Source organism: Lacerta agilis, chromosome 12 (genome assembly GCF_009819535.1).
Source record: "Lacerta agilis isolate rLacAgi1 chromosome 12, rLacAgi1.pri, whole genome shotgun sequence".
NCBI classification, from domain to species: Eukaryota; Metazoa; Chordata; class Lepidosauria; order Squamata; family Lacertidae; genus Lacerta; species Lacerta agilis.
This window is the reverse complement of record NC_046323.1, coordinates 14088618-14160706: the sequence shown is the minus strand read 5'-3', so window position 1 is coordinate 14160706 and position 72089 is coordinate 14088618. Positions and strand designations below refer to the sequence as shown.

Sequence of the window (72089 nt, the reverse complement as noted above, 5' to 3'; positions counted from 1 at the left end):
GTCTGGAAACATCAGCTGGTGCAGAATTCGGCGGCCAGGTTGCTCAGGAGAGGTAATTTCTCTCCAAAGAAGGAGTGGCAGCAACAGGGAATGGGGGAAAGGTGAGCATTCAGTCACCAGCATCTGGAAGCATGCAAAAAGCACAGGATCTTATTTGAACAGAAGCAGAAGACACTACTATCCGCAGCAATTTTTGCATCATCCCCCCCCCCAAAAAAAGTGTTCATTGTGCTTCTGATAGGAATGGAACTGGTACTTGGACTCAGCGCCATTGATCTGTTGGGGGATATATACTTCAAAAGAAGCAGGAGGGTGATATCAGCATTGAGTGACAAAAATCATTGATTCGGTGGAACTCAAGTGTACTTCTCATACTGCAAAATTCAATGGTGAGAAGTCTTTTTTTCCCCTTCAGTATGTTTGCTGAAACTCTACGAGTTTCTTGAAGGGGGTGGGGACTGCACCCCCAATGCCTGAATAGGGACACACTGTGGCAAATAAGAGGTTTTTAGCATATGATTTACTCCTTCCACAACACACACACACCTTTTCTCCCTTTTCTGAAGAGATAGGCATGCCTGGAGATGGATTTTAAGGCGGGGGGGGGGATGCCACATGCTAGGAAAATGTGCTATCAGGTTGGCAAAGTTGACAGCTTTTGCTTTCATGCTCAACATCAAATAGCTCTTCATACTGGACATGGGGATCAGAGTTGCGGCTGGGTCTGGGATGCTTTTTCCTTCCTCCTGGCATGGGACACGGCTTGTTTGTTTGTTTGTTTGCTTGATCGATCTCGGCATGTTCTACTGAACATATTCCTTCTGCCAGGACAGCTTCCTGTTCAGTGCACCTCAGCAAGTCTTCCACAAAGCCACTTCTGCAAAACATGTCAGGGAGAGGATGCTTTTCATTCCAGAGAGCAAAGAAAGGGGGTCTATAGTTAATTAGAGGCTTCCTGATTTGATTGCCAGGGACACGGGTGGCACTGTGGTCTAAACCACAGAGCCTAGGGCTTGCTGATCTGAAGGTTGGTGGTTCGAATCCCCGCGACGGGGTGAGCTCCCGTTGCTCGGTCCCTGCTCCTGCCAACCTAGCAGTTCGAAAGCACGTCAAAGTGCAAGTAGATAAATAGGTACCGCTCCGGCGGGAAGGTAAATAGTGTTTCTGTGCGCTGCTCTGGTTCACCAGAAGCGGCTTAGTCATGCTGGCCACATGACCCGGAAGGTGTACACCGGCTCCCTTGGCCAATAAAGCGAGATGAGCGCCGCAACCACCGAGTCGTCCCTAATGGTCAGGGGTCCCTTTACCTTTAGTTGGATTGCCAGTACACAAAGGAAGGAACTATATAAGGGGCTGTGGGCATACAAAAATGGTTCGCAAATAGTTTGATAGGAGCAGCTGAAAGTGGTCAATTTGTTGATTCCCAGTAGCTCAATTACTCCCGCTGCCCTGCTTGTAGCTAAGAATAATAATAATAATAAAATAATAGTAGCAGGGTCTAAACAAACAACAACAATGTACAGTGGAACCTTGGTTGTTGAATGCTTTGGAAGCCGAACAATTCGGAACCCGAACACTGACAACCCGGAAGTGCTTTCGTTTTCGAACGCGCCTCAGAAGCCCATTTTTAAAAGGAATTTGCCCGCTGGCAATTGCGTCTCGGTTGTCAAATGTTTCAGAAGTCGAACGGTCTTCCGGAACGGATTACGTTTGACAACCGAGGTTCCACTGTACAGTGGTACCTCGACTTATGAATTTGATCCATTCCGAATGCACATTCGTAGGTCGAAAAATTTGTAAGTCGAAAAAAGCGATTTCCCCATAGGAATGCATTGGAAACGAAAAATTCGGAAAAATTCGTAAGTCGAGTAAACCGCATCTAAAATTCGTAAGTCGAGTAAACCCCATCTAAAACCGCCAACGGATGTCCATTCGTAAGTCGAAAAATTCGTATGTCGAGTAATTCGCAAATCGAGGTACCACTGTAATAGTATTGTTGTTGCTTGTTCTTGGCATCTGTCTTGAGAGACAATGGAGTGCACCTCCGGGGGTGAAGTCAAACCGCTGTGTTGGCAGCACTGAAGTAACCTCCCTGGGGTGCAAGCCTGTGCAGTGTGTATGGAGTTCCTGGGCTGCCCAGGTGACAAGACCCACTTCTCAGCCTCACTGAGGTGGTCCAAAGGAAAGCAGAGTGATATGTTTTGCATCAGCCTGGCTGCAGGAGTTGCCAGGAAGCATACAAGGCACCTTCTAACCATCTTAGGGACTCCACTCTGGATTTGTGTAGCTTTTTCTTCTCCCAAAGATAACCCTATAATGCAGTGGAGGTTATTGTATAAATAAATTAAAAAAACAATGAACCATAATATTTCTATGCTGTACAAAAATTAAAAACTCAAGGCAGGTTCTGCCCATTAGCAGCCAATATGAGACAATCTGCTGGCATATTTGAAAATATTTCCCCATGCATTAAAATGGCATTAGGAAAAGCCCAAGGGCATGCAAGTTCACTGCAAAACTTGAATGGAGTGGTCTTTCTCACCAAGTTAAGCACAGAACGAATATAAATCACAATGCAAGTGTGGCTCCTTAACAAATAACTTGTGAATCTGGCTATACAATGAGGCGGTGGTGTTTTGAAAAGAAAAGCACTGAGTTGTGTGTTCCACTGCGCTATTACCCTAGATGTACAGAGGCAGAATTTTGTTCCAAATAAAATTGAGTGAAAGGAAAGGTCAGGCCACAGTGAATTCATTTCGCTCGCTTTGACACTCTCTAAGTACATTTCCAAGTCTTACTCCTGACATAGCTCGAGGGCTTGAGTGCAAGTCTCTTCTCAACCAAGTTATGAAAACTCCTTACCATAGGCAGACAAATGTCATGGCCAAAAATAACAGGGGAAAGAACAATGAAACCTCAAAGCATCTGCACTTGGGATTCAATTCAGAGAATGCTTAGCTCAAAAGCTCACTAAGATACTTCCGTCTCTAATGGGAGTGAGGAATCTTTCCTAGCCTATCAGCCACATTCCCTTGGGGACAACCAAGCCAGTGGTGGGGAGAGCCAGGGGCCAAAGCAGGCAAGGGCAGAGGCGAAAGTGGCCAGAGAAATAATGCGAACTTTACCACCTAGAGAGCTCCTTGGGGGGGGGAGTGGGGATATAATTGCAATAAATAAACAAAGCTCTAAATCAGGGCAGCCCAACTTTTCATACCAAGTAGGCCGCAAGAGTAAACGGAACCCAAGGCCGCACGCTTCCTTGTTGCACGTGGGGGGGGGGGAAGTAAGGCCAAAATTTGACACACACACACCCCAGCCTTTGTGTTGTCTTCCCAAAGCTGGATTAGCGAGGTGCCGGGCCTTGGGAAGGAGGCGTGAGGCTCTGGCAGGGACCTAGAACCTTCCCACCTCTTTTCCAAAGCTGGGAAAGTGCTAACAAGGCAGGACCCTGTCAAAGCCCTAGCTCTCTAGCAGCAGCTAGACTGGTGACTGGGAGTGGCCGCAAAGACCATATAACACCGGTCCTGAAAGACCTACATTGGCTCCCAGCACAATTCAAAGTGTTGGTGCTGACCTTTAAAGCCCTAAACGGCCTCGGCCCAGGATATCTGAAGGAGCGTCTCCACCCCCATTGCACTGAGGTCCAGCTCCGAGGGCCTTCTGCCGGTTTCCTCCCTGCAAGAAGTGAGTTTACAGGGAACCAGGCAGAGGGCCTTCTCGGTGGTGGTGCCCGCCCTGCGGAATGCCTTCTCCTCAGATGTCAAGGAAATAAACAACTATATGACTTTTAGAAGACACCTGAAGGCAGCCCTGTCTAGGGTAGTTTTTAATGTTTGATGTTTTATAGAGTTTTTAATATTCTGTTGGGAGTGGCCCAGAGAGGCTGGGGAAACCCAGCCAGATGGGCGGGACATAAATAATATACTATTATTATTATTATTATTATTATTATTATTATTATTATTATTATTATTATTATTATTATTTTCCCAAAGACCAGTGCCTTTAGGAAGGCAGTGCAAGGACTGTGGCGTCAAACGTTGCTGAGGGCCACTAAAAATTGCCTTGATGGCTGCATGCAGCTCTTGGGACCCTGTTCTAAATAATGAACTTGTCCTTCACCTCAGGCAGCAAAATGAATTGGGCTGGCCCTGCCTCCCAAAGGCTGCAAAGCTGTGACATGCTTTTTTACCTCCGTTCTTGGACTGAGAGGGCCAGAGAGCGGGGCTGGAGTCTGCAACCTGACAGAATGGAGTCATGGGGATTCTTCCTTCACCCCTTTGGCCATCCTGTGGGGAGTTAAGGAGAAGCGTCTCTGCTTTCAGTGTGAAAGCCGGTATTTACTAGTAAATCGTATTTCTTTGCCGCCTTGTGCAAGGTAGATGCAGATTTGGTTTGGGAATGACATTTCCTGCTCTAAACGGAATGAGAAATGACAGATAAGCATTATGAAATATTTTTACACGGCTGCACAAGAGAGTCAATCCCCCCTGAAGTATGAACTCACCGGCTGGAAGTTATTAATTTTTGCGAAGCGATTCAGTTCTTGTGCACAGGGACTAATGCAATTTTAGCGAACGCGTGCGTGCGGTGTTAGATTAGAAAATGCAAATAAAACATTAAACTTCAAATATTAGTCAACTGCTGAACTTTATTCTCAGGCATATTTTGGTCACCCCTCTGATACATTTATTGCAAATTAAAATTATACTTCTTTTCTAAGCACATAAGCTTCAGGTTTGCATTCTGTTGAATCACGGCACGCCAGGGATCCTTCTCGCAATCTTGACACATTCATTAACATTGCAGAGTTGGTTAGCAGAGTGTCAAAGGGCAGAAAGAAAATCCCAAGATGGGTGATATGATTCCAAATTATTAGTAACTATAATACACTGAAAATAATATTGGATACAATATTACCTCTTGTCCCTCAAGGCTAGAAACATTTAGGCTACAAACCTCATAATGGAAAGAGACGAAGAAAGCTTGACAAGGTAATAATTCAGGCATGAAGGATTCTTTGCTGACATTAACGACACATGATCTGAATTTTTCTGCCTGAATTACTTAATGCACTAAAGATACTCCTATTAGTGGGACAGTAAACTTTGCTGAGCCAATATGCCAAAGATTTATCAACCCGAGTCAAATCAAAATGGTTTGATTCTATCAAATTTATAGACATCTTCCTTTCTTTTTTAAACTAACCTCGCTTTCTACAGCGGTCACTCACAGGCTTTCAAAGTTTTGGTAGGGCAGAATCATGATTCACACTGGCGGCTTTCCTTTTCTTGCTGTGAAAGAGAATCTCTCCACTGCCACTTTGGCAAGCCTTCTAGGGAAAGGTGATCAAACACAGGGCTGGCCTGCCCGTGAGGCGAGTTGAGGTCGCTGGCACAGGCAGCAGATCCAGCTTCCACCTCGCCCACCCAGTGTCACCTGTGCCAACCTGTCTTGCCAAGTGCAAGGTGGTTCTTTTAAAATGAGATTCAGAGGCAATACAAAACACGAGTTTTGCAATATATACCGTACATACCAAGCATGCACCTCAATCTGCCACTTGGAAGCCCTCAAGAAGTGGTGAAGTGACTCCCCAGGTAGCCTTAGTTTGCGCAGCCCTGTGGCCATCAGTCCGTGCACGAGCTTCTAAAAAACTGTGCCCAACGCCAGTTTTCTGGAATCTAGTATATGAAAAACTTAAAAAAAAATTGGGTTTGACATTTTGTAAAAAACCAGAGGCCTTCCTACTTAGCATCATAGGTAACGAAATCCCAGAGAAACTAAAATATATTTTTTTATACGCGTCTGCGGCTGCGCGAAGTTTGATAGCGCAGAACTGGAAGGGAGAGAACGCGCCGGACATAAAAGAGTGGCAAATTAAATTACAGGAATACGCGGAGATGGCCCATCTGACCAACTCCTTAAGAGGACACAACAGACAAGCCTTTGTGATAAAATGGGAGAAATATAGAAGGTATCTTCAAAGCATCAACAACGGTATAAAGTCTATGGCGGCCTTTGAGTGACTCTGGAGTAGTAATGGGAGTGTAATATATGATATGGCTAAAAGTAGAAATTGAAATGTTCTGAAATGGAGGTAAAAGATAACATAGCAGTGTTGAGCACATTCATAATGAGGAAAAGACTGTTCATAGGGAAAGGATGGGAAGTTTAACTAAAGAGATTAATTTTTGTATGTTGCTGTTTTTTCTTTCTTTCTTTTCTTTTTTTCCTTTTCTCTCCCCCCCTTTTTTCTTTCTTTTCCTTTTTTTTCTCTTTTTTTAGCTTTTATGTTATTTTATGTTGTTGTTTCTTTTTTCCTTCTTTCTTTTTTTTCTTTTCTTTCCTTCTTTCTCCTTTTTTTCTTTTCTCATTTAGCATGTTTTTTGTTAAAGGATAAAAAAAGATAATATGTGTAGTTATATATTTCCATGGTATTTACTATTGGTAGTACTTCTTTTCTATTATGGGGTGTAAGACGAAGTAAGGAAAAAGAGACAACCAAAAAGGGAATACTTTTGATTCTTTTATTTTATTAATTTATATAGTGGAATCTAACCTGTAAAATATGTACAAATGGAAAGTACAAATGGAAAGTATGTACAGAATGTTGGAAATATTGGTGGATGTAAGAATTGAAATTCAATAAAGTATTTAATTTTCAAAAAAAATAAAAAATAAAAAAATAAAACTGTGCCCAACGCCATCTGATTTATAGATAAGATAGTGTGTTGGCCTGTGTGGCTTGGCGGACCAGCTACGTGCAGATTATTCACTAGCCACCTCACCCATGTTCTCCAAACAATGTCTAACACCAAAGAAAGTACCCAGCAATATCACTTCCGTACAACAGATTAGGACTAGGACATTAAAGGCTGTTCTCTGCTGTCAAAGAGCTTCACGAAAGATAGGGAAAAGGAAGAAACAGAGGGCAGGAAGAGGGCAGCCAAGTCAGATAACTAACTCCTCGAAATACAAATATCTTCCGGATAGATTGCCCAATACACCACCTGATTGTTTCCTCTGATTGTTTGTCGCCACCTCCTCTGTGCCTGGCTGTAGTGGTGGGCAGTTGTGGGCATGCCACAGAGGAAGTGGCTGGGTGTGGAAGAGGCAGCCATGGCAGTACGTGAGCGTGGAGGGAGCCATTTTCTGTTTTGCCTTAAGTGGAACATGGGAACGGTCTCCCTTGGGCGGTTGTGGGTTCTCCTTCCTTGGAGGTTTTCAAGCAGAGGTTGGATGGCCATCTGTCATGGATGCTTTAGTTAAGATTCCTGCATTGCAGTGGGTTGGACTAAATGACCCTCGGGGTCCCTTCCAATTCTACAGTTCTATGATTCTATGAAAATAAGGCCTCAATCCAGCCAAAGTTAAGTGCCTTTAACTCCCACTGCTTCTTTGTTCCAGTTACAGGTAGGTAGCCGTGTTGGTCTGCCATAATCAAAACAAAATAAGAAATATATAAAATTCCTTCCAGTAGCACCTTAGAGACCAACTAAGTTTGTTCTTGGTATGAGCTTTCATATGCATGCAACACTTCTTCAGATACCTGCTTCTTTGTTGGGAGAGTTAACCTCAAGTCTCTCTCATTTAAATCAGTGCTTGACTTTGGCGGAATAGTGCTATTGGTTTATTGGTAAATTAATTCCCAGACAATTACGTGAGCTTTCTGGAATCCATAACTTCACGGAGATGTATTACAAAAATTATAAGAGTAATTTTTTTAAAAAAAAATCACACGCAAATCAAAAACTTCATGATCCACAAATCTATAATGGGTTGTACAAAGAACAACAGGGATCCTGCCTGGCATATTTAAAACATCAAGCAATGGGTCAAAGGAAATGTTCCAAAATTCCATAGGCCCAGTGCTTCCTATCAAGCCTCGTTCTCAAATGAATAGCTGATCCATTCATCATGTTATATCTGCTAGCGAAAGATGTATATTTCACTAGCCGAAGGATGCAGTCAATGACCCCATCAGTATTTTTCAATTTTAACTACTTGGGTCTGAAAAATACGCCAGGCTTCAGATGTGGAACTTGATCAATCACATTCTGAAGTCTAATATGTTTAATGCCCCAACACTATTCGAATGGCATACAGACCACTGCAAGCCCTGCCTAAAGGAACAGTTCTGCAGTCAATGTTTCAGAAACCTATCCTCTACCAGTTCAATCCAGCAATTGCCTGTTAATTGGCATGTGGATCAGATTTGTGAGTTTTTAATAGGGATGTCATTTTAGCCCCAACTACTATTTTGGTCCCGTTCCTAACAGATTTGAAAGCCTGACCGCCAAACAATTAGCAATGTTCTTTGTTATTCTAGTCTCCAGCAAGCAGGTAACTCCTATTTTCTGACAGGCTTCAGATGTTTCAAAAGAATTATTATGTGCCCCGCAATCCTAATTAATTCCCCACCCCCAATGCCTAAATAATCTCTTCCCAACCTTTCTCTGAGCTGGCAACCAGTATAATACTGAAGTGTAAAAAAGGACCACAACCTTATCTGAACACCTTCATTACCACTTTGAAAACAGTCAGAGATGAATCACTTATTAGAAGCACCACCTCCAAGAAAGGGGAATCAGGTTTTTGTTTTTGTTTTTGCAACAGGGATGTTCAAACAATCCTGCTTTACCTGTAGAACAAGAAATACAATGGCTCAGATATAGTGAACAAACAGCGGCATCGCAAGAACAAATGACAGGCTGAATGTTCGCGTGTTCTTTCTTTTCCTTACACCAAGCTTTTTCCAGCAGTATAATTTGTTCGGTTAATCAAGAAATCTAAATATTGCAGGACAGTAAGTAAATCAAATTATATTTGGAATACCGTGTCCAGTTCCAGATGCCATGTTTTAAGACAAACATTTACTAATTGTGCCCAGTTTGGTGAGTTAGGGTTGCCATATTCCCAAGAGTGAAAATCCAGACAATGATTCAGGTAGGTAGCCGTGTTGGTCTGACGCAGTCAATATATATATATATTTTTAAATGTCCAGTAGCACCTTAGAGACTAAGTTTGTTCTTGGTATAAGCTTTCATGTGCATGCAAACTTCTTCAGATACTTCTGGACAATGTTGTTGAGCTTTTTTGGGGTCGTAATAAAGTTTTGGGTAGGGTTAACACATATTGACAGGCCTCTCCAGTCCTGCCTGGCCCTTCCCTAGCGTTGGCAGAGGCCCTCAACAGCTGCTCAAGCCGCACCGATGGGAAGGCCCAGGCAGGAGCGGAGAAGCCACAGAGCTGCCGCAGCCACCCACATCCCCTCTGACACAGAGTGAGCTGCCGTTGGGGCCACTGATACTTCTGGGGAAGGCCCTGGCAGAACTGGCAAGGCCGCGGAGCCGCTGGCTGCAGCTGTTACGGCTGCTCCATGGCCTCTAAGGTCCTGCCAGGGCCTTCCCCAGCAGCGGCGGTGGCCCAAATGGAGGGAATATGGGCCGCTGCGGCAGACCAGCAGCCTCTCCGGTCCTGCCTGGGTCTTCCCATTGACCAGATTGAGCAGCCCTTGGGGGCCACCACCACCATTGCTGCTGTACGGAAATGTCCAGGCAAAAAAAAAAAAAACAACCCAACAATAAAAACCATGACACCTCCCCCCCCCCCGAAAAATACAAAAACGGCCAGGCTCGTGGCACCTGCGACTCCAGTTGCAATGCTGCAACTGCTGTGGTGCCTCCCTCCCTCCCCCGTCTCCTCACTCTCCCCCTTCCCTGGCAAAGGGAAGTGACCTGTTGTCACTTTCACTGATCCGGGGCACAGTCTCCCCTGGATTTTTTTTTTTTAATCTGGGGGGGGGGGGAGTTCCGATAAAAATCCCTGGGTTGCCATGCATCCTGGAAATTCCAGACATCTCTTGAAATTCAAAATTTCTTCCCAGATGACATTTTAGGTGTCCGATTTCCAGACATGTCCAGAATTTTCCGGACATATGACAAGCTTAGGAGAGTTGTCTCAACACCAAGTCCTAGAAGATATGTTTCATCTGGAGATGATTATGGGGAGATATGATAACAGTCTTCAAAGGGGGCTGTCAGGCATAAGTCAAAGACATTTTCTTTGTTGTTCTAGTGCAGTGGTGGCGAACCTATGGCACGCGTGCCAGAGTTGGCACGCAGAGCCCTCACTGCTGGCACGCGCACCATCGGCCCATCCATGCTGCTGTTGTCGTTTTTTCCCCAGGCTTGCGTCCGCTGTTGAAACCTTGAACTTTTTTTTTTTTTTTTTGCTAGTCCCTGGAGATTGTGTTCGGCGATTGATCTCAGGCTCTCTCATCCAGCAGCTTTCCCTGGCTGGGAGGGGGGGTGACACTCTCGGAGCTGGCCCCACCCCCGCGATCAGCGAGGCAGCCAGAGCCAGCTCAAAAAACCTTCCACAGCGGCCCCTCCTTGCTGGCCCACCCCGTTCCGCCCAGGGCCCAGCCCAGCAGGAAGCGGAAGGGACTTTGCAAAGCGTGGGCCGGCAGAGCAACAGGCAGTCACACTCCTCGTGCTTCGTTGCCTCGGCGTATGCAAAATGCAGCCGCGTCTCGCCACCGGAGGGAGGGCAGGGATGGAAGGAGGGAGGGAGGGGATAGCGAGGCAGTGGGGAGAGGACCAGCCCAGCGCCCTCCTGCCTCGGACTCCCCTCGCTCCGGCCTCGGACCGCCCGCTCGCTTGCCTCTCCGACTGAGAACGCACAGAGGAAGGGATCAGGTCTGCTCAGACAGAAACAGAGCAAAAACGGGGGGGAGGGGGAATACCCGCCTGAGAGATGGTGATGGGGCTGCCCTCTTTCAGCGCCAGAACTCACCCCCGCCCCCCAGCCCTCAACCCAACAATGCATCGAGAGCAATCGGAAAGAACAGGGTGTCCCAGAGCACGTGCAGAGTGTGCTTCCCGAAACACAGAGGCAAAGTAAGTAAAAATGCCCCAGTGTTTCCAAATCAGTGAAAGGAAAAAAATGACAGAATGCCCCGGAGCATGTGTAGAGAACAGCTCTCAAAACATAGGAGAGCAAATAAGAGGAAGCCGCAGAGCATGTGCAGAGTGCGTGCCCCCAAAATAACAGAGGACATGAGCAGACTCTTCTTTATAGGAGAGTGTATGTGAGAGTGTGGAGGAGGGACGGACGCAATCAGGGCTGGCTGATCCTGATTGTTGGGTTAACTCCTGTAGTTCTGCAAAGAAGCGAGATTTGCTCAAAGCTTCGTTAAAAAATAAAAGACAAAAAACATTCTGCTTCTGCTGCAGAGCAGCATATAAAAGTAGCACATTGAAAATGAAAAAAAAAACCATTAACGAAGCAATTACTAACTGGGGAGGGGGTAGCTTTTCCTCTCCCACCAGACACTAAGTCGTACCCTCGTCCAACCTTCCCAAGAATTTACACAGGATAACCCCCCCCCCGTGGATTCTGCTCTATTTCAATATGTGGGGAATAAATTAAGAACCCACTGGGGGTGGGGTGGGGGTTGGAGAGACTGTATTGAGGAGGGGATTGTGTCATGAATGAAGTGTCTGCTTGTGTGTGGGGGGGGCACTCCCCCAAAAGTGCTGCCACTACTGGGGTGCCTTTTGGGGTGTCGCGGAGGCAGGGGGTGCAAAGAGGAGGCCTGAAGCACCACTGCAGCCCTCCAGGGGTCCAGATATTGCCTGCATTTTGGCAGCCCGCAGCAACTGGCTCTGCAGAGCTCTTATTGAAGAGGGCTGGAGGGCCTGGCACTACTCGACTCCCTCTCCCCAGTCCACACACACCCCAACCAGGTTGAGTGCACATGAGAAGCTGACTCAAGGAGGCATTGGCCTTTGTTTCCTCCTTGCCATATCCGGATGAGCAGTCAGCCCTCTGCACATGCCAGGGGGTACCCTTTCATTTCTTACAATGGACACGGGTGGATTTTCTCAGAGCCATGCACTCTTCTCCCTGCACAAAGCTTGGCCCCTGACCATGAGCAACTGGTGCTTCCTCCAAGATGAAGAAGCAACAGAATGCCTCTGAGCACATACAGAGTTCCTTTCCCACACATCTGCAAAAAAAGGGGGGCTTTTGAGAAAGCGGTTGTGGCTTCGAACAGGTTCAAATCTGAGAGCCTTTCCTCTTGAGATATTACACACCGCTGCTGATCAGACATGGTGGTTTTAGCTTTATCTGTGCACAGCGCCCCCCCCCCCCCCGGAACATGAGCTGATGCTGGCCCTGGAAGTGTTTAAAGAGTTGTAGCAATTTTAGTTTGTTTCAGTCAGTTTTATTGCGGTTTTAACCTTCTGCGTGTTTAAATCACAGTTGTAAAGATTTTAGCGGTAATTTCATTGTTTTATCATTTCTATAAAACTGCTTTGCATTTTTTCCTACAATCAAGCAATATATAAATTTTATGAAATAAACAGAAGAAATAACAAAGGGTTGGTGTTTCACCCCTCTGCTGTAAACCATTCCTTCTTGCCTGAGAGGCTTTGGGAAGGGGGGAGGCAAGAGGCATGGCTTTTGGACTATCCTGAGAGGAGGTCCTCCTTTCCCACCTCCTGCCCAGCCAGGCTGAACGTAACCCATAGAATCAGGTCTGTAGAGTTGAAAGGGACCCCCAGGGGTCATCTAGTCCAAGCCCCTGTGAGGCAAGAATGAAGATCCCTGACAGATGGCCCCCCCAACCCATGCTGCTGGGTACCACCTGAACTTCCCATGCCTGGGGGGGGGGGTGACAATTTTTTTTTTGCCCTCGGGTACCAATTTACCTTGCTATACCCCTGTCTCCCCCCAAAAAAGCTCAGTAGTTTTGGGGCACCCCCCCAAAAAGCAAAGCAAGTTTTGTGCGACCCCCCCCCCCCAAAAAAGCTCCAAAACTTTGGTCGGCAGCTCCCCCAAAAAAGCTCAACAAGTTTGGGCACTTTGTGATAAATAAGTGGTTTTTGGTTTACAGTTTGGGCACTCGGTCTCTAAAAGGTTCGCCACCACTGTTCTAGTGGATTAAAATTGCAAGGAAGCAGATTTTGGCTAAACATTAGGAGAAGCTTTGTGATGGCAAGAACAGGAATGGTGGGGGGTTACATTTAATTCTATCAAATTCAGACTTTGTGAAACAATATGAGGAACGAAACACAGTCATCCATTGAAATTTGCACTTTATTCAAATTTTTAGTGTCAGTTCACTAGTCAAACAAGAAGTACAAAAATATTGGGGATAAATGTGTATTAAAAATGCATATATTAACAAAAATAACATACAAAAACAGATTATATTAAGGAAAATTGCTTGACGAAAGTGCAATCTTAGTCAAAACTGCTCACGAAAATCCTATTAAGAGAAATTTGTACTAAAATGCTGATGAATTTTCATGAGATCTTTTTTAAAAGAAAAATTGCAAAGTACTGCAGAAATATGGAGAACCGAGCAACATCATGGGGCAGGTATTTCCAGCTCCCCCACCTGTTGCCTTTGGAAGCAGGAGATGGACAGGGAACAATGACATGGAAATGGTGTTTCTAGGTCAAAGGTGAAACTGTCACGCTCCCTTTATATTTCTGCTGCCGGATGTTGTTGATGTTATATTTATAGTATTGAAATGTTGTTGTTGTTTGTACATTGTTGCACTTGCTATTGTGTTGTTGTTTTATTCTGTTATTATGAAATCAGTTTTGCACTGTTTGATTTTGAAACGTATACCTGTTTTTTCTTGGCTGTAAGCTGGGAGAATTGAAATGGACAGATCCTTCTATTCCTAGGTAAGAGCTGTTCAGTTGTGCAAAAAATTGTGGGCTCCCTTTCCCTGGGGGTATTTTGCTTAATGCGGGAAAGGCAAAGGCCAAACAGAAATCTATCAGGAATTCACTGTGGCTGTAGAGCCTGCCTGCCTGAAGCAAAAAGGTGGATTCGATTCCCTCTGGGGTCCCTTCCACCTCCTTAATTCTGCATCTTTCTTTCTCTGGCTCAGGTTTACAGCCTCCACTTACAAACCCTGCAAATTTCATTTAGGATATAGAAACAGGAATGCTCCAAAGTCGAGATGGTTGTTTACTCTCTTCTGTTTAACTTCTGGCACAAAATAAATCATTTGCTAGAAACAAGGTTGCCCAGGATGAACATTCACAATTTATTTTGGCTAGCTGAAGAATCTGGTTTCCCAGCACTGACTATAGGATCCAGTCATATGGAATGATATATCGCATTAGTCAGAGTAGACCCACTTCAACCGACTGACTCAAGTTGCAAGACCGTGAATTTAACAGGTCTGCTCTGACTTAGTTGGATATCCCCCATTGTTTCTTCCAGATCTGTTTTAATGGAAACTAGCAGTTAGCAGCTCAATTTCATCTCAGAAACACGCACATATATTCTTTATCAGCTGTAAAATCAGTGCCATGGTATGCAGATATAAAGTTTCAGCACGAACTGAAAAATTGCATATTAAGGTTTCGTTTAAAGAGGGTGTTAGGCTTCACTGAGATTCCAGCATTGATTCCAGATGGACAATATCAAAAATGTGCCTCTTAATCTGCATTATTGCATCTGTGGGAAGACATTGGAAAACATTTAACACTAAACAGTCTCCATTAAATATTCTACTCTGTTATTTATACAAGTATTTAGCATGAATTGTTACAGCACCTTCTACATGATGGAAACTACTCCAACCAACATAAAGCAAAGATTTCCCTGGCCAATAGGAGCAACGCTACTCTGTGTCCTTGTCTACATCATGTGTTGGTTTTCACATGTACAATGAGCAGTGCATGTTTCTGGAGTACAGGTATATTCCACATACAGCAGGGGAAATCAGCAACCAGCTGATAGATGCAAGTTTCAGGATAAAAGAGCATGGAATTCATTGCAAAATATAAAGATTGATTCTTTACACAGACGGCATTAGATTTGAACTAGCAACACTGCGGTTAAATCTGACAAGGTGGTAGAGGTAGGAGGGGTCTACTGCCAAATATGGAGAAGAAGAAGAAGAAGAGTTTGGATTTGATATCCCGCTTTTCACTACCCGAAGGAGTCTCAAAGCGGCTAACATTCTCCTTTCCCTTCCTCCCCCACAACAAACACTCTGTGAGGTGAGTGGGGCTGAGAGACTTCAAAGAAGTGTGACTAGCCCAAGGTCACCCAGCAGCTGCACGTGGAGGAGCGGAGACGCGAACCCGGTTCCCCAGATTACGAGTCTACCGCTCTTAACCACTACACCAAACTGGAGACGATGGTAGGCATCAGATAAGCATGCAAGCAGGTCAGATCGTCCTCAGCATGTGCTCACTGGTGTTATCACAACTTCTTGCAGGTCAGACACCCCTGGCTCTTTTGGACCACAATATATTTATTATCTAGAAAGAGTTGGAGAAAAGGCCGTGATAGGAGGCAGAGAGTGGGTTGAGAACTGAATTGCACAGAACCACCATTCAAACGGAGATGTACACGCTATGCACTTCTCTGCGAGTCCCAACTAATCCAAGTGTAAAATGAACAAAGACAGAAGGGAGGGAGGTAGAGGAGCCAAACTAACAAGGATTGGAGCAATGCAGCCTAGGAATGAACCCATCAAGTCTGATCCACATGGTTTAAGAGGAAAGAATTCCTGCAGGTTTGATCACCTGAGAAAGTAGTTGTCTAGAGAGAGAGAGAAAAAACTGGAACTAGAGTACCACTACTTTGTAAACAACAGGGGATCTAGATCTGCATACGTTTGGGATCTAAGATCTCCACCATTGTGATACATACAGAGATATATATATATAGTGTGTCTGGTGGTGGGTTCTAACCCATAAGTAATGATGTGCGCTACCATAATTAGGAATAGCGGCAGTGCCTCTCAGGCATGGAGCTTCTTCCATCAAGGCTCTAAGTAGGTCAAATCAAGATGTGCCCAAAATGGCTTGATTGGATTAGGGGTCAAACAGAAAGAGAATGGTGTTTGCTTTTAGTTTCCAGAGGTGTTGCACTATAAGCGTATAGCAAGTTCACACTGCATCTTTCCTTGTCAGCCTAAACTTTTGGTTTGCAAGCTTTCCTGGGCAGCTTGGACAATTCAAGGTGCTAGGGACATGCTTAGAATGACAGTAAGGCTGAGCTTGTCAGTAACGGGGAGACTCTTTCTGCACTGATTACTTTTGCCTTGTAAGCATATTTGTGGCCCAGTGCTAGTTGATGTTGGGCTGCTGGTGCTTTGTGGGGCTGTATTGGGAGGATTATTTTTATTTTATTTTTTCTGGTATTTTGTTGTATGTTTTGTTATGGCCAGTAGCCCAAACAAATAAATTCTACTGATGAATGATAAGTTAAAAAACAAAACAAAACAAAACTTCTTTAGATCTTAAAGATTGGTTTAATAGAAGCTCTCTCTCTCTCTCTCATTAATGCATTATGGTTATAATAATGCTGACATATGCAGGATATTTATTTTTCTTTTATCATACATCAGATTAACTGAAACAGTTGGCAACTTTAAAGATCTTAAAAGTAGTAACATGGTGCTTTTGCAAAACCAAAACAGATGTGGAAAAACTTGCCTCTTTCCTGAACATGTATTTATAAATACACCATTATTCCTATCCAGGACAAAAATTTATGGCATTTGTATGCCACCCCATAAATTTTTCTGGGAGGCTTATAATAAAGAAGCAATTTTAAATATATATATAAATATATGTACAAAATAAAACACGGAAGCATGAATCAAAAACTACATAAATGCAAACAAAAAAAACCCCTCACCATACCCCCAGAATTAAAACACGGATTTATAAATAAACAATAAAATAGTAATCTCATCAGATAAAATATAATTATAATATATCTTAAGGAAAGGTGCACATTCTTTAGGTTTGTTTGCTACTCTTATTATTATTATTATTAGCAAAAGCACAGAAATAAGATTTATATGCCTTCTATTCTGGATGCTCCACCTCTGACCAACTGAAATGTCAGTTTCTTTTAAGACTATGGATTACAATGCTTAAAGAACACATATAAGAGTATAGGAGTGAACATCTATTTTGGTCCTGCAGAGTTTTCCATATGGCTTCTGCATGTGCCAATGATACTTCAGATACCCAGAACTGCACCACTGTTGCCGCTTCCATCTACCAAGAAACATGTCACAATAAAAAGGACAGGGGCAAGGCTTTCTCTGCTGCAAGGGAAAAGTCTTTGCTTAAGGTCACTGCTGGGAGTTTCCCTTGAAAGCAAATAGCAGACTTGGAGAGGCAATTTTATTGGGACCATGGCTGGGAGAGAAAGTGTTAAGTTTCTCGCCACCACAACCACCCTCATGGTGCTGACATTATCTCACACTTTCCTGCAGCTACCTATTTACATAACACAAAATGTGCATGTTAATTTCATTCACACATTTGTTTGGTTATTTAAAAATCATAAGCCCACCATTCATCTCCCAAAGGGAGCCCAGGGAGCCTCTTGAGAATAAAATTACATACAAACAATTTTAAATAGCTCCATAATTAGAGTGGCTCTTACTGGGATCGTTGAACTGAAAGAACCTGCTCGACTTTTACCTGTTCTTCCACATACAACACTCTTCTTTTGCGGTCCTGGGTCCCAGTTATTTAAAAGCTGACCCTTTGTCAGGCTTCAGGCACTGAGGCTCTGGAACCAGAAGGGGCCCTGGCTATCAACCCAATTGGACTTGCAGCAGCCGCCTGGTCCAAAATCATCAGGGGTTACAATCCAAGGCAACAAAAGAGGATCAAGAGGGCAAGGAGCAAGTGTGTAATCAAAACCGAGCCGGGATCAAGATTGAAGGCAGCATTCAGAGAAAGGGAGATGGCACTTAAACAAGAGACAAGTTCCTAAGAAGCAAGCTAGACTAGTAAGCTAAAAGGTAAGATAAAGGACCCCTGGACGGTTAAGTCCAGTCAAAGGCGACTATGGGATGCGGAGCTCATCTCGCTTTCAGGCCAAGGGGGCCGGCGTTTGTCCTCAGAGAGCTTTCCGGGTCATGTGGCCAGCATGACTAAACCGCTTCTGGCGCAACAGAACACCGTGACAGAAGCCAGAGTGCACGGAAAAGCCATTTACCTTCCCACCAAGGCGGTACCTATTTATCTACTTGCACTGGCGTGCTTTCAAACTGCTAGGCTGGCAGGAATTGGGACAGAGCAAGAGGAGCTCACCCCATCATGGGGATTCGAACCACCGACCTTCTGATCGGCAAGACCAAGAGCCTCAGTGGTTTAGACCACAGCGCCACCCTACCACAACCTAGTCACAAGTAGTAACTAATATGGTACCCTGTACAGATTGTGGATTGCAATTCCTATCAGATTCAACTAGTACGGCCAGTGATGAGATGACAGGAACTGCAATCCAGCAACAGCTGGAAGGCAACATGTTGGCTACCCCTGGCCTGGATAATATCCTCAAAGGGATAGTCCTCAAGTCAACCAGACTTGGTGGAAAAAGAGTGAATGGGTGATGCAGGATATAAATGAATACTGGGGAGCTGGGGTTGAGGAACCTCTTTCCACTCAAACACTTTGTATTTTTCTCCTCAACCTCCAATCAAGAAGATGCAAACATATTGCAACACGGAGGGTCTGAGCGTTAGAGAAGAAGACATTCAGTACGTTTCTTCATGAAGATGAAGCTTTCACCTGTCAGTGACATATTGTAATTCTGGCAAACACAACGTGGAAAAAATATATAGGCCGATCTGTAACATTCTGATTGGTTAGCAAAAACTGCTTACATTCAAGTGTGAGTCACTGAATGATGACATCCCGGGTGATGAAACGTATAGATGCAAATTGGCTGTCAGATACGGCCTACAGAAGTCTTAAGTCTTTTTTTATTTGGGGCAGGGGGGAGGGGGAGAGGCAGGTGGAAACAGACCCAGACATTGCTGCATCTAAGCTTTCCACATCTCTTGCAAGGAAGGAAGAGAAGAGACCCTGGTAACTGCTATAAAAAAATATATCCCAGGCTGGTTTAAAAAAGAATGTGTGAAAATACAGGATGGACCTTGAAAAATGCTGCATATGCTTCCAAGAGATAGCACAGGGGGGCAATAGGTCTGCAAGAAAGCTATTGCAGCACAGGTTTTCTCTAAACCTGTAACAAGAGAAGAACAATATATTCATGTGAAGAGGTAAGATGAAAGGCTCAGGCAGCACTTACATACAAGTGCTGTCACAGCCAGTTTCTCAGCACTTAAGGGTGCATAACATCACCATCCCTCGTTGAACTTTGGTTCTTTCTTTATAAAATTGCAATATGCCGCTTCTTCTGTGTCCCCCTCAGAAGCAACTCTCTGGTCCATGCCTTGAACGTAAGATGTTTCTGGATCAGGCCAATGGAGCATCTACTCCAGAATCCTCTTCTCACAAGGGTCAACCAGGGGTCTTGGGAAGCTTGCAAACGGGCCTTGAGCACAACAGCACTCTCCGCTCCTGCAGTTCATGGCAACTGGCATTGAGAGGCATATGCTCTCCAACAGTGGAGGTAGAACATAGCCATCGTGGCTAGCAGTCTCCTTCTCCATGAATTTGTCCAATCCAAAATTATCCAAGTTGGTGGCCATCCAGTGGGAACAGATTCCATGGATTGACTCTGCGCTGCATGAAGTACTTTATTTTGATTGTTCTGAATCCTCCAACATTTCAGCTTCATTGGATGTCCACAAGTTCTAGGGTTACAAGAATGGCAGGAAAGCCTTTCTCTATCCACGTTCTCCACACCATATATATATTTCTACACTCTGTTGCCTCTTCCTCAACCTTTATCCAAACCCCAAAGCCACAGGAACTTTTCCTCTTAGGGAGTTGCTCCCTGGTCAACTTTTTGCCTCATCTCCTCTCTGGCCTTCCATCATCTCACTTCTATCCAGCATGCTGCTTTTGACATTATTCACCTTTTCCATCACCCTGATCACATGACACCTCTCCATAAATTCACACACTAGCTTGCTGTCTGCTCCTGGGTCCTTCACAACCTTCACACCTTTACCTCCACATCTCTTCGTTCTTATACCTTCATCCAACTCAACCACCCTCAGCCTTCTGCTGCACTTTTATTCCCTCAAATGAGACTGCCCTTCTCTCCCGTTGCCCCTTATGCCTGGAATTGCCTTCCAGAATGCCCCTACGAGGTCATCTCGCTTATCTCCATTAGACACAAAGGAGATATTTCAGAAATTTCTGGTTCAAGGGCGAGGAACCTTTCCTAGTCTGAAGGCTACATTCCCTGGTGCGCAACCTTTCTCAGGGCCACATACCAGCAGCGGTTAGTGCCAGAGGCAAAAGCAGGTGGAGCAATGGATGTGACTTCTACCTTTCTACAGCGAGCGGCCACACACAAGTCACAACATACGCATATCTGTATACTCAATGCGAGGAAGCAAGAGGCATCACCATTCTTCCAGGACACTTTTCAGCCCAGGCAAACCAAGGAGCAGGGCTGCTAATGGGTGAGGTTTGCAAAGGTGACAAAGCCTAAGAGACTCCCAAGGGCGGGATAGAGAGGTCTGGAATGCTGCTTTTGGCCCCTGATATAGAGCTCTCCACCTGTTCTATGGATTAAGCTATACCTATGGATTAAGATACATAAATAAAACAACAGCAAAATGTTTCAGGGCTATAGCAATTTCCAGACTAGCAAGCATTTCAATTGTAGTGACCAGAGAGCCACTTGTGATGCCTTGTTCTGCTTATGGAAATATTTCCCAGGGATGGTTGCCTGGTGTTGATAACGCTACCTTTTGGAAACCAGGTGAAGACCTTTGATTTGCCTAGGCTCTGTTGAGGTGTAAGTGGGAGGAGGGTATTCCCCCCAACACAGGCATTTTCCTAATGCTGTTGGCTTTTTCGATTTCAATTTTTTATTTCTTCACAACCATTTCAAAACTGTAAGCTCAGACCCTCGTGTCCCTATTTTCCAGGGAAAGTCCGGGATTCACAGAAGCCGTCCCGGTTTCTGATTGTCCCACTTTTTCTTAGGAAGTCTCTATTTTCATCGGAGGGTATGGAATTATGTGACACCCCCCCCAAACCAAGGATATAGGTAACTATAGGAGTTTAGAAAACATCTGAAGGCATATATTTTGGAAGCAACCCGGTCAGATGAGCTGGGTTATATTATGAAAATAGGATGTGCCTATTTTCGTTGTAGAAATGTTGGAGGGTACGTGAGCTGCTCTGAAGGACTAATAAAGCAGCACAGGGGCTTGTCTGAGCAATACGCACGAGAGGTTTCACGGCATACATCAGGGTGGCAAAGGGAGCACTAAAGCATGTAGAAAGGGAAAGGGACATTCATTGCCACTTTTGCCCCTCGGGAGTTAAGCAGTGGCTGCAAAGCCGGTCCTCTGAAGAGTGTGGCCACATGATCAGCAGCAAATGCAGGAACTAATCCGCATGGCCAGCTCCATCTGGAAAGAGGCTCAGTTTAATTTGCCTTTGTCCAGTTCATCACTACTTACAGGAAAGCATCCAGAGTGTTTCCACAGCTTTACGCAAGAAGAGCCTGGCAAGCCACAGCAGCTGCAAACTACAATCCCCAGGATGCAACGCTCCCCGCAAAGCTTCGCAAGCCAGACGTTGCCCCCTGCTGCAGACCCTACTGCGAAAGAGGCGCTCGCCTGAGAGGCCGACGCTCCTGCGCACCTCACGTGACGCGCAACCAAACCCGACCTCCTCTTAGCCTGCGAATGGTTGCGACCCTTGGCCAATCGCACCCTTCCACTTAGCACAGGCCTTTCGCCATTGGTGAAGGCGGTTAGGTCCTCCGCCTCTCTCCATTCCGCGCCCTGCGGCTCTGGGCTCCGATTGGCCGCCGGCCTGCCCTTTTGAAGTACCTGTCGCTCTCTGACAGGTTAGTAGGGAGTTCCCTCATGGAAGGACGGACGGAGGAGAAGGAGGAAGAGGAGGGGTGAGCGGTAGGGGCGACAAGTGGGGCGGGCCTCGCTGTTGGCTCCGCCCATCCTGGTGCGAATGTCATCGGATGCTTCGGCCTCAATTAACCACCTCCAGTCCCTTAATTTCCGCAGCCGAAGCTTTCCTTCCCCCTCCGTGCGCGCGCGCGCCTCGTGGCACGTCACTCTCCCGTCAACGGCTTTATAACACCGTCCCGAGCCAGCATTGCCTCATACGGAAGCTTTTTTTTTTCTCTCTCTCTCTCTTCCCCGCTCTCCTCACCCGCGGCTTTTGCTCCGCCCACCTCGCGCTCTCGGCCACGCCTCCTCCCTCCCCGCACCCCGCCCCTCCCTTCCCTTCACATCGCGCGCGAGCTGCTCCGGTCTCGCTCCCGCTCTCCGCCCGCCTCGCGCCGCACTGGGATGTTGGCGGCGGCATCGGGCGGCAGTTCCCGGGTCGCTGAGGAGATTCAGAAGGAGGCAGGAAGAACCGACGCCGACGCCGCCGCCAGTGCCAGTGAAACGGGCGCGGTAAGGCGCCGCTGCCTCGGCTCCCCCTCCCACCCTCCGTCGGAGAGCGCGCTGAGGGAAACGGGGCGGACTCTGCCCTTCCTCCTCCTCCTTCGCCGCGCGTGAGGCGGAGAGGCAAGCGAGGAGCCCCGGGGAGCAACATGGCGGAGCACTCGGCCCCCGACCACAAGCACAAGACCGGTGCCGCCTCGTCGTCGTCGTCGTCCAACTCCGCGGCCGCTTCCCAAGCGCTGGCCAACAGCAGGGGCTCCTCCTCCTCGTCGTCGTCTCCGTCGACGACCGGCGCCGGGCCCCCGGCGGGCGGGGGCGGCGGCCTGTCGGGGGGCCTGTCGCAGCCGGCGGGCTGGCAGTCGCTGCTCTCCTTCACCATCCTCTTCCTGGCCTGGCTGGCCGGCTTCAGCTCCAGGCTCTTCGCCGTCATCCGCTTCGAGAGCATCATCCACGAGTTCGACCCCTGGTAAGTGAGTTTGGGAGCAGAGGGCGAGGAGGAGCCGGAGATTCCCCCTCGCCGCCCGCTTGCGGGCTCAGAGGCAGGATGCCGCCGGCCCAGGTAGCCGGCGGAGGGAACGTTAAACGGAGCGAGGGAGGAGGAGCGGGGTCGAGACGCCGGCCCTCCTCTGCACAAGCGGGTACCGGGAAGAGTCTCCCGGGGCCGAGCGCGGAAGGGACTCGGAGCACGCGGCGCGAGGGAGCGAGTGCTAGGCGTGGTTTTTACGGGACCGGCGAGGAGCCCTTTGTGGGTGAAAGGTCCCTTCCTGCGCCGGCAGATGCTCCGGAGCGGACAGGTAGACCTTCAGGGGCGTCTTCTTTTCATCCTGGGCCGAGAGGCCGCCCTCCCCCCACCCAGCCCCGCTCGTGCACTTCATTCGGCAAAACTTGTGCAGCGCCCGCTTCTCCCCGCCGTCGCCGCTGCGGCACGGGCGGCGTGTGCGTTGGAGGAGCAGGAGGAAGGGGGGAATGGCCGAGGGAGCGGCTGCAGGGGAAGCGCGGAGAGAGAAAGCTGCTTGCTTGACGGGACGCTGGTCCGTGAGAGGGGCAGGCGGAGGCTGCTGCTGCTGCTGCTGCTGCGTACAGGTGGGTCGCCGTTAGGTGTAATAGCTGCGTGCTGTGGCAGAGGGATCTGCGGAGCTGCCTCTGCAATCGTGTGCTGAGAGTAGGGAATTGAGTGCATTCCCACCAGGGGCCAAGCTTTTCGCACTCTTCCTCTGGATTTCTGCTTCCCCAGGGGGCATGTTGTGAACCGGGCTATGCGGAATCTCGGGGGGACGATCTGCACAGGATTTGGGGACGGGAGAGGAAATCGGGAAGTTGGAAGGGTAGCGTTGCTGGTCGGTAACCCCATCAGAAATATTGAAAATTAGTGTGGCATTGGTGAAATGTGAGAGGTGATTTTTGATATTCAAGCTTTTTGATATATTGGTATTGTTAGGCATGCAGTGTCCCTTTGCTTTAGGATGGTTTGTCATGAGACTTTGTTTTGTTTCCATGTAAAACAAGTATAGAGGTTTAAGCCACATCTCATGGAACATACCACATGGCTGTGGTCTCCGCTAGAGAAAATGTATGAGTTGATTGCAAGTCAGATTTTATCCAAATAGCACTGAGGCAAGTGCAGTCTCGAGGTCTTTTTCTGCAGGCTCACGAGTACTTTCTGTGCTTAGTTGCCCCATGCTGCATTGATTGCCTTTAAATTGACACTTTATGTTGTGGAACAGTTCATTTCTGAATGTAATGGCAGGTTTTAATGCATCATGATAGGGTTATTTCTGACTGAGAGCTTCCTGTGTCGCCACACAGTTACATGGAGATGTACATTTCTGCCCTTATATTGGATTGCATCACTTATTTTAATCTCATGATTTCCAGCCTGCCATGTGGGCTACCATATTTCTCATAAGAGTGGGATGCATTTGAGAAACTGCCACATGTTAAACTGGGGGATCCTGAGAGCCACTTCACACATTACATCAGTAATACGATTAGATTACAGTAGTAATTAGTGTTGTCAGTGTGGTGCAGTGAAATAGAAGTTTGACTTGGACAGGATTTAGATTCATGGCCCTCGTCAGCTATGAAGCTCACTGGATGATAGTAGGTTAGGCTTATTATGTTCTTGTAGTTACTATCTCTCAGTCTAACCTGCTTCACAGGGTTGTTGAGAGGATAAAATAGATCACAGCCTTATCTCCTTCTCTGAACCCTTTGGGGGTGAGATACCAGTGTAATAATAATTACATGTTAGTGGACAGTTGTGCTGAAAGAATTAAATGGTTTTTAGTGTACCATACCACAGGTCTGTGTACACAGTCTTTTCCATCTCAAACCAGATGACGTGCTTTATGTTTCTTTCTTGAGGAAAACATACAGCTCAATAGTAGAGTACATGCTTTAGCTGTAGAGGATCTTACATTCACTATCTGGAGAAAGAATTTCATTTTAGAAGCATCTCAGGGCCAAGCTACATGCCTTGTCAGGAGGGCCTTTATCAGATCTCTCCCCTCTTTCAAAGGTAATAATAGCCACAGGAGGGAAATATACTTGGAGCCATGGTACTGGGTGAATCCCTTGCCCCAAGTAGTGGGACTGGAGTATCTATTTGCCCCCCTTCTAGAGCAAATAACATCTTGGGGTGGAATTAAGATTGGGAAAATGGTACAGGATTTGTCACTTCACTAGTGATATGTGTACTATCAGTTTTCTGCAGCAGGACAAATATGAGCTCTGGAGAAGGTCAATTCAAATAAGGTAAAATGGCGTAGCATATGTGTGTTCCTCTTTCCCTCACTCATTTAGCAAAACAAAACACAGTGCAAGATCCATTCATATCAGCCTACCTTGAGCCTTAGAGAGCTTGTGTCAGTCAGAGTAAAGAATATGGACTAATACTCTGAGTCTGTATATGGCAGTTTCATATATTTTCTTTAATGCTTGGGCCAGCTACGTGTGTGTGTTGAAGCAGCTGTACCTCTAATTGTTACTGTTTTAGTGGATGCATATTGTGTGTCTGTAACATGCACCTATCAAAATAAAGCTGCTGATGTGGCCCTGAGCACTTAACATTGCACTTTGCAAAGGCAAGAGGAAACAGGTTTAAAATAATCAAATAGAAGTAGTTTGAAAGCAAAGGATAAAAATGGTGGTGGGTACATTGTCATATAATACAGATTCTTTAAAAAAAAAACTTGATATGAGACATACACTGGAGGTTTAAGCATATTGAATATTAATATTGGATAAACTCTTTTGCATTTTATTTCACTAAAAATGAATTCTATGAAAGTGTTTGTTAAAATCAGTTTCAAAGGTTCCATTACACCCCAGCCCTGACTGAACCTGCAATCCTATGAACATCTGAAAGCAAGCCCCACTGATCAAAGTGAAACTTAATTCTGAGTAAACATACTTAGGATTGCATTGTTTGAAACAGGACTTAGGATGGAGCTAAAGGGGGGGGGAACTGATACTCAGTGGCTTTGATTAAGACACATTGGAGAAAGTAAAGCAATCTGGGACACTGCTGAGAGTCACTGAACCTGCTCCTTGTTCAAAGGAGTGGTTACTATGATTATGTTAAACCTGTGAATAGGTTTTGTGTGTGTGTCCCACAGTGCTTTGGTAAGAAAGTGAAATAAAGACATATTTGGAGTACCACTTGCATGTGTCCTTCTGTATACAGTACTACCATCTCTATTGATACCACCTGCTATTGATAGACAATAGATATAAAAGGAAAAATAACCAGAGATGAGTCGAAACAGAGGTGGCATCTTAGACATTTTTTTTATTCTGTGCAGTCAGCACCCCCCCCCCCCAAAGAAAAATTGTTTGCACCCCTTTCAAGAGAGGGTGTGTAAGTTTTCCCAAGAGAGCAAGAAGAGGGAATGTTCTCTAAATCAATTCATTTGTGTATATTTAGCTGTGGCAGAACAGGGATGTACATTTGGATCGACATCAGTATTCTTCTGTTGCAGCAACTCATGCATAACTATGCATGACTAAAGCTGGATCAGAGCAAAAGTCTTGCTGTGCAGTGCTGACAGCAACACAGGGAGAGTTGGCCCAGTTGGCTCAATAACAAAGATGCAGTTTCTCTTGCCACTTTCACTTAGACCTCGGTGACAATATCACATAGCCATATCTGCTTACAAAGTGACATAGTGCCACCCTGTTCCCCATTGTGATTGGCTTGGATCATGTTTTGAGAGATGTCCTAAAATAGGCTGAAACAGCAGCATATTGGGACTGAAATAGGTGTGGAAAACAGTGTGGTCACTTTTATGCCTTATGAGGGTTCAACTATAAACATTGGTTGCAGTGCTAAAAAAATTAGACGTGTAAATGAATGAACATAGAAGGATTCCTGTGTGGAAAAAATCCATTGTGCTAATAAACTTCTAAAACTGACCATGTTAACAGTTGCATTATCCCTTTGTGATTTGCACTAGCTGCCAAATAGTTTCTGGGCTCAATTCAAGGCGCTGATATAAAACCTTTAAAGCATTTAGCTTGCGACCTGGATGACTCAAGAACTGCCTTTTTCTGCATGCTCCAGTCATCAGCACATGTAAAAGTGTTCCCAAGAGAGCTCCAGATCACACAACCTCAAGAGGTGCCAGCTAGATAAAGGGTGTGGTGTATCGAGTACCATCATTCTGATCCTTCTTGTGTCTGGTAAAGTTATGGCTTTTTAATAAGGCTGTTGACTGATTAAATAACTTACACACTAGCTTAGGCAGTGTTTCTTTTAATGACTTACTGATTTGTTAATTTGTGTTACTGTATTGGGCTTAGTTTATTTTATCTGTTGGCTGCCTTTAATAAATAAACAAATCAGGTTTTAAAAAATGAATATTAAAAAAATTCAGTGACCTAGTTCACATGTAATTCAAACATGCGGATTCTGGGAGATCAGACTGCTTTTCTCCTCCTCCTGTCCTGCTGCCGCCTTGCTGCTATGAGCTAAGCCATAGTTTGGCATAGCATTGAATCTGAATCAGTGCTCATGGTTTACATCACTCCAGACAAACCATGAATTGTAAGCAAGGTTTGTTCTAAGATTTACAGTTTGTAGTTTGTCAAGGGGCCATAAACCACAAGCCTGGGTTCAGTTGTAACACTTAGCCAAACTGTAACTTAGTTCATAGCAGAGCAGTGGCAGCAGGACTGCAGAACGAATAAATCAGCTGTAATCTTTTCTCCAGTGACCAGCACGTTTGCTCATTCCTGCTAAGCCATAGTTTGACTTAACATTAAGCGTGAACCAGGCCATTATATTCTCCAAATCCATTTGTATATGCAACCATAGTAACAGGAAGCTGAATCCAAAACTAATTTCGTTGAATACAGAATCAGTTTATGAATGCAATTTCATTGCTTGAATTTAAAACTAGGTGCAAGGATCATGCAATTAGAACCATTCAGTTAGTTCATGAGCCAATACTGCAGAAGTTGAGATTTCCTTGAGAAGCATATTTCTCACATGGCATGAGGGATGCTTGAAGAAAAAATAGTACAAAATCCCACTGGGTACACCCAAAGAAGCTCTTAGGTATTCCATAGCAGTTCACAAATGAATTGTTTCAAATGTTACAGTGGCTCATTGTGCCAAAGTTCCTTACCACTAGACTCTTGAAGGTTGAAAGCAATAGAAGCTGAGGTCCTTCACCAATTAAAATACAATCACTGTGTTTATGTGATTATGCAACCTTACCATCTGTTTTGCATAAGTAAAATGAGTAGATAATTGAAGGCCAGGATTATTACCAAAATCAGAAATGCAACAGAGATTCCTTTTATTATTATTAATAATGAAATACTTTATTGTCACTGTACCACATGTTTACAGAGAGATTAAATAATAATAATAATAATAAGCTTCCCAAATATAACCATGTCTATCTATGTATGCTTTTGATACATAGATTTTCCTTTAAATTGTGTGACTCCATGTGGGTTGAATGAACAAGTAGAAATAAGTTATACACCATCATGATGATCTGGCTTCTATGCCTTGGACATAATACAGTTGTACATCCATCATCTTTTCACAATTTATAAACTGTGCAAATATTAGAAAAAACATATTTCATATATTTCATATATTTTTCAGTGTATAAGACGCCCCCATGTATAAGACTTTTGGGGACCCCAAATTTAGAAAACAGGCATATGCACTATCCATGTATAAGACACACCCAGATTTTTAACCTTTCTTTAAAGTAAAAAAAAACAAAACCCTAGTCTTATACATGAAAAAGTACGGTACTTTGCTTTTCAGACTTAATCTTTGGTCTGTTTCTGGTTCAGTGAAAGAGGGCTCTCTTAATTCCATAACTTTTGCAAGCCACAAAACTGTTACAAGTGACTTCTTCAGCCTCTTCATCATTTGTAGTATTGGTTTACTGAAATTGATTTTAGATTACGTAGCCTCTAACAAGAGCTTTCCAGTATGTGATTCTATAGATACTTTGGCTGCCTTATCTTTTATTATATACATGGTTAGTACATTCATCTGTAGTGGTCATCTGTCTAACCTGCTCAGTCACTGGGCCAATTCACTTACTGAAAAAAGGGGCTCCTTGAGTTGTATAGATTTTTTTCCCTTACATCAGTAGGTAAGTTAATTAGAATTATAAGCCACAAAAATGAAGTGATCTTCCAGCAAACTCATTTCAGTATGGTATACTACTTTGTGCTTCCTCTTTGTTGTAGCAAGTGCAATTATTTGAGCATATGAACTCCAGCTAATAGCTTATTTAATCTTTTTTTTTTTGTCAGTCCTTCAGAAAAGTTTTTGTTAAGCATTATAGAATAATAACTAAATTGTCATAATTTAATATTATTTTTCATTACCAGTACAGCTTTTTGCTCATGGTGATTCTTATGGTAGCTGCAATTGTGTCTATACATGCAGCTACTTCACTTCCTCCCTTCATTTCCAAACACAAATGTGTTCAAAGCAGATGACATAATAAACAAATGGCCAATGAAACAACATCAGTTTATGAATGAATGAATGAACAAAAAAACTGAGAGCTGGGACTAAGCAACCGAGACAGCACCTAAATTTAGTACCCAATGGAAAATAATAGTGTTCAAGAGGTGATAGAATACTAGGAGATGCAAGACAGAAAGTCCTGCATTTCAGGGCTTTTTCATAACTGAAAAAGGCTTTTTGTACCTCTCAACCAGCTCTCAACAGCTTGTGGTCCTAAGCTGTTATGGGATTTAAGGGTGATAACAGCATGTTTCACAAATAAATAAAAATGATGTGTTAGGAATGACCTCCATTATCTTCAAACAAAAATTCATGGTAAGACAAATGTTCTTTTAAAAAATCAGTTCAGAAATTTAGACACTTGCTTTGAAAATAAGATGTTTTATGCTTTTATGTTTCAAACTTAGGTGAAACAAGTTAAGGATGCAAATGTAATGTGTGAGCAGTTACAAGTAGGTAGCATGTAGGAGAACAAGGTAGTATTTATGAAGGTAAATTTCAATTTTAAAGTAAAAAGAGGATATATTTGAATAGCAGTAAAGTGGTATAGGATCTGAGGCATGAAATATAACTGCCTGGTTTTAGGCAGCATTATCTGCAGCATTATTTGTTACCTGATTGTAGTAAGGGCAACAATGAAACTATCTGAAACTTTTAGGAAACTAACATTCTGTATAAATGTTAAATGTGGCTATCTAATTATATGGTTTCACATTAAACTACCACAGAATCAAATCTGATCATCTTTAAAACAGTATCCAGGGTCACAGTAAATATTTCTGTGCATTGTTATTTTCATTGATAAGAGGTGACCCAGCCTTCATTACATAGACTTCATTTGCAAATGAAGTTTTATAGATCAGCTTGTTTTGAAGCCAATGATCTTCTCTCAATAATATACTTCATTTTTGTTAACGTGTTCCACCATGTCAACAGAATGTTAGTGGCTTATATTTAACTTTCAAAGTGGTGATGGTAAAGGTTAACATTTTTTTCTATTTATGGTTAATTATTTTCTTTAAAGTGTACAAGAAAATTGCAAACCTTATTTGAAACTGGGCTTTCTAACTCCATTGAACCTACTTCTGTGAGCATCTCATTCCTTCCCCTCCACTGGATCTTTGTTAGTTCCTACCAGTTAAGAATTTCAACTTTAAATTCTCTTTACATTTTTTGATATCTGTCCAGAATGCAATGTACATATGGAACAACTTATCTAGGACAAATAAGTTGTGGTTTACTAAAGTGGCTTGTTTCAGCAAACCATAGATAAATTACCAACGTTATGCATTCTGAAAATAATGCTATTAAACTGTGGTCAAAATGGAGGTGAAAGCTTCACAAATCCTCCACACTGATGCATTGGAAAGGGAGGGAAATCATACAAACCTGTGGGGAGACAAAGGCTCTGCTCCACTTGTTCCTATTAAGTTAGTGGTAATGGGGAACATTTAGTCATCCAGATGTTGTTAGACTCTAACACTCATCAGCTGTTGCCAGCAGGTAGTAGTCAAGAATGATGAGAGTTATATTCTGGCAGGTAGCAGGTTCCCCATCCCTGTATTATGGTAAGCCATGGTTTATCATGATGCCAGAATGCAGCAAATGTGGTATGATTTCAAAATCTCCAGTTTTTGTCCATTTCAGTGGGGTAATTATGCAGGAAATAATGTTGGAAGGCGAAAAAGAGGCACTGGCCTTTCCTTTTGATCTTTTTATGTGACAGTATAGCAGTGAGGGCAGATTTTACATGATCCATATGTTACTATATATGCCAACTTGATCTGATTACCTGTTAATTTAGGGAAGATCTCACATCTCTTCCTTCAAAAGCCTTCCAGTTTTTGCATGCGACTGAAGACTGACTGTGATCCTACAGTTCATAGCTTTTACTGCGTGTAGTTGTAGACCTTGATATTGTTATATCTGAGAATTTTAAAATATACCATTTCTCATTTTAATATATCAAGGATTAGCTGACCCAGTGCACAGTGACATTTGCTTGGATACAAAGGTTGTATTCCATCAGCAGAAGATGCTTGCACTCATCCACAATGATTTTTTCTGTGATTTTTTTTCATGCCATTGTATTCCAGAGGGACCGCCAATTGTTAGATGTTTTCAATGGGCTGCTGAGGAAGGAGGGAAAGTCCCATGGTATGAATAGAACCCTGTTTGCAAAAAAGAAGTTAAATTCTGAATAAATAATTACAGCTTTCCAAACATTTCATGAAAATTTTTAGTTAGTGCTATGGTTTCTTGTACCGATACAAATCCTCTTTTCCATAAGGTTGCTTTTATAGCAGTGCTGTTGTGGATCATCTGAAGCAAGTATGCCATCCTCAGCCATCAAGATTTAGAAAGGAGTACATAATAAACAACCAGTGATCATTTAAGTCCATAAGCAGAACATGAATGCAACAGTACTGTCTCCAGTTGTGCTCCCTAGCAACTGGTATTCATAGGCAAACCACCTCTGATACTGGAGGTAGTACACCAGCCATCATGCTAGAAGCCATGAGTTTGTCTAAATTTCTTTTAAAGGCATCCAAGCTGGGTGCTGTTACTACATCTTTTGGTTGCAAAATCCATAGCTTAGCTATGTGCTGTGTAAAGAAGTATTTCCTTTTGCCTGCTCTAAAGTTCCAGTACTGTGAGAGAGGGAGAAAGGTGTTTCTCTCAGCTTTCTCTACACTGTGCATAATTCTGTGCCTCTCTCATGTCCCCACCACCCTTGCTTTTCCCCAGGAAGGCCCAAATGTTATAACCGTTCTTCATTGGGGAGTTCTAGTCCCATGACCATTTTGGTTGCTCTTTTCTGAACCTTTTCCAGCTCTACAATATTCTTTATCAGAGGTACACAGTATTCCAAGTGCAATCATGCCATTGCCACAGATTTGTATAATAGCATTATCAAATTGAAAATTTGATTTTCAAGCCTTTTCCTAATTACTCCGACTGAAAGTTTTAAAACTGAGCTAGTTTTTAACTGATTTGAAAATGAACCAAATGCTGACTTTAAATTTGAACCAATGCCTACCCTTACCCTTTAGTTCATATGGTGCACCGACTAAATTTAAACCAAGCCTATACTACGGGGTTTTTTTAAATGTGTAAATTACCATCTAGTTTTAAGTAGTAAATTATGCCATAGCTTTGAAAACTGAACTAGCTGAAAGGTGAAAATTTTAATTGGGACTGAGGCCTACCCTTACATTTAGGTGTTGTACTGCCCTTCATAACCTGAAATGGAATCCTACACTGACCTTAAGCTAAAGCTAAGCTTGCATTTCATTTCATTTCATTTCAAGCTGGGTTCTCCAATAGCTAGTTTTGCATATATACACACATACACATATTCAGTCACAAAAATGAGATTTAAACTAGGTTGGTTTGTGGCTTACTGTGGCCATATGGACTGCCCTGCTAAGGTAAAACTTTATACAAGCTTATCCCCCCCTAGATTTTAGTTCCTGAGCTATAAGTTTTTTACAGGATTTACTCCATGAGAAATACGATAACCTCCTGTAGTGCTGGAAACTTCCAGGGAATATTTTCATGGGGAACTACATTCACCATTTCTCGGAGCAGAAATGGCAGTTTTATTACGTTTCTTCTTTAGTTGTCTTGGTAGTGGGTTCAGCGACCATGCATCGTTGCTCAGACTTTAATTAGGAATAGAGAGGAGTTCTGAACTCTTAAAGGTACCGTATATCGCGGCGTATAAGACGACTTTTTAAGCCCGAAAAATCTTCTCTGAAGTCGGGGGTCGTCTTGTACGCCGGCAACATCATGCGATGTGACCCGGAGCCTCTCCCCGGCGCTCCAGCCGCAACCGCTGCCTCAGCCGCCATGGAGCCCGGGCTGGGCGTGGGCGGCAAGCGCGGAGGCTTCCTGTGCGGCGACGGGGAGCTTCTCCCCGCTGCTCCAGGCGTCGCTGCCGCCGCCTCAGCAGCCGTGGAGGCCGTCCTGCGCTTCAGCGGCAAGCGCGGAGGCCTCCTTTGGGGCGACGGGGAGCTTCTCCCCGCTGCCCCAGGCGTCGCTGCCGCCGCCTCAGCAGCCGTGGAGGCCGTCCTGCGCTTCGGCGGGAAGCGCGGAGGCCTCCTTTGGGGCGACGGGGAGCTTCTCCCCGCTGCCCCAGGCGTCGCTGCCGCCGCCTCAGCAGCCGTGGAGGCCATCCTGCGCTTCGGCGGCAAGCGCGGAGGCCTCCTTTGCGGCGACGGGGAGCTTCTCCCCGCTGCCCCAGGCGTCGCTGCCGCCGCCTCAGCAGCCGTGGAGGTCGTCCTGCGCTTCGGCATGGGGGCCGCTGTGCGCTTGGGCGGCAAGCGCGGAAATCTCCTGTGTGGCGCGGGGGACGCTCTCCCCGCCGCTGCCGCCGCCTCAGCAGCCATGGATCCCGGGCTGGGTGAGTATACCCCAAACTCTGTTTTTCCACATAAAAAGTTGGGGGGTCGTCTTATACGCCGAGTCGCCTTATACGCCGCGATATACGGTATATTACTAAAGGCATTCAATGTCTGATCCACATATGTAGCAGGCTGCACAGTGGATGCAGGCCAGGTTAGACACAGTTTCCTTCAAATGAGCGTAAGCCTTGTTTTACAACCAACTACAAAACACAGCATCACTCCCAGTGTACAGTTAGAAGTTAGAATGATACCACTTGTTTCCAATGTATCTAACAACGGTATCTGTCCATATAGTAACACTTTGCTGTGGAACCTTTTCAAATGGATTAATCCCAGGACTAAACAAGATGTGATATTTATAATGTCTTTTGACTTTGTGTGCAAGATTTTTTGTTAACCAATAGTCAGTGCAAGGGGCCCCAAGCCAGATCAGGTGTTCAAATGGGGGGGGGAGCATTACCTTATTGGAATCGGTACACCCACTGTTGACAGTAGCAGTTGGGGGTTGATTCCTATATTCACTGTGGTGGGGGCAAAGGCTTAAAGCCTCACTTTCCACATGCCATAGTTCTGATCTGATTTGGGACTCCTTGTGCCAGCTCTTTGTTAATATAAAGCATTGTTTGCAAAGCCAAACCACTTGACTGACGTCTAGTTTGGACCTTTGGCTCTTAACTGCATATTTAAACAAAAAACATTGAATTGTTTTTGCTGAACTTCAGTTGTCAGTATACTGAATTAGTGAGATCAAACTTAGATGAAGTAGAAATCTAATTTTAGTTAAAACAAGGCAATATTTGGCAGTTCTATAGCCTATAAACGGAGTCTTGGCATGCCCCAGTTCCCTAACTCACTGTGATAACAGTCGTACCTCGTGTTGCATTCGCTGCGGGTTGCGAACAGCACAGGTTACGAACGCGCTGAACCCGGAAGTAAAGGAATGGATTACTTCCGGAGAGAAGTAGCCAGTGTGGTGTAGTGGTTAAGAGTGGTAGACTCGTGATCTGGTGAACCAGGTTCGCGTCTCCCGAGTGTTTGTTGTAGGGGAGGAAGGGAAAGGAGAATGTTAGCCACTTTGAGACTCCTTCGAGTAGTGATAAAGCGGGTTATCAAATCCAAACTCTTCTTCTTCTTCCGGGTTTGGCGGGTCGTGCATGCGCAGACGCGCTGAATCGCAACCCGTGCGTGCGCAGAAGCGGCACTGCAGAATGCGGACGGCTCAGGATGTGAATGGGGCTCCGGAATGGATCCCATTCACATCTAGAGGTACCACTGTATGCCATTTTCTATTAGTGTAGTTTTTCACAGAAGGAAGGATCATCGCTTTGAAAAGGGAAGAAAAATATCCTACACATGCTTATTTAAACTTTTACCTGCCATTAGTTAGTTTGACTTATCTGAACCTGCCTCAGAATCTCAATGAAAGAGGGTTGCCTTGTGTAGTTCTGCCTCATTATCTCCTCTGAAACATTTTTACAGCCACTTTAGAGTAGCATACAATATCTGAGCTAAATGTAGGCCAGAATTTCAAGATGTGGATCATTTTTGATGTTGCTTTTTAATTATATTGATATTAAGACTGGTATCATTTCTTAAGGCCTTTCTCCCTTAAAACGTTTCTGATTCTTCCAGCTGGCAGTTTTAAAATTATGTGAGTTACAGTCCATGGTACATAATGAGCTTATAAGGCTGCTTAACTCTTTAGTTTTCACTACTTCTTTAAAAGTCAACCACCTACATTGTACTTGTGTGAGTTTTGTTGTCCCTTGTTCAAGTGTATGCAGATTCTTCCTGCCTTCCTACATCAGCTGGAAACCAGCCTTTGATTGCTTGAAAGTAAATCCAGGAGCTCTTGGAGGAAACTGACTTTCTAGATCCATTTCAATCAGAATTTAGGCCTGGTTTTGGGACAAAAAGTGTTTTGGTCACCCTGTACAATTACTTCTGTTGGGAGAGAGACAGGAAAAATTGTCCTTGTTAATTTGCCTTGACCTCTCAGCAGCTTTTGATACCATCCATTATGGTATCCTAGAGCAGCTGTCCAAGTTAGGGGTGGGTGGTTCCAGTTCTGCTTGGATGGTCACTTCCAGAGGGAGATGCTTGAGGAGTGTTTTTCCACCATAGGAAGACTTCAGCATGGTGTTCCTCAGCCTTCAAGTTTAATATGCATATGAAATCACTGAGTGGGGTCATCTGGAGTATTGGAGTATGTTGTCAACAATATGGGGATGATACACAGCCCTACTTCTCCTTTACAACTGCAGGTGTGGCAGTGGTTGTGCAGGGCTGTTGTATTGGCTCTGTAATGGACAAGATGAGAATGAAGAAACTGAAACTCAATACAGACTGAGGCAATGTTTGTGAATGGCTCCTTAGATGGATGGGAGGATAGGGGGTAGCGTGTGTTAGAAACTGGGATAGAAAAAATAGGAGCCAAATGGCTCCTGGGAACTGGGTTGTGGGTGTCAAAACAGAATGTCTAGTCACCATTGTGGGGGGTTGGCAACACTTTATTTATTATTTTGATAAACAGGAACTAATACACAATTCAAATAAGTGTCACATTGTTAATATATTTTTAGCAGAAAGTGTTAATACATGTTTAATTTGATGTTTACTATAAAAATATTGGTACAATACTTGAGTTTTCAAAACACTCTACTTTTTGTTGTTAAACTCCTTAACATATTATCTACTGTTAACATATACTTCAAGGCTTCAAAGCACATACATATCAGTAATCCTTGAGTGTTAGCCAGGTGCAAAAAATGGCACCCAGACTTTTTGAGGTGCTCACAAATGGAGAATCTTTAGCTGCAAAATGCACCTGGCGCCCTGCTAATTTCGAACCCTGGAGGTAGCCTGCTCTTCATGGGATTATACTCCCTCTGAAGGAGCTGGTATGCACTTTGGGGTTCCTTCTCGATCCATTGCTGTTGCTTAAGGCTCAGTAGGCCTCAGTAGTGCAGAGTGCCTTCCATCATCTTCAGCTGGTGGCCTACCTGTGCCCCTTTCTGGACAGGGATAACCTAACTACTGTTGGCTATGCTCTGGTAACCTGTAGGTTAGATTACTGCAATATTTTATATGTGGGGCTGCCTCTGAAGATGGTTCAGAAACGTCAGCTGGTGCAGAATTCAGCCAGGTTGCTCACCAAACCATTTGACCATGTAACATTAATGTTGGCCCGACTGCACTGGCTGCCATTTGGTTTCTAGATCCAATTCAAAGTGCTGATTTTGACCTACAAAGCCTTAAGCAGCTCAGGACCAAAACACCTGAAGGACATCCTCTCCCTATGTGAACTGGCCCAGACCCTGCGATTATCATCTGAGACCCTTCTTCATGTTCCCCTCTGCTAGAGGTATGAAGGGCGAAAACACAAGTGTGAATCTTTGTTGTAGTGCAGGGTTCAGCAACCTTTTTCAGCCGTGGGCCGGTCCACCATCCCTCAGACCATGTGGTGGGCTGGAAAAAAAGAATGAACGAATTCCTATGCCCCACAAATAACCCAGAGATTTATTTTAAATAAAAGGACACATTCTACTCATGTAAAAACACCAGGCAGGCCCCACAAATAACCCAGAGATGCATTTTAAATAAAAGGACACATTCTACTCATGTAAATCACACTGATTCCCGGACTGTCCACGGGCTGGATTGAGAAGGTGATTGGGCCGCATCCTGCCCCCGGGCCTTAGGTTGCCTACCACGGCTGTAGTGGCTCCACACTTACGGAATGCTCTCCTCAAGGAGGCATGCCTGACATTTTCATTACATATCTTTAGGGGTCAGGCAAAAACCTTCTCCCAGGCATTTGGCTAATTAAACAATCTATTTTCTTCTAAACTGTGGAGGTGGGGGTTATTGGAGGTTTTTGATGTATAGTTTTTGTGTTTTGTAAACTGCCCTGTGATTTTTGGATAAAAGGTGATAAAAGGAAATTTAAGTGATAATAATGATAATCTGCTTTCTGTTTCTAAAACAAAACAAACCCATGTCTATATGGATATGTGAACAATTTCATAAATTGTAAGTGGCAGCAAGTTACAAAACATTCAAATAACATAATTTTAAATAAAAGGGACTTGTCTGTGAAGTACTCTACAAGTGGCAATTATAATATAAGAACAGAATTTACATTGTGCTGCAAAGTAAGCTGAAACTTAAATCTATATAAAATCAAAGCATAGTTTCTGCATTTTAGGGCTGAGCGATAACTGGTTTTCAATATTGTGATATATCACCAGCTAAACATCACAATATAACAACATATCACAAATCTGAAATATGGAAGGAACTATGCAAACCATGTCCTGGCAACTGCTACTACTTAAGGGTCTAAACTGATAAATGTTATTAATCATCACATGGTCACTTTCATTAACTTTTTTAAAGGAGTATGTGTGGCTTCCTTTACCTAAAATGCTTTGTGATTGTCAACCACCTGGACTGGATAAGAATAAAAGAACTGAATTTCAATCTGCATGAGACAGAGGTGCTTTTGGTCAGAAGGCATATCGGCCTGTACTGGAAAGGATTGTATTCCACTTACAAGACCAGTTTAGGAGTACAGTCATACCCCAGGTTGCGGACGTTCGAGTTAAGAACGCCCGCAACCCGGAAGCGTTTCCGGAGCGTGCGTGACCTCTGGATGCGCAGAACGCTTCTACACACTTCACGCATGCGCAGAAGTGCTGAAATCACGCTACTTCCGGGTTTTTTCTCTTTTGAGGGGTGGGGCGTTCATGTTACGTACGCCCGTGTTACATAGTGTGATCTGGAACGGATCACGTGCGTAACACGGGGTACCACTGTACTCCTGGATCTAGTCTTGTTGTTAGCGGCTTAGATGTCAGGAGAGTTTCTGTCCAGCTTTGGCTGGTGTGCCAATCTATACCTAGTCCTGGTCCTACATGCATACATTTTGACTGGGGCTAGTGGTCTATCAGCTGTACTGGCTTCCAGTCTGTTTTGGCTGCAGTTCAAGATGTTGGTTATTTTGTATAAAATCCTAAGCCGGGGTCAGCAAACTTTCAGCAGGGGGCCGGTCCACTGTGGGGGGCTGGACTATATTTTGAAAGGGGGAAAATGAACGAATTCCTATGCCCCACAATTAACCCAGAGATGCATTTTAAATAAAAGGACACATTCTACTCAGGTAAAAAACATGCTGATTCCTGGACCGTCCATGGGCCGAATTTAGAAGGCGACTGGGCTGGATCCGGCCCCCGTGCCTTAGTTTCCCTACCCATGCCCTAAGCAGCTTGAAACCAAGCTGTTTGAAGCAATGTCTCCTCTTATGTGAATCTGCCTGTTCTTTAAGATCAACTGTTGAGACCCTCGTGTGTACCATTGCCTTTTAAGGCAAGAACCTTCTCGGTGGTGGCACCCAATAAGCAGAACCCTGCCCCAAGAGGTTGGGCTATCTTCTCTTTTTGGGTTCTGCTGGCCCACACTTTTTATTCTGCTGCTGCTGCTTATGGTACTGATTGTGAATGCTTTTCTTTGTTTTATGCTGCTCTTTTTATTTAATTGGTGTTATAAAGGTAGGGATTATGGTTACTTTTATGCTTGCATTATATTTGTAAACTGCACAGAGCAACTCCTTTATTCAGGGGGAAGGGGTGCGACTTTTAAAAATAGATGCATTTATTAACGAACCCTTCCCTTTATTTGGGAGGTCATAGCTTAAAGGAATTGGTGAAGAATCTGGTTGAAGTTTGTTGAAGATTGGTAGCTTGGTGAAGAAGTTGAAATTGAAATTATAAATGCAGATTTCAGTTTAGTCATAAGAATGAATATTGTTATGAATTGGAGAGGGGGTGGTCAGTCTGGGTGATACCCTGGGTCCCTTGCAGTTGTTGGGATCCTGTATCTGTGAGGGTGGAATGTTTAAGAGGAAGCTTGCCAAAGCAGTTCCTTTGTTAAGCTAATAGCTTTGGCTGGCTTGTTAAGTACCATGATTTAGCAAATCCAAAGAAGTTGCCCTGTGCCATAGAAACAATTGGATGGGCCTTTCTCCATCCACATCTCCTGGCAGATAGGTAGAAGAAAAATAGTCAGAGTTGTTATTTGTGTAAGCTGAAAAGCTGGAGACTACCGGTAAATTGGAGAACAGATATGCCTTCCTCTATTGCTGGATTTTGCAGTTCTGCTTGAAACCTAATGGAGAAGCAAGTTCTGTTAATAGTGTTAATGCTTGAGCCCTTCCATCCTATGCTCAGGTTGTATGTATGTATAAATAAAACCATTTAACCTGAAGGCACCAGAGTCTTTGCTGACCTTCATTGGAAGGTAACGAAACCTTGAGTAAAGTGCAGGCACTCCTGGAGTCTCACTTCTTGGAGTTTGAGGTGGTGCCTAACAGTATTTTCAATATTCACATTCCTTTCTAACTTGGATCAAGAGTAGTAAGCTGTTAGCAATTGCAGACTTCTACTCCCCAAGTGGAACTATGGGTTTGATCCAGGCTGACTTAGTTACATTTGGATCACATTGATATCTACAAGGCTTAAATCATGATTAATCCTGTTGAGATCAATGTGACAAAGTTCAGCTAAATTTGTTCAGATCCAATCCCATGTATTTGAAAAGCTATCTGAAAAATACATTTACATAAAATAAGTAGATTTAATTGCTTAAAGAAACCTATTAAATTTTATCTTGTTTTCTAGGTTTAACTACAGATCAACACATCATCTTGCGTCACATGGATTTTATGAATTCCTAAACTGGTTTGATGAAAGAGCATGGTATCCACTAGGAAGAATAGTAGGTGGGACTGTAAGTACCAGAAAATGTAATCAAATTTTAAGAAAATGTCCATTTATAAATGAATACTGTTACTTCCATTCCATGTTATACTTCAATATGTAGGTTACAGTTGCAAATAATAAGCATTGATGGAGTTTTTAACTCCATTTATATCAGATTTTAAAATTTCAATTACTGCAAGTATGTAAAAAATAAGCTGTTTTTCCATTAAATTTAAAGTGTTCATATTTATATTTATCTTAGTATTGAATAATGACCATCTAGCAGGACCAGGATCTGGGAAATCCAGATTCGAATCCCTACTCAGTCATGAAGCTCACTTGTGACGTTAGGCCAGTCACAACCACTTACCCTCCCTCACAGGGTTGTTGTAGGGATTAACTGAGGTGGGGAGTGAACCATGTGCTCCTTGGAGAAAAAGTTGGGATATAAATGTTATAAGCTCTTCTGCTTACCTACTTAAGAAAGCTGGAGGGGCCAGCCAGATGGAGATGTCATTCGCAAACCTGGCATCCAGAAATCTCCACATGGTTGCAGTTGAACCTGCACCAGTCACATAATGTGCTTGGTGAATTTCTAACTCTGGACAGAATAGTCCCTAGGACAGTTCAATTTTAGAACTGTAATATAGCTAGTTTTTATAAGAGAAACGTATTAGTGTGCCGTGTAGGCAGAACTAATTCAAAAGCTTGTAGTTCAAAAACATTCATATGAGAAAGTGTTCTTGCAAACAAAAGATTCAACTTATTTGTTTTTCATGATGGGGTTGTGGTAGAATATAATTGCTGTTGTACTGCAGAAATGTTTAGCATGAACCATCTCTGATGGATATAGATGTGTCCTTGAACACGTTAGCTCCTTTTTCAATCTAAGAAGTGCTGTTTGAGTAGATTTACAAGGTGCTAGTCAATAAAACGAATCCTTGCGTGCTTGATCAATAAAACATTTAATGAAATCAATTGGTTCCTTTTTTAAAAAGATCCTGATTTTTCTGTTCTAGTTTGAATTATTATATCATAAAGCATAGCTCTGCCAATTTTAGCCGCAAACAGTTTCAATATTGCTTGATGTGGTTGTGTAATAGTTTTGGGTTACTTAGTTTAGCTTTATATTAGGGTGCTTTCCCTTAGTACCGGTATGTATAATTTACACCATAAACTTTCAAAATTACAAGTACCAGTACTATTTCTGTAAATAATCTGTAAATTCCTTGGTTAGTTGCTCATGAGTAAGCAGGCAAAACTCTGTTTCCTTTAATAGTTTTATTGTGCAAACTATGTACAGTGCAGAGCTAATAAGTTCATGTCTGTATCAAGTGTCGTCAGAATCCAGGAATGGCCCCTTCCGGTTCTGACCCCAACAAAAGAGTTTCGGTATACGGAAACCCCGCCTCCCATCCTTTCATTTCACCCCTCGACGCCTTTGGGGCGCCAGAAGCTGTGTGTCTCCTTCATCGTCCCTTGAGCTAGGGGAGTGCAGGGTCTCTCCAGCATCCTCAGAGCCTCTTCCCTCCATACCCTGAAATGCATGCCCCTCCCCGCTGGAAGCCTCACTGCTTCCTCTGCTGCCAGAGGAGGTGCTGCTGGTCAGGTGGGGCCGGGGCTCTCTGTAGCATCCTGAGAGCCCTTCCACCACCTTGCGCTGCACCGGGGACAGTTCCCTGACATAATCTATTTGATGCTTTCTGCTGTGGCTTCAGCAAATGAAATTCAGTAAGTAAGTGATAGCTATATTACTTTTGGCAACCCTGAGGAAGGGCCGTAGCTCAGTAGAACACCCACCTTGCATGCAGAACACCCCAGCATCTCTAGGTAGGGCTAGGAACATCCCCTGTCTGAACCTCTGGAGAGCCGCTGCCCGTTGTGTAGACAGTACTAAGTTAGATGAACCAATGATCTGACTTGGTGTAAGACAGCTTCCTATGTTCCTGTTTGTCAGCTATCATATCTCATGACCTTCCTTTTAGGCAGTTCAAGATTTACAAACATTTAATGAGGTGTGTTCTTTAAAAAAAAGTGTCTGAAAGAATATAGGCCATCTGTGGTAGGGTCCTTAGAAATACCCCCTTTAAAATACTTACAGAAATAGTCTCTCTGCTCCCAACCCCCAGTCTTTTTGTTTCCCCCTGCAGAGGCTGCTTTTGAGATTGCTTCTCTTGTTTATCTTGCACCCTTTCCCCTAGCTGCTGCTGGATTCATTTAGCTGGCTAGGGTTTAATGCTCCAGATTTTCTAGTTAATGGCCTGTGTGCTTTTTAAACATTAGCTTTATGCTCATTTGGATTTTAAATACAATTAGATCCATGCAGGCACTGTTGAGAAAAATCCTGGGCCAGCCCTCATAAAATATGATATATTTTTTTTGCTTGCAGTGTGTGAAAATCTTTTATAAAGCAATCTAGATTAAGCAGGTGTCTTTTGTTGTGCTCCTGAGCCATCCTTGAAACCCTGAATTATATACCGTATTATATGTTGTTTTATAATATTAAAACTAATTCAGTGCTGATACTGAAAAATATCTCTGTATGTTCAATTGTTACCCAAGAAAATGTTAATGAAAATGTATGTGTGTGTGTATTAAAAAGACGTTTGGCTCTGGCAATAGCTTGATTTTACAAGGGTTGTAGAAGTAACAATCTCTTCTGCATGTGAGTTACATTAATATATTTTAAGTCTTTCTATAACATTGATTCAAATAGAAGAAAAATGCATTTTTCGTCTGCAATTTGGTAAATCACTTTTCCACTCTCTCTCCTAGGTCTACCCAGGGCTGATGGTGACAGCTGGCCTTATACATTGGATTTTAAATATGCTTAACATAACTGTCCATATAAGAGATGTATGCGTGTTCCTAGCACCAGTTTTTAGCGGCCTTACATCAATTTCTACTTTCCTGCTTACCAGAGAACTGTGGAACCAGGGAGCAGGGCTTCTAGCTGCCTGCTTTATTGCGATAGTACCAGGTTACATATCACGATCAGTTGCAGGATCTTTTGACAATGAAGGGATAGCTATTTTTGCACTGCAATTCACATACTACTTGTGGGTAAGTAACAACTCAAGTTTCATAATTTTTATCTCGCTTTTAGTATTTTGAATTTATCTTCGTTGTTTCTGCCTTTTAAATTGGCTTTGATTTTAGATTTATTCAATTTGGTACTCACAAGAAAGCAACGATATAAAAATTTGAGGGCCTTTTTCACTTATGCTAATTACTTGCTTTCCAAAAGAAAAAGTTGGATTGTTATATGGTAAACTGGTTTTGAACCGGTGAAATATTTCGTGGTCTTTAGCTAGATATGGCTTGAACACTTCCTGCATATAGGAATTATGTCAAGGACCAACTTATTCTTCAGGGCCTTTTAATTGCAGCAGAGCTTTCCAAACTTTTCATGTTGGTGACACTTTTTAGACATGCATCATTTTGCAACACAGTAATTCAGTTTTACTAGCAAACTGGAGTGCAGCCAACACAATAATGTGTCACAACACACAGTTTGGAAAGCTCTGAATTAGAGGAATCACAAGTATAAATCATAAGAATTCAACAGCCATAAGCATTACTTTATTGTTTAAAATACACACACACCCTCCTATCAGTTTAACAAAACTCTCAAAGCAGTCATAAACAGCTATGCAAGTTTCATTTAACATGTCATCAGCTTGAGCAAATTCCTAAACCCATGTTCCTGAAATAACGTTGATGGAAGTGGCCTGAACTAAGCCAATCCAAGACCTTTATTTCTTAACCTTTGAACAGTATATTTTGTTAAATGTAACCTTGTTGTAGATATGACTTTTAAAAGTGGTCTGATAGGGTCATATTGACACTAATAGAGATCATAATTGGTTACATTAGAGATAGTAATGGAACATTAGTCTTTTGCTTCCCCACCTACTTGTTCCTTGCTCCTAATCTATTTTCTCCCAAGTCCCATTTCCTCCCACGGGATTCCAAGCATGTGTTAACCCTCAGAGGTATCTTGGGAGAGGTGAGGTGTGGCAGCAAAGTAATATGAGGGCATGATTAACAGCCGTCTCCTCTCCCCCCCCCCCACCCCCGTTGCTACACGGTCTAATACATGCATGTTTCAAAGTGCAGTAGAAGTCGTCATAATCAAACATTAAAAAGTTTAATAGTTAAAGTTGGTGACAGTTTGCTATTGAGCTATATAATATAATTTAATACATAATGCAACTTTAGTATTAGTATATATAATACAGACATAACAGATAAGCTCATATGGGAATATAGGACTGCACCCTAGTGTGTGTGTGTGTGTGTGTGTGAGAGAGAGAGAGAGAGAGAGCATTAGCCATGCCCAGCAGTGGCATGCAGCCCACAGTGCATTGTGTATTGGGAAATTTTCAGTGCACATGTTCCTGAGGAACATGTAACATCAAGCAGTTGTTTAATACTGTGTCTGAAGCACATCAGTGTGGTAACGGAATGAATAATCTCTCAGTAAAGTACCTTAGTTAATTCTGATGCAAACCTTAAAAGTATATTTAGTTCAACTTCTGCTCTTATTTGTTGTTTTTTTAAATTTGAATTATACATTTTTTTTCTTGTTTCTGCTGAGTTATAACACAAATCACCATTTGTAGGTGAAGTCTGTGAAAACTGGATCAGTCTTCTGGACCATATGCTGTTGCCTATCCTACTTTTACATGGTAAGTGGTATCCTAAACTAATGTACTTAATTGATTTTGAAATCATTTATTAGCAGAACCCAAATATGCAAGTCACATTCTTTATTGGTACATTGTAATTGCTTTTATTAATAGTATATTGGAGCAACATTTAAAGATAGAAAAAAGTCTATCAGCACTTGTCTAAAAACACTGACTTTATATATATGGTGGTAGGTTTGACAGGTTTGTTTAACAGAAAATGCTTCTTCACTTTAGAGAATTGGTTTGCATTTTGTATCTTGAATGAAGTCAGTAGAAGATTTATTTCAAGCATGCCACTTTCCCGGTTTGCACCTCACATCAAAGAGTGAATGAGCAGCATAGTTGCACACCTATTAAAATGTTCCTGCGGCACTTAGCATATGCTGCTGCACTGAGAATGAAAGAAGCCAGAGTCATCCAAACCGAGGCTCCTGGTTAGTTTCTTCCAAATAAACCATGATCTGCAAATCTTGGTCACCACAGACATTTGTTTGAACAACACAACAGGCGAGATTCTGTTTATTCCGCAGTATGGCGTCAGCAAGAGAGGTGTGCTGTGGGTACCTTAGAGCAGTGTGCATCAGCACATAGCTTGTTTTAAACTTATGCCTTACTGTGGTGTGTGAACTACCGGTAGGTCTCTAATCCTAAAGACCAGATGAACTGATTTGTGCTGCTGCGAGACTATTCACTGCAGTCTTTAAAATCCAGCAGAAAGCATTTGTTCCAAAGGGGAAAGTCTAAAATGTGTGGAAGATAGCTCTTCACCTGGCACTGCAATGATCTTTAATGAGGGTGCCAGGGGAGTCTCATTGGGGAAGGGTGCTCCATTTTCAGAGCGCCTCCATCAAAGATGCCCTCTGCTTAGTAACCACCCACTTCAGCTCTTAAGGGAGAAGGGGAAAGAACCCGCAGAAGGGACTCAAGTGACTTTCTCCGGATCCGAGCAGATATATTTATGGAAGGAGGTAATAGTTTCAGTAATGTAGCTAACACCAGCGATTTATTTAGAGCACTTCACCCTGGATTTTGATATATATACTAGATTATTAAAGAAGTTTTTCCCCTTAAAAGTTGCTTCATTTGGAAGATAACAGATACTTGGTTGCCATTTGTGTGACCAAGCTATCAATGGTGCATAAGATGTGGATGCTACAGATCTGTTCATATTTGGTTTGTTCACTAGTGTTAATCACTATATCCTTTCATTGTAGAGGACAACATTGCAGTTCTTATTTTGACATTGTTGGTAAAATGAATAATGCCTCTAAAATTCAACTAACTGGCAAATTGCTTAATGTTGCAGTCTTCTTAATTGGAGTTAATGAGTTCCTGCTTGATAGTATGTCCCCCATTTTATTTACTCTTTTATTAAGTTTACAAATACATTATAATGTATTATATATAAATCACAAAAGTAGTTCCTTATGTTAATACATAATAATTCATATTAACAGTAGTAAAGTGATGGTATTTATAATTTTCTGGAAAACATTTCACTGAGAGCCATGACATAAAATCTAAGTAAGGCATACCCAGACTAGATCCAATGAAATCAATGGACTTAATTAAGTTAGTTAAATCCATTGAATGGGTCTACTCCGAGTACAGCTAACATTGAAGATCACATACAATGTGTATAATCTGCGTAAAGGTCTAGTTGAGGAGGAATAAGTAAAAAATGCTTCCTGGATCTGCTTTCTACTGAAATCTTTTTGCCCTGTGGATTTTTCCTTGGGACCTGGATTATCTTGTCTTGAAGACAAAAATTAATTCATGTTGGTTAGTTTAATGGTTTAACAGTATTGTGTATAAAGTAGTATTATGTTCTGATATGTTTGTTTTTCAGGTCTCTGCATGGGGTGGTTATGTTTTCATCATCAACCTTATTCCACTGCATGTATTTGTGCTCCTGTTGATGCAAAGATACAGTAGGAGGGTCTACATAGGTGAGTGCTTTGATTTGCTGAGATTGAATGAAAAGTGGGGGGTTTCCCCATTCTTAATCATATTACTTCCTTTTTCAATTTAAATGACTATGAATTTAACTTAATTTAAGTGGTTACTTTTGTCTAGTTACTGGCAAAATCATAAAATAGAATTATTAGGATTCTGATAAGGCTATTAGAAATATTAGATTTGTTTTACTTTTTAAATCATGTTGCATTGCATTGCTTATTGAATGGGTAGGCAAACTAAGGCCCGTGGACGGTCCGGGAATCAGCGTGTTTTTACATGAGTAGAATATGCCCTTTTATTTAAAATGCCTCTCTGGGTTATTTGTGGGGCATAGGAATTCGTTCATTCCCCCCCCCCAAAAAAATATAGTCTGCCCCCCCCCCCAAGGTCTGAGGGACAGTGGACCGGCCCCCTGCTGAAAAAGTTTGCTGACCCCTGGCTTATTGCTTCTGCCATAAGGAAGCTTGCTTATCTATTTATTTAAAATAAATACACTTAAGGCAGCTATTAACCAGAATGATAATACTTCAAAATGAACAATGTAGTCTAAACAAAATAAAATGTAGTTTAAAAAGATAATTTAACATGGCAATCATTCATCTCAACACTATTTTTCAGAAATGTATGCAACTTTCTTACTATTACCAGTGTTTGACAGAACTGTTTATAATGGGACTGATGCAGCTGGTAATGAATGACAGTTGATCATCCCTGTGTAATGATGTCAGTCATTGTCCCTGCAAGTGGCTTTGATTCCACCCTGGAAAGGAGGCAACTAACCTCTCAGTCTCTGTCCCCAGTAGGAAGGACAAGTGTGAGAGGAGTCTTATACTAATCTTTTCTGCTTCCCTGTACAATTTGGTGTGCTGAAGCTGATGGATGCCATGTATTAGACATTGCTAGGGCTTTTCCTTGTGTTCGTATACTCTGTTCTATCCCAATTAATTCTGCACTTGTCACACAAATGAAGCCCTTTAAAAAAAAAAGGCCAACTGCACAGTGGAAAAACTGCAGTTCTGCTGTGCTAAAAGGTGACATGCTACAATGCATTGTATTCTGCAAATACGTGTTCTAATGTTGCCTTTTACTATTAAAGAGCAATCAGAGTCCTGTCTCTGGCCTTAATACTGGGCACTATAGCACTAATATTGGTGATAAAACACTTCCTGCTCTTTCAGCTTGCATTTTGAATACCTGACTTTATATGGTCAGGTGATTGACTGATGGTCACCTGACAAAAATTGGACTGAGGAGGGTATGTGATTCAGTATCTCGCCCCTGACATAAACGTTCAGCGAGCAGCAAGAAAAAAATGAAATTTTGTAAGAAGGAAACCTGGTATGATTTTCTTTTTTGCCGACACACATACAATAACAAAAAGACTAATGGGGCATGGTCTAATTTGCATCACAATCTTATTCAGGATCATTTGATGTTCACAGAACTTTTTCAGAATGTAAATTCTTTGCCAGAATTGGGCATATTTTATGGCTTTTGTAAATGGATGTAAACTGAGATTCTATTTGACCTACTTGGCATCATAACTACAATGCTGACTAAACTCCTGCTGACTGCTCATGCATATTTGATGCAGAGTTATTGATGTTGACATCAGTGTGACTACTTTTGAATCAGTTTAGGAATATTGCAGAAGATCTTCTGTAAGTGCTTAGCTGCAAAAGGTTACAGTGCTGAATAAAAGGGGGGGGGGGAAACCTTCATAAACGGAATAAGCTCCCTGTGATCTATTTTAGAGCAGTCTAGCGGTAAAGGTAAACATTTGCAACAGTAGTAGACAAATATTTGTCACAATTTAGAGCTTTTAAATCTAGTTTCAAATAACTTTAAGAGCATGTAAAGTACTATATACATGCAGAAAACTAGTTTGAATCAGAAGTAACATTGTAGCCTTAATTCTGCCCAAGGACATATTAACTTTAAGAATAGAATTTGGTCACGTTGAACAAAGTTGATTGTCTTTCAGTCTTTTTCTCTTTTTTGTTTAGGACAACAGGTTTTTTGGCTTGTTACTTTTAAGCAATTTTAATGTAAACATAATTTTAAGTGATACTTCACTATAGCTGACTTCCATACTAAAGCAGCTGGCAGATTTTCGATGTTCAAGTTTATTAGCTAGTAATTAATAACACATTTCAAGGAAAATGAACAATATAATGGAAATATCCAGACTGAATTGTAGGACTATTTATCATTCTATACTCAATGAGGATTGATCATGCCCAGTGGCTGCAGAATACTGATTATCTGTTGGAGGAGGGGAAAAGCAGAGGAAGGAGAAATACAGTGGCTCTCCTGGAACAGGGTGTGTAGGAGTCACTCTTATGCTGCAACATCTTTTTCTAGGTTGCACTTTTAATGCATATTTCATAGAACAATGCTCAGTAGCCAATGTTATGGATATCCAGTGGACACAAGAGAACTTGTGCTTCCTTTTCTAGCTGCTGTGTCCCCCACCAGTCTCTTCTGTAGGGTCCTCCAGAGGTCCCTGGGGGGAGGTACGTGGGGAAGTAGAGGAGGGGCTAGTTCTATAGTGCAAGTGGAAGCCTTTTACAGAAGCCCATTACACAAGCAGGATGACACCGTAGGATGTTGCTTGCTAAGATAACCGGTAAAATAGCTGGCACATTGTATTACTTTTCTCATATCACTGTTTTTAACTTCATATGCAAATGTAATGTTCTTTGAAAGTAAAATTTATTCTTATACTGTTTAGAAAGACATATATATGATGTGCTATAAATAGCAGGATTTCTACTTTCTTTTACTCTTGTATAGTCTACATTGAATGCGCCCCTTCCCTTCAACACTTGGCTAACATAGCATAAATCTGATTTTCTGCTTATATGCATAAGAAAGCAACTTTTGAATTGTTCAACACGATAACGCTTGCCTTTGCACTGAAAATAAGTGGAACAAAGTAGACCCATAACTTCTTCTTTTTTCATGGTTTTTCACATACCCAATTGTCAGAATACTTGACTAGCTGGACAGTTTCGTTAGTTATTAGCAAACAGGGTTTGCCATTGTATTATTGAGCAGCACTGAAACTGCCTTGTAGGTATTTCACTAATTTCATCCTAGTCCTTTTGAGTGTAGGATTGAATGTTTCGTGAGGAGATAATGAATAACTAAGACATCAGGTATTATGTTTAGAAAGGTTACAGCAATCAGGATCATCTTGATAGATGGACATTGTTGTTACAGTGTATTTCCAAAAGATTCAGCTAGTGAGAACAGACCATCTTTCAGTTTCTAACTTCTCTGAGACTGTATTCTGACAAAGGTGTCCTCAAAAAGAAACTTGAGTGGTGGAAGATTTTCAAAAGTACTTAGTGTATTTAGGGAAGACTAGCAACACTGTGTTTGCTGGCAAAGGACTGGTAAGGGATGGTGCCAAAAACATGTATCATTGTATTCTGATAGCCTTTAACTGAAATATGTAAAGCAGTCAGTAAATGAATTTCTGTACTGCTGAAATACAGCCAAGGTCCTTAGCTAGAGCTGCGGGTGAGTGTGAGCTAACCATACCAGGAAGTCTGAGAAAGGGAGGCCCAGTGTCCATTTGCAATTCAAGCTAACTGTGCACACCATCTAATTATACAGTCCAGACGTGACTGTTCTGCTTTCATCATGCTGTGATGTATCTAAAGAAGCAAGCTCATCAAAACTGAATTACTTCAAGGTGACGTTTTTATAATTAAAAACTATTTGGCAAGAGAAATGCAGAGGTTAAGAGGAGGCTGCTAATCCTTTCCCCATCTGATATCTTTCCCCCAAAAAAGAAATCTGGTTCAGAGTCTGCTTTCTGGCCAAACAGGAAAAGTAGTTGGGGAAAGATAGACAAGCAGCAACAATTAAACACCCCCCCCCAAGCACTACCAGTTTGGGAATCCTGCTGGCTGATAAGTATCCTTTTTATCCCCTGCTAGCTTGTTTGCAGCAGAAGGCATCAATATTATAGAAGATGGAGGAAAATCCTTCTTGACGGTATCATTGTGAAAAATGTGTCAGAATTGCAAAGGATATTGGGATGGCATGGAATGGGTCTATATTCCCTTTGCGCAGACTTAGGAATCTTATTAGCATTTTCATATGAGCAAACAGTAATAAATTTGTTTTTGCAGCCCTCTAAAGTGTAACTGGGTGGGGGAGTTGATGTGCAGAATTAATAAGCTCTTGTAATTAGCCAAATGTAAGAACACAAAACTGTAAATGCGACAATGGATACTAATTGCTGTTAAATGCCACAGGATGGCAGTGTTGCAATAATTTTATGACATGAATTTCAAAATAGTGGCAGGCTTGACATTTTTAGAGTTACGTGTGTAAATATCTTGGTTAGATGAAAATATGGACCCTGAACCGAAAGAAAAAGGGGACAAATTATGTAAAAATGTATGCCATTGATCACTCTGTGCTTCTGTGGTTTCCAGCACATTGTCTATTGACTGAAATGTTTTAATAAATGAGTCTTAGTGAAACAAGTTGTGTTGTGCAAAGATCATGACATTTGAAATAAAGCTGCTTGATTGAGGATGTATAATGAACATAGTTAATAATAATGATGATGATGATGATACCTTTTGTCAATGTACAACCTGTGTACAATGAAATTAACCGAGCCTCCCCCCTCCCCAACACTGAATCTCATTGTACTCTGTGTGCTTGTCGCACAATACACCAACCCCGAAAGTCAGTTGCACTATATAAGGAAAGCTGGTAGAAGTATGTTGTGTTCATAAACTGGGAAAATATCCAATATATTAGCAGCTTTATTCTAAATATCCAGTTTTACCAGGGCATTGTCATGTCAGCTTGCCTAGATGGATCTGTAAAGGGAAAAAAATGTTGGCAATCTACATAGAATAATTATTATACAAGCTGGTTAAGCTCACTTTTGCTGTATTTTGGACATCCACCAAAATGCATGTTATGAAACTAAACTGCTTGGTGCCCAAATATCTGTAGGCGTGCCTGCTCCAATACCAGGCAATTTAATCTTTAAAATTGGTGGCAAGGGGAGGAGCCTCTGTTTGGGTCCAGGTCAGGGTTCATAAGTGGGGTGGGGTGTAGGAACTTCTCTGTGGTGCAGCCTCAACTTGCAGCCTCAACTTTCAAATGATCATCTTCATTGTGTCTCCCTCATTGTTGGTTTTTAGATGTCAATTGAAAACATTTTTATTTATACAGGATTTTGCATTTTATAATTGGAAGTTTAATCCTCAGCAGCAATATGTGACTTCATGTTTTAATTTTGTTTATTTTGTTTAATTTTAGCTTATGCATGGTTTTTATTCATATATTTTTGCTTTTTTAAAAATTCTGAGAACATTCAAAAGTTACAATGTAGTTACGATACAATACATTTTCAATCAATATTTTCGCTTTTGTGCTTGCTGTATTTTTTCCTGCAATCAACACAAGATAATGTCACCAAGGCAACTATCCGTAAACAAACAATAAAGGTCCATCCACAAAAATAGCAAAAGTAGTTTCTTTCCCGATGGAAACAGGCAGGTGGGGACAGATACACCCCTGTTCTAAGTCCTAAAATTTTGAGTATTGCTTTTAACTGTGTAATATTTGTCTTCTCCCCCATAATTTTAAGCAGAGACAAAACCAAAACTTGCTCTGTGTGCATAATAATTTTCCTTTTTTCCTTTTTTGCTGTTTTTCATTCACAGCATACAGTACTTTCTATATTGTGGGCTTAATATTATCCATGCAGATACCTTTTGTTGGATTTCAGCCAATAAGAACAAGTGAACACATGGCAGCTGCAGGTAAGAAAATTATTATTATTTTATATATTAAATTTACCGTATGTTGTCTTACACCAGAGCCTCAAGGCAATCTACAATAAAAAATATTTAGGATCCAGTGCTCCTCAGAAAATCCCTAAATAAAAGAACAGTTTAATGCATTGAAAATACTCACTATGAAGGTGTTACTCTGTATCGTAATCAGTCACCAAGACACTATTTTGGCTGGTAACCAAATGAGAGCGAAAGGTGGCATATTTAAGCTAAAGGGATCCACAAGAGAATTGGAGTTTTTGTTTACTTATGGGAGCAGAGTATTGAATGGCGTACCTGACTGAAGGGCAAAATAAACTATATAAGCAGTTAAAGGATAGTAAATATATTCCTCTCCTGTTTACAATCCACACCCCCTTGACTTCCTATGCCATGAAAGGATAATTAAAATTAATGTCCTTAGAGTAAGGTTTGAAATGTTGTTTGAGAACTTAAACCAAGGTTGTCTTTCTTTAACCAGGTGTATTCGCACTGCTGCAGGCCTATGCCTTCTTGCAATATATGAGAGACCGGCTTACAAAGCAAGAATTTCAGACCTTGTTCTTCTTGGGTATATCTCTGGCTGCTGGAGTTGTATTCTTGAGTGTCATCTATTTAACGTATACAGGTAAATTATACAAATGAAATGCTTTTCATTGACTAATAGAGTTTCCGATAGGCCCTGAGTAAGATTCAATGAGTCCTTCAGGCCTCGCAACAACATTTGCATGATATGTAAGAAACTTTAGCAACCTTATTTATAGAAACAGCATTTGATTTAATACCTGGCTTTTTGCAGCCATTAAAGCATTTCCAAAGCAGCTTTTTTTTAAAAGGACTCATTTAGTATTTCCTTCATTTTCTATTAGTTTAAAACAAAAAACAGTTGTCCTTCTTGAAACATGTAAAAAGTAGATATTGACCCAAGCCTTTCTAGAAATCCATAATAATGCTCATCTACTAACTTAAATTGTTTTGTTGTAATTTTCAGGTTACATTGCACCATGGAGTGGCAGATTTTATTCACTATGGGATACTGGGTAAGTAGAAATAGAAACAGCACCATACATTTAGGCTATGCTGAGTGGGTGAAAGGTTTGATCCATTTCAGACATACCTCCTGAACTATGTTCTACTGTTATGAGAAAACTTTAAGCTTCCATTTGCTGTTTGAAACAATCTGCAGTTTCCCATTAAATCCAAATACAGTGGTGCCTCGCTAGACGAAAAACTCGCTAGACGAAGGCATTCGTCTAGCGGAAGGCTGCCCCGCTAGACGAAAAAGTCTATGGGGCTGCCTCGCAAGACAAAAAAATTTCGTTTTTTTTTTTCGTTTTGCGGAGCGCGGCTGTCATTGCCGCTCCGCAAGACGGAAAACCCGCTAGACGAAAATTTTCGCAGGACGAATTATTTTCGTCTAGCGGGGCACCACTGTACAAGCATCTCTGGCTTATGCAAACCACAGTGAGTTCATTCAGTGGTTTCATACCTTGGTTTCATTTGAGCCAACCATTGCTATCTGTATTTGTACACTGAGAAACTTCTGAATTGTTCCAGATGACAAACAGAAGCATTAAACTTCCTCACAGGTGAAGAAAGAGGGAAAGTGTTTCAGAGTTTATTTTTATATATTTGCTATATATGTTGTGCACATCAGTAGTAGAATTATGCTTAGCTGTGAGTCCTGGAAGACCTGTTCCCCGCTTGCTCCAGTGTTCAATTGCATCTGACCAGAGTTTTCCTGCACTCATGTTTAAGCTGCCTCCAAGCTTGTTTCCCCACCCTAAGCTCTGGAGTATATGAGAGACCCAAGCGGGCAAGGGTACTCTGGGTCAATTGTGTTAACATCTCGAGCCATTTGGATGTTCCAGGAGTTAGTCAGGGCTTCAACAGGAGCGTCAATCATATCAGCCAGAAAATCCCCCAGAAACCCATTGGATTCATCAGTCTCTTGAGGGCGGGCCACGTTGATAGAACCCCTACTCTACAGAGGGGGAAAGGTACTGAAAATCTAAATCTCAACAGGAAATGATCTGACCATGATAAGGAACTGATGTCAGTATCCCCCACTTTTTCTTCCTGCCCAGTTGAGAAAAAAGATCCAAAATATAGCCTGCCATATGCATTGGGCTGTTAGTTTAAGGGTCCCCAGCAGCACCTCTGAGACCAGCTCAAGCAGGGAAACTGCTGCGCAGAAAGGTGGGCAGATTCCCCCCACAACTGGTCAGAGAGTGTGGAGAGATGAAATCACTATAGACTACAGCAACTCACCCTCCCCAACCCTGAAGTCTGTCCTGATGCAGCACTGAGTACCTGGGTGGGCACAGCTAGGTGAGACCAACCCCACCCTACTCACCCACCCAGGTTCCAGTGATGCAGGACCAGATCAGCAACAGCAACCACAGACCTGAGGGCTGGCTGATAGCACAGCTTCAATTCCCCAGGTTGGAGATGGGGCTGGCACATGGCACAGTCACTAACTGCCTGTGCTGTGTGCCCCTTACTCCTAAACAGGGATGTGCATGATCATTTAATCCACACACTTTGGCAAGGTGACAAAGGGAAGCTTTGTAATGAGAATGGGTTTTTGGCAGTTTCTGGGGTTAAATGAAATGCATTTTAGCTAAAAATAAATAAGTAAATGTTAACCTACATATTTAAAAGTGTATTCAGAACATTACAAAAATAATTGAAAAATGTTCAGTAGTCCTCAGTTGTACTATCTTTAGTAGTTTCATCACTTCAAAATAATTTGAATTGAATTTTTTTTAAACAAGGTATGCGAAAATTCACATCCCGATCATTGCCTCTGTGTCTGAACATCAGCCTACAACATGGGTTTCCTTCTTTTTTGATCTACATATTCTCGTGTGTACTTTCCCAGCAGGGCTGTGGTTCTGTATCAAAAACATCAATGATGAGAGAGTCTTTGGTAAGAAGAAGTAACCATCTTTTCAGAACTAAACTATGAACTTTAGCTGAAATGCTGATGTCCTAGTTATTAGCTTAGATTCATTAGCTTAGTTTACTGCTGTTACTTCATTATTGGGTTAAATGTATTTCCTCAGGAAGTAGATATAATGTTTCTTAACGTGATTCCTTTTGATTGAACTTCCTTTTAGAATGGCTTATACTGAATGCTTACACTGTGGATATATAAATAGAACCTTCTCACTAAATGGCTAATGTAATTTTATGTATTGTTTCATAAATTTATATACTGCTTGATTGTAAGGAAAAAACCCTCAAAGCGGCTTGCAAAAAATATTAAACAATAAAATGATAAATATGATTTATGGTAATCTAACAGACTATTCATCAGCAAATACACTCTTCAGTTATTTTAGATAATTTTGTTTGCAATTGATGGCTCTGCTCATATTATGGTGAAATTCCAGTGATTCCACTGGTTTCAAATTGGGTGGGGGGAGAAACCTTTCCATCACTGTAGTTACAGGTAATTTAAAAATTGGCATTGCTGTAGTTAGCTGCTTCTGAAGTTATACCTGTCTTTAGTTTGCACAAACTTTCCACCAGTGTAGGGTTTCTATTAGTCTGCATTTTAATCTAGTGTAAGAAAATGATTTTCTTCAAATTAATTTGTTAAAATGCTATTAAAATGCTGCTTGTGAGAACTTAAAAAAACTTCTTTCCCTTCTAGCTTTAGTGCAGTCAAGTTTCAGGAGTTCACAGAAACCTTGTGGAGTAATTTATATGCTTTGGTAAAGCTACTCTTTTATCCTTCAGATCCTAGTAAAGTGAGGTGTCTTTTAGCAAGATAACATACATATAGATTTGGTTCTGGTTAATTTTCCATGTTTTTTTGATAAACAACTGAAATCCCTTTTTTAAAGGTCAGAAATTTAAAATATATTTCAAAGGTAGCTTCAATTCTGCGCACACAGCAGATTTTAGGAATCAAATCTGCAAGCTTCTTCAAGTGTACAGTAATTGTGCTTATTTCTGAAGTGGATAGTAATCATTTTTTTAAAATGTCCTATAGTTAATCTCAGTGTCTTTATTACTCGACAGTGGCTCTGTATGCAATCAGTGCTGTTTACTTCGCTGGAGTGATGGTTCGTCTTATGTTAACTTTGACTCCAGTCGTCTGTATGCTGTCAGCAATTGCTTTCTCCAATGTTTTTGAGCATTATTTGGGTGATGATATGAAGAGAGAAAACCCACCAATAGAAGATAGCAGTGATGAGGATGATAAAAGAAACCCAGGAAATCTTTATGATAAGGTGGGACTTGAATATCTAGATGGCTTCCGATTTTAGATATTTTTTTAAATAAATGAATCCACATTAAAAGCAAAAACAGAGAGCAAAATGGTTGCATGTGTAGTGCTTCTGTTCTGGCCAAGGGGTTCTAACTACTCCATTTCCCCCCCCCCCCATTTGTCATCTCCTTCCATCAGTCATGCTCACTGAGCATGTGCGGTCTTCATTGGCTTTTTCTGGGGAAGCAGTGGACACACTACTGCTCTGTTGCTGCTACATTAAAATGTTAGATAGCTTTCAGTTCCATCCCTGAGGACATTTTAAAATAGGCTCTCGGTATCAACCAGTTCTTTCTACCCTTTATAGACGCATCTCTCTCCCTTTCTAGCCATTCTATTCCATTCCCTTTCACACTTGGTTGTCAATTGTTTCCTTTCAGTCTCGCAGTGGGATTGTTTTGGAGGTTCATTCCTTTGTTTTGACTAAAGGTGGGTTTTTTTAAGCAGTGTAGCTTTTAGCTGCTGCTTCCTATCTGTGCTAGTGATGCAGGTTTTTCTACATAAGCATGAGTACAAAAAGACTTTAACCCTTTTAATAATAATAATAATAATAATAATAATAATAATAATAATAATAATAAATTTTTATTTATACCCCGCCCTTCCCAGCCAAAAACCGGGCTTTTTAGAAGGGGTGATGTTGCTTTCCAACTTTCGCAGATGAACTGAAAAATGTAAGGAAACACAATCTCATTCATGCAGATGTTAAATGTGGACAGATTTATGCCACCCCCACCACACGCTTTGGGGGGGGGGACTTTTTGTTTGAGATGCATCAACAATTACTAGTGTGCTTAAGCCTTAAAACAACAGACTTCTGACATCCCTAATAAATAGGCATTTGTCTAGCACATAACTTGGAAGACAACTCATGAGGGAGGGCTCTAGAAATGTGGCTTTATTGTTGAATATGGGGCTTCTAAACCCTAAAAGCCTGGCAGAAGCTGAAAGGCCCCAAAATTCTAATTTGTTTTTGTTCAGGCAGGTAAAGTGAGGAAACACATATCTGAACAGGAGAAAACGGAAGAGGGTCTTGGGCCGAATATCAAGAGCATTGTGACAATGTTGATGCTAATGCTGCTGATGATGTTTGCTGTCCACTGTACATGGGTAACCAGCAATGCCTATTCCAGTCCCAGTGTCGTCCTGGCCTCTTACAATCATGATGGGTAAGGCTACCAATTTTGTATGCATTTTAGTGTGAGTTTTATGACTGTGAGAATGGTTAGGAATGCAAAACACACCATGTGACACATTGGCCTGACCCCTGTTGTCCACGGATTCGTAACTTCTGGCTTGAACTACTGCAAATTCAGAATGCCACTGAGGTTGTTGGCTTGTTGCAGCTAGTGCATAATGCAGCAGCTCCACCGCTCACTGGGGTATCTTATCACCATCATGTTATGCCGCTGCTGAAAGAATTGCACTGGCTGGCAGTTAGCTACCAGAATTCCAGATGCTGGAAGTGATGTGCAAAGCCCCATACAGCTTGGGCCCAGGATGCATAAAAAAATCACCTTACTAGTTCAATACACAACCAGTCACTGCTCTCTGCGAGAGCATCCTCTAGATGCCCCTCCACCAGGAGGTTCATTCTGAAGGATACAGGAATTGGGTGTTTAGCATGACAGCAGCTATCCTTTGGAAGTCCCTTATGTTACATATCAGACAGATATCGTCTCTATTGCATTTTTGGCACATGTGGAAGACTTCCTTTTTCAACAAGCCTTTTAAGTGGAGATTTTTATCCTAGTTTGTATTTTTTGGAAAGGAAATTGCTTTTATATATGAAATTGCTTTGCATATGTTTCTATTTTTCCTTTTAAAGTTATATCTTTTCCTCACAAAAGTGACCCAAAACAATTTACATAACCTATAAACAACTTTGTATAACAACCAAACAACCAATGAAACCTATAAGCCCAACCACACAGATAAAGACTGGTCTTACAGATCCCGCTCCACTAAAAGAGGCTACAAATATCTGAATCCCTTTATTCATTCACTTTAAGTTGCTTTATAGGAAGCAATTCATAAATGGAGTAGAATAAATAAGATCTAATCAAAGTGAGTCTGCTTTCCGATGAAACAGTGTTGTACTCTCTGGTTTTTTTTCTGTTGCAGCACCCGAAACATTTTGGATGACTTCAGAGAAGCCTACTATTGGCTAAGACAAAACACAGATGAACATGCCAGAGTAATGTCTTGGTGGGATTATGGCTATCAGATAGCAGGAATGGCAAATCGGACTACTCTAGTTGACAATAATACTTGGAATAACAGCCACATAGCCCTGGTATGTAGTGGTACTTCTGTTTATTGAAAACTGGGTGACAGAACACTTGGCTCCAGATTTATAAACAATTACATTTTAATATATGCTGAAGATTGCTTTCCATTATGTTGGTGTATTTTATACCTTAACTCCAAGATCATGTTTGAGAAATGTTCGTTTTCTAGGTTGATGGTGATATCTGATAACATAGAATTTGAAACAGAAAAGTGTTTCAACTTTTATTCTCAATAAACATTGAGATATCTACCTGACCTTATCCTGTTTATATCCACAGCTTGTCACCTGTGTTAAAGGACAATGACCATTATCACTACTCCCTCTGGACTCCTCTTGCTGAGAGGAGCAGCAGGGGAAGAGTATATTCTAATAGGGCTATAGCTGTCTTCATAAAGAGTGGCCCGATTTATATAACAACAAACCATGGTTTATGAAATCTTAATTGGGCCAGTGACTACATAAATATGTGCTGTAGTGTTGCTACATACTGAACGTGACTGAAGTTTTAGGCTTGAAAGATGTATAATTATAGTGTTTTACGATTATTTCAATTCTATATTGCACATTGGATGAAATGACCTAATGCAAGATGAGCGCCACAACCCTAGAGTCGTCTGCGACTGGACCTAACGGTCAGGGGTCCCTTTAGCATGTCATTAAGACATTCTTTTAGTTAAACTCAATGCTACGATTATTTCAGTTCTATATTTCACGTTGGATGAAATGACCTCTAATAGCATGGGCTAATGATATATCTTGCCTGGTTGGTTGTTGTTGTTGTTCAGTCGTTCAGTCGTGTCCGACTCTTCGTGACCCCATGGACCAGAGCACGCCAGGCACGCCTATCCTTCACTGCCTCCCGCAGTTTGGCCAAACTCATGTTAGTAGCTTCGAGAATACTGTCCAACCATCTCATCCTCTGTCGTCCCCTTCTCCTTGTGCCCTCAATCTTTCCCAACATCAGGGTCTTTTCTAAGGAGTCTTCTCTTCTCATGAGGTGGCCAAAGTACTGGAGCCTCAACTTCAGGATCTGTCCTTCTAGTGAGCACTCAGGGCCGATTTCCTTGAGAATGGATAGGTTTGATCTTCTTGCAGTCCATGGGACTCTCAAGAGTCTCCTCCAGCACCATAATTCAAAAGCATCAATTCTTCGGCGATCAGCCTTCTTGATGGTCCAGCTCTCACTTCCGTACATTACTACTGGAAAAACCATAGCTTTAACTATACGGACCTTTGTCGGCAAGGTGATGTCTTTGCTTTTTAAGATGCTGTCTAGGTTTGTCATTGCTTTTCTCCCAAGAAGCAGGCGTCTTCTAATTTCGTGACTGCTGTCACCATCTGCAGTGATCATGGAACCCAAGAAAGTGAAATCTCTCACTGCCTCCATTTCTTCCCCTTCTATTTGCCAGGAGGTGATGGGACCAGTGGCCATGATCTTAGTTTTTTTGATGTTGAGCTTCAGACCATATTTTGCGCTTTCCTCTTTCACCCTCATTAAAAGGTTCTTCAATTCCTCCTCACTTTCTGCCATCAAGGTTGTATCATCAGCATATCTGAGGTTGTTGATATTTTTTCCGGCAATCTTAATTCCGGTTTGGGATTCATCCAGCCCAGCCTTTCGCATGATGAATTCTGCATATAAGTTAAATAAGCAGGGGGACAATATACAGTCTTGTCGTACTCCTTTCCCAATTTTGAACCAATCAGTTATTCCACATCCAGTTCTAACTGTAGCTTCTTGTCCCACATACAGATTTCTCAGGAGATGGATGAGGTGATCAGGCACTCCCATTTCTTTAAGAACTTGCCATAGTTTGCTGTGGTCGACACAGTCAAATGCTTTTGCGTAGTCAATGAAGCAGAAGTAGATGTTTTTCTGGAACTCTCTAGCTTTCTCCATAATCCAGCGCATGTTTGCAATTTGGTCTCTGGTTCCTCTGCCCCTTCGAAATCCAGCTTGCACTTCTGGGAGTTCTCGGTCCACGTACTGCTTAAGCCTGCCTTGTAGAATTTTAAGCATAACCTTGCTAGCGTGTGAAATGAGTGCAATTGTGCGGTAGTTAGAGCATTCTTTGGCACTGCCCTTCTTTGGGATTGGGATGTAAACTGATCTTCTCCAATCCTCTGGCCACTGCTGAGTTTTCCAAACTTGTTGGCATATTGAGTGTAGCACCTTAACAGCATCATCTTTTAGGATTTTAAATAGTTCAGCTGGAATATCATCACTTCCACTGGCCTTGTTGTTAGCAAGGCTTTCTAAGGCCCATTTGACTTCACTCTCCAGGATGTCTGGCTCAAGGTCAGCAACCACACTACCTGGGGTGTATGAGACCTCTATATCTTTCTGGTATAGTTCCTCTGTGTATTCTTGCCACCTCTTCTTGATGTCTTCTGCTTCTGTTAGGTCCTTTCCACTTTTGTCCTTAATTGTGGTAATCTTTGTACGAAATGTTCCTTTCATATCTCCAATTTTCTTGAACAGATCTCTGGTTTTTCCCATTCTGTTATTTTCCTCTATTTCTTTGCATTGTTCGTTTAGAAAGGCCCTCTTGTCTCTCCTTGCTATTCTTTGGAAATCTGCATTCAATTTCCTGTATCTTTCACTATCTCCCTCGCATTTTGCTTGCCTTCTCTCCCCCGCTATTTTTAAGGCCTCATTGGACAGCCACTTTGCTTTCTTGCATTTCTTTTTCATTGGGATGGTTTTCGTTGCTGCCTCCTGTATAATGTTACGAGCCTCCATCCACAGTTCTTCAGGCACTCTATCCACCAAATCTAAGTCCTTAAACCTGTTTTTCACTTCAACTGTGTATTCATAAGGAATTTGATTTAGATTGTATCTTACTGGCCCAGTGGTTTTTCCTACTTTCTTCAGTTTAAGCTGGAATTTTGCTATAAGAAGCTGATGATCAGAGCCACAGTCAGCTCCAGGTCTTGTTTTTGCTGAGTGTATAGAGCTTCTCCATCTTTGGCTGCAGAGAATATAATCAATCTGATTTCGATGTTGCCCATCTGGTGATGTCCATGTGTAGAGTCGTCTCTTGTGTTGTTGGAAAAGAGTGTTTGTGATGACCAGCTTGTTCTCTTGACAGAACTCTATTAGCCTTTGCCCTGCTTCATTTTGAACTCCAAGGCCAAACTTGCCAGTTGTTCCTTTTATCTCTTGACTCCCTACTTTAGCATTCCAATCCCCTATAATGAGAAGAACATCCTTCTTTGGTGTCATTTCTATAAGGTGTTGTAAGTCTTCATAGAATTGGTCAATTTCAGTTTCTTCAGCACTGGAAGTTGGTGCATAAACTTGGATTACTGTGATGTTAAAAGGACTGCCTTGGATTCGTATCGAGATCAATCTATCATTTTTGAAATTGCATCCCAGTACAGCTTTCGCCACTCTTTTGTTGACTATGAGAGCCACTCCATTTCTTTTACGGGATTCCTGCCCGCAGTAGTAGATATGATAGTCATCTGAACTGAATTCGCCCATTCCCGTCCATTTTAGTTCACTGATGCCTAGGATGTCAATGTTTATTCTTGCCATCTCATTTTTGACCACATCCAGCTTACCAAGGTTCATGGTTCTTACATTCCAGGTTCCTATGCAATACTTTTCTTTACAGCATTGGACTTTCCTTTCGCTTCCAGGCATATCCGCAACCAAGCGTCCTTTCGGCTTTGGCCCAGCCGCTTCATCAGCTCTGGATCTACTTGTACTTGTCCTCCACTCTTCCCCAGTAGCATGTTGGACGCCTTCCGACCTGAGGGGCTCATCTTCCAGCGTCATAACTTTTATATGCCTGTTGTCTTTGTCCATGGAGTTTTCTTGGCAGGGATACTGGAGTGGGTTGCCAGTTCCTCCTCCAGGTGGATCACGTTTGGTCCAAACTCTCCACTATGACCTGTCCATCTTGGGTGGCCCTGCACGGCATAGCTCATAGCTTCCCTGAGTAATTCAAGCCCCTTCGCCACGACAAGGCAGTGATCCATGAAGGGGGCCTGGTTGGTTAATAACTGCTTTTTCGACAAGAACGCCTGCAAGTTTTAGAAATAACTCTCTTTATTGCAGGTAGGAAAAGCTATGTCTTCAAATGAGACAGCAGCTTATGAGATCATGAAGAGTCTGGATGTGGATTATGTGTTAATAATTTTTGGAGGTGTAATTGGCTACTCTGGTGATGATATTAACAAATTCTTGTGGATGGTGAGGATAGCTGAAGGAGAACATCCTAAAGATATCAGGGTGAGTTGAAATATAATTTGCACCCCCCCTTAAGAAAAACAACAACAACCTTTTAGTAATTATGTTAGGGCTGTTGGTAAAATCTATCAAGATCTTGCTTCTAATTCTGCCACACTAACATTGAGAAATTTTCCTGATATATGGCTTCTAGGTACTTCTCAGTAGAGCTATAATTAGATGACATCCTAATAGTCGTTGTATTTTATGTAATAAATAATAGTATTTTATGTTGAGGGATTGCTTCAAATCAGGCCTTATCAGACATTGGTGCCATTGCATAATATACCTGATAAGATCAGTAGAAAGATGAAATGAGAATAAATTATGGTCTACCCTTATAGACATTGCTTCTTTCTAAAAAAATGTTTAGGGGTACTCTCATTTTGACTCAAGAAAATCACCATTTTATAGTTCAAATCAGGAAAAATATACAGTAAATGGACAAAAGTGCAAAGATTCACAAATTGTTTAGGGGTATGCATACCCCTGCGTCCAGAAAAAAGCACTGCTTATGGGTGTTCAGAAATGTGTCTTTCTTGGTGACACAGCTGAGTATTCTTACAGTTGAATAATCCAATAATTCAATTTCTGAATGCTTAAGTAATAATTTTGCTACCGTACCCCCCTCAAAAATCATGGTTATGGCCTGTATAGCAAAAAACAAGATTGAGCTCAGTCTGTGAGAGTTAAGTCAGTTGATTTGAAGTAGAAACCAGTTACAGAATGCGGCAGCTAGAGTGGTGACTGGGAGTGGCCGCTGAGACCATTTAACACCGGTCTTGGAAGACCTACATTGAAAGACCTACATTGACTCCCAGTACGTTTCCGAGCACAATTCAAAGTGTTGGTGCTGACCTTTAAAGCCCTAAATGGCCTCGGCCCAGGATACCTCTACCCCCATCATTCAGCCTGGGCACTGAGGTCCACCTCCAAGGGCCTTCTGGCGGTTCCCTCACTGCGAGAAGTGAGGTTACAGGGAACCAGGCAGAGGGCCTTCTCAGAAGTGGCGCCTGTCCTGTGGAACGCCCTCCCATCAGATGTCAAGGAAATAAACAACTATCTGACTTTTAGAAGACATCTGAAGGCAGCCCTGTTTAGGGAAGCTTTTAATGTTTGAAGTTTTATTCTGTTTTTAATGTTCCCCAGAGTGGCTGGGGAAACCCAGCCAGATGGCAGGGTAGAAATAATAAATTGTTGTTGTTGTTGTTGTTGTTGTTGTTACAGCACTGCTTTATTTCCCATATTGTGGCAAAATGCATAACACTAATTGTATTTCCCTTTTCTCCCTAAAGGAAAGCGACTATTTTACTCCACAAGGAGAGTTTCGAGTTGATAAAGCAGGCTCTCCAACCTTGCTAAACTGTCTCATGTATAAAATGTCATATTACAGATTTGGAGAAATGCAGGTTAGTGAAATTTTGCTATAATGTTTCTTTGGGGGGAAATGTAGACCACTTCATCTGGAAATTCTCTTAAGCGATATGCGTAATATATTTATCTATAAAAGTTAAAATCGGCAAAACTTTTAAAACTAAATACAGTGCTAGTTTTTAGAACATAGTTTAACAACTAACCTGTGTATCCCTCAAAGAATCCATAGGGTTGTGTAGTCTTCCATCAGCAGAATAAGGATTGGGATGGTCTTCAGTGATTCTCCCAAACCTCTAGAGCAGATTGACAGGTGGCTATAGGTTGGGAAGGGGAATAGTATCAACCTGAAGAGTGCTTCAATCACTGTTTAGTTGATGGGAGACTTACTGGATCAAATAGCCTTCCATCAAGATCCAGTGACGGACACCCATTAGTATAGTATTATAGTACTTTAGTGCTAATATGATAAAATAGCCAAAGAGCTAAGAGGGAAAGGAAGTGGCAGTAGAGGTCAAATACACTCTGAGCTCTTGTAACCCCAGGGTTAAAGGATCAGGTGGGTATTAACATCTGCATGGAGCTTTCACTATAAGTAACTAGGAAGAGCTGGTTAATATGGGCTTATATTACAAAGTTAAATAAATTCATTATCTGTTATATTTCTTATGTGAAAGTTGCCGCTTCTAATTTTTATAATGAAAATTGTAGATTTCACAGTACATGTTTCTTCTATGGGCTACAAGTTTGTATAATAAGTATTTTAAGATAATCTTTGAATTAGTATTTTTTTAAATGCACATGCTATAGACCCCTTTGGGGCTTCCTTAGAAAAAGAAATGTGGCATATAAGTTTTAAATTTAATATATTTAAGGGAAATAGCTGGATGGGGTAATCTGGAAGTTTAGCTTGGGTGTCAGTGGTATGACTTACACCTCTGCCTTTCAGTTGCCATCATCTGATCCCAGAGGGGTGGTGTAAAATCGAAACTGGTGCTTGGGGGCAGTTTGGTATTGGATGCGGCTGAACAAAAACCATTAGGGGAATCAGATGACAGGTGTAGATGTGTGCATCCTCTTTTGGATGAGATCAGAATCTTGTAGCAGAAGGTGCTCAACTTGAGAATTCTCTTGTGAAGGTAGCTCTCATCACCAAGCACCTTTTACCAAAACCTTGCCAGAAGAAATCTGGCATCCCATTACTTACAGGCTTGATTACAGTAATGCAGAGGTTTTCAACCTTTTGGGGTCCACAGCTTCATTTTTTCTGCGGCACTCCTGTGGGGCTCAGGAGCCCAGTTATGTCGCCCCTTGCCTGCAGCCCCTCACCACTTTTTGAAGACCCTGCCTTGTGGAGTGTTCCCTTGGCCTCTTCTCCCCCTCCCCTCTCCTTGGGAGTCCTCCGGGCAGCCACTGCTGCCACGCCTGGTCCCTGAGCTGCCCACCCTGCCCAAAAGAGAAGTGCCTCCTCACATTGCCCCACAGGAGCCTGGGAAGCACCCCCTAGCCGGCACCATTTGCCTGGGGAGCTTGTAACTAGATCTGCTGCAACAAACAGCCGTGCAAGCCTTTGGGAGGCAGAGACGCAAGAGGGTATCAGAGGACGGTGGGAAAGAAAGAGGGACTGAGGCCAGTGTTGCCCGCAGCACCCCAGGGTGCCGCAGCACACTGGTTGAAAACCACTGCTGTAATGTGTTACTCTAACAGGGACTGCCAGCATTCTGAAGGTAAATAGGAGATAAAAGCACACAGCAGTGATCCTTTACCAACTCCCACTGTTTTGACCCAGCATCTTGTGGGCGGTGAAGCTGGTTTTATTCAGGGAGCCTTCTCCTATTTTGCCTCTGGTGTTTTAACTGTTGCTTTTTGGTTGTTGTGGTGGCTTATATTTTTGATTTTATGATCAGCAGCTTTTCATTGTGAGGCTGGATGGAATCCTTTAAATCAGTCTCCCATTTCCAGCTCTTAGATTTGGTTCTAGGAAGAGATTACACATCTATAAATAAATGGGATAATAGTGTTCTTGGATAGTCCTTTTGTTCCTTTCCTATTTTGCACTGTATACAAATAAAAGAAAGAAACTTGTTGCAAGCAAGTAATTGCCATGGAACGGGGGCTCCAGATTTTTCATATAAATTGTACCCACATTTGAGGCCCAAACATTTTATTGTTTTATACCGCAATGTAGTGATTTGAAGTTAAGGCCCCCATAACAATATCCTATTGTAAAATGTATGGCAGCTCATATATATTTAAGTAGAACTTGGAACACTGGGAGATATTTTTCAAAGTAGTACTTTGAGTTCTGCTCACAGGATTGCATTTTATATCTTCAACCTAATGTGTGACATTAACTTTTTGTAGCTGGATTTTCGGACACCTCCAGGATTTGATCGCACACGCAATGCTGAGATTGGCAACAAGGACATTAAGTTTAAACATTTGGAAGAAGCCTTCACATCAGAGCATTGGCTTGTTAGAATATATAAAGTGAAACAGCTAGACAACAGAGAAACACTGGATCATAAGCCTAGGCTAACCAACATTTTACCAAAACAAAAGTATTTGTCAAAAAAGGTGGGTTCCCAGTGAAGTATCCCTAAGGAGGTTCATAGTGTTACACAAATTTATCAACTACTGTATATGATTAGTTCTTTCTACTAGCCAGACGCAGAGAGAGTTTGTATCAAATATCAGACCTGCCTGATGGTAACCATGGTTAACTAACACTGACTAAGCATGTGAGGGCAACTAAATTCATTGTTGTGCTAATTGGCAGGCTGTCTCAGAATCTCTTGAAAATCCCAGCAAAGTGTAACAGAGTACTATCCAAAATGTGTAAGTAGTGTTTTAGTAACTATGGCAGCTCACTGAGTAAAATGTGAAAGTGTCTTTCTGAAAAGTGATACCTAGAAATTTCAGAATGACTTTTTTTTTGTAAAATAATTAAACCTGGAGCTTTTGTTGACAGCTTGAGTGTCTGGCTTACTCCTTTTGAAATTGTCTTACACAGGTTTCATTTTTAAAGATTTTTGTGTGTGCGCGCGCTACTCTATTGAATATAAAAGTGTTCAGGCATGGAAATAAAATCCTTCTAAACAAACTCCCCCATTTTTACATGATTCCTTGCAAAATAAATAGAACCTCATGGACAGGCAATGTTTAATATTTTATTTAGGAAGGCCACTTCAAGGGCAGAGTTGTGTAGAGTTAAGAGCAGACTATATAAACTATTGATATTGTTGGATTTCGGAAAAGCATTCAAAGAGTAAATTAGTAACTTGATACTTGAGTGGCAAGAACATATTCACACATTCCTGTGTAAGCCACTAAAGGTGTTTTCTGGCTTCTACTTTCATGCACAAATGTTTTCTGCTATACAGTATTTACTTCCCACTTGTCTTTGAGTTCTCCCAGTTTGGTGCTTCTAGCTTCCTGCATGTACCTATTATGCAGGTGTACAGAAGCATCTGCTCGGGAGAGGTGAGTTATGCACATTCTTACAGCCTTAAAAATCAATATACCGTATTTTCCAGTGTATAAGACGACTGGGCGTATAAGACGACCCCCAACTTTCCCAGTTAAAATAGAGAGTTTGAGATATTCTCCACCTGGCGTATAAGACGACCCCTGACTTTTGAGAAGATTTTCCTGTATTAAAAAGTGGTCTTATACGCCAGAATATACAGTACACACATAACACAAATCATATGGTAGTGACGTGTTCATGTTGTGTTTAAAAGCATAGTATGAGCAACATATGAACACAATTTGCAATAGTTGCGAGGTTGGAATGTCAGTGCGTTATCATACCATGTGGGGTTTTGTTTTTCTCTGGCATTGGAGTCATACACTTTTTGGAATGAGGTACTGAGAATTTCCAGATTCAGTGTTGCAGATAGTAGTTGTCCTTGCTGTACGTTGACATGTACCTTTGCAGCAAAAAATCTTGTCCTAATTTTTGGAAGTCTTAAGATGAGCAAATCACATTTCTAGTTTTGGAGATACGAGTGTGGATGAGTCAAGGATGTAGGGCTTAAAATAAGCGACAGCGGTATGCAAATGCAAGTCTTTATATTAGTTTTTGCTTCCAGGAAAAAAGGTCAGTTCAAAATTTCCCCTTCCTTTGAGTGTGTAAGGTAAAGTTGCTTTTAGAATTAAGGATCTAAATTGTACTGTACCCTGCATATAATGGCGTTATAGTCTAACTTTTTTATGTAGTGCCAGAATAGTTGTGTCCCAGTGATAAAGGAAATGACAGCTGTAATTTTGTCATTATTATCAGCCCCCACAAAAAGTCTGTTACCTATCTTGCCTGCCATGTGGAAAGCAAACCTTGCTTTAACATATAATTATCACATCACTGTGACGGCTCCCACTAGCTCAACTATTTTGTAGAATCCAATACAAGGTACTTGCTTAAAATATTTCTGGGGGGCACAATTGTAGAAGGAAAAATGGATGCTGTGTTTGTCACCTTTTATTTTTTAAAATATGCTTAACACGAAGTACTAAACAGAAACCTACTGTATGTTAAGGGGTGTTGAGTAAATGTACATTGAAAATAAATTAATGAAGCCAGATTGTTATTTATTATTTATTAAATTTAGATACTGCCCTATCTCAGGACAAGTTCACAAGTTAACACAGCCCAGTTTCTTTAAAAGATTAAAGTTCAGTTTTTGAAAAGGTATTGAGTGTTAAAGGTTATTGTGACACCAGTAAAATGTCAAAAATATGGAGAAGAGAGTTCTGTAGCCCTTATGAAAAAAATCTGCCATAGATTAATAATCTAAAATATTTGTAATGTACCGCAAATCATCTACATCTAAGTTTTACCTGATTTAGGCAATAATCTTAAACACACTAGGGGGTAAGTTCCACTGAGTACAGTGGGACCTGTCTATGAGAAAACATGCATAGGATGGGGCTGTTAAATATTTCAGATTCTTAGGCCTGCCAGTTTCCTAGCCCTGACCCCAAATGTAATATTTAAATATTCTAGCAGTGCAGAAATTGATGTAGTCACTAGAGCATTGTAAGAAACTAATACACTATTCTGTTTTTCTTTTTAGACTGCCAAAAGGAAGCGTGGCTACATTAAGAATAAACTAATTTTAAAGAAAGGCAAGAGACCCAACAGGAAGACAGTTTAAATACACTGTACTGATTGCTAATATTGAAGCAGTTGTCCTTGAGATAACCAGTCTTTGCCTTTAGCTCAAGTCATGTTTCACAGCAACATGAGGGTACAGAACCATCATTGGTCCAGATTATTGTACAAAACTTTCAGGCAATGTCTGACTTTAAATTTTTTGGCTTATTGAGAACAGCTGTTTTAGATTTGTATTGTGGAGCAAGACTGAGCTGCTGTCCAGGTCTAGCAGCAGATTTTATTTTATTTTTTTGATTTTATTTTTTAAACTGGTACATATTATCCTTCCAATCGATTGAATTTGGACTGATTGCACCAAAGAGCCCTTTAATTCGGTCCTTGGCACATGCATACTTGTCAAGTGTTTTTTTTTAAGTAGTTGAGCTGAACAGCAATATCTTACTGGAATGGTGAAATGTATGAATTGACTAGCCTTGGTCTGACACTTTCAGGAGTGTGGATATTTTTATATTCAGCTACTAGGACTCCTTTAAAGGTATTTATTTTACAAGACTTCATGAAATGTACTCTCCTCTTGCTGTATGTTGTGTGCTGGACTGTAAACCAAGGTGCAGTTTCACTAATCACCGGACAGATTATATAATTGGATTATGCAACTTGTTTTGACAAGAGGTGGTCTTGCTGCCCTTATGCAGGTGTATTCTTGGACTATATAGGGCAAATCTTGTAGGTAGATACAAGGGCTAAATTTGTATCTTAAATCAGACACGACAGTAATGAATGCTACTGAGCACCCTAGCACCTGGTGTTCTCAGATCTTGCTTGTTTAGCTTCATATTTTCATTAAACCATAATTTGGCCTGTTAGGAAATGTTTTTGACAAGTATCCAAAGTCTTTCTGTGGCTATTGAAAGGCAGATGGCTTATAAACCTGCCTCCATTTTCATGGGGTTGTGGAAATGACTGGCTTTTCTCCATATTTTTATTTAGTGCTTCAGTTGATGGGAAACTTTTTGCTTGACTATGTGCTTTGTCTTTTCTATTTTATTAAAAAGACAATTATCAAGTGCACTAAATTATGGAGACTGAACACGTTCACTTTCCAACTATAGGAAACCTTACAGACTTGAACATCATTTAGTTATTTTAATAAAGTTAAATGTGTTTGGGGGTATGGCTCACTTGACAGCCACAGGACATAATTTCAATATAGTAAACAGCTTATACCAGATATATTGGTGTAAAGCAGAATAGTATGTACCTTCCAAACAAATAAAAATTATCTATTGCTCAGTGAGAATGTTACTGCTGACTTTTCTTCTCAGATGTATAATTTTTATTTGTAAATTCATTTTTGAGTAAAGAGGTTATTAAATCAATAATGCAGTGGCAACATTTTCACAAAATAACAATCTGGATTTCTGACCCTTTGTCATTGAGATTATATTACTTTGTTTCTTTAAAGCTCAATGCAGACCCGTTGTTGACTATAGGGAAAAATAAAGTTAAATCAAGTTTTGTGTTAAGTGGTTGGCTGCTGTTCCTTTTTTATTATCTTACATGAAGCTTTGCCAATTCTGCATATGGACTTGCTTACAAATTCTCTTGCAATGATCTACCCTTTGCCCAGTCACTGAGGGGGTCAAGTGTTGTATCCAGTTGCTGCCTTTCTGCTGACAGAAGGATCAGCAAAGCTGTCTAGTGTGTAACGTGGATCGAGGCAATCTCCAGCTATTCCCACTCTCTTCTGTAACCCCATTCCCACCTCCAAAAAATTTAGCTCT

The 72089-nt window shown here is 41.9% G+C and overlaps 1 protein-coding gene across 1 annotated transcript; it reads left to right on the top strand.

Annotated features, from left to right (window-relative positions):
• The first annotated feature begins 22342 nt into the window (after positions 1–22342).
• STT3B (STT3 oligosaccharyltransferase complex catalytic subunit B) lies at positions 22343–71831 on the top strand. The gene is made up of 16 exons (XM_033165941.1): positions 22343–22830; positions 40457–40565; positions 43313–43600; positions 45163–45228; positions 47081–47180; positions 52896–52994; positions 53488–53634; positions 53998–54046; positions 55784–55938; positions 57039–57250; positions 58270–58457; positions 59413–59584; positions 63648–63821; positions 65114–65227; positions 67554–67766; positions 70265–71831. Exons 1-16 carry the CDS (start codon positions 22514–22516, stop codon positions 70343–70345), a joined length of 2484 nt encoding a protein of 827 aa, XP_033021832.1. The 5' UTR covers positions 22343–22513; the 3' UTR covers positions 70346–71831.
• Positions 71832–72089: the final 258 nt, after the last annotated feature.

Bases quoted from the DNA above. Each gene is read 5' to 3' on its own strand.
- STT3B (XM_033165941.1), top strand. From the start codon at position 22,514: ATGGCGGAGCACTCGGCCCCCGACCACAAGCACAAGACCGGTGCCGCC. The intron at 53,635-53,997 runs GTAAATTATACA...TGTAATTTTCAG, and splicing joins CATCTATTTAACGTATACAG to GTTACATTGCACCATGGAGT. The intron at 65,228-67,553 runs GTTAGTGAAATT...AACTTTTTGTAG, and splicing joins ACAGATTTGGAGAAATGCAG to CTGGATTTTCGGACACCTCC.